General features: G+C 46.7%; 1 protein-coding gene and 2 long non-coding RNA genes across 6 annotated transcripts in view; 2 read left to right on the top strand and 1 right to left on the bottom strand.

The window, feature by feature from the left end:
* The window catches only part of Ckap2l (cytoskeleton associated protein 2-like), a 26,763-nt gene extending 8,276 nt beyond the window's left edge, over window positions 1-18,487 (top strand). The window contains 6 exon segments of one of the 2 annotated variants that reach the window (NM_001430742.1): window positions 1-421; window positions 3,887-4,094; window positions 9,085-9,240; window positions 13,818-13,878; window positions 15,769-15,952; window positions 17,300-18,487. The exon segment at window positions 1-421 is cut by the window's left edge and continues 820 nt beyond it. In NM_001430742.1, coding sequence (NP_001417671.1) covers window positions 1-421; window positions 3,887-4,094; window positions 9,085-9,240; window positions 13,818-13,878; window positions 15,769-15,952; window positions 17,300-17,525 — 1,256 coding nt within the window. In that variant the 3' untranslated portion in view covers window positions 17,526-18,487. 2 annotated transcript variants of the gene reach the window in all.
* Window positions 18,488-59,964: 41,477 nt separating this feature from the next.
* On the top strand, window positions 59,965-65,246 carry LOC147995683 (retrovirus-related Pol polyprotein-like). 3 transcript variants are annotated; one of them, XR_015683792.1, is made up of 5 exons: window positions 60,010-60,137; window positions 60,746-61,082; window positions 61,776-61,853; window positions 63,691-63,791; window positions 64,197-65,246. It is a non-coding gene; the product is annotated as a retrovirus-related Pol polyprotein-like (long non-coding RNA). The 3 variants fall into 3 exon arrangements; XR_015683791.1 differs by lacking the exon at window positions 63,691-63,791 and having other exon boundaries at window positions 59,993-60,137; XR_015683793.1 differs by lacking the exons at window positions 61,776-61,853; window positions 63,691-63,791 and having other exon boundaries at window positions 59,965-60,137.
* On the bottom strand, window positions 60,747-68,239 carry LOC102549265 (uncharacterized). Its single transcript, XR_015683795.1, has 3 exons — window positions 67,783-68,239; window positions 62,625-62,740; window positions 60,747-61,109 (listed from the first exon to the last, which is right to left on the bottom strand). It is a non-coding gene; the product is annotated as an uncharacterized LOC102549265 (long non-coding RNA).
* Between the last annotated feature and the right edge of the window lie 3,150 nt (window positions 68,240-71,389).

Genomic DNA, 71,389 nt, shown 5'->3' with positions numbered 1-71,389 from the left:
ATACTAAACCTAGTTCCCACCTCAGTGTGCTTCAGGGAGGACATAACAGTAGGCATCTCAACATGCAGCAGGATCAGAAGCCTGTGCAGCCTTGTCTTGGACCCCGGACATCATGCATTCTGCAAAAATCAAGAGCCATAAGCCAGAGGCCTAATTTGATGACTGGCGACTTTAATTCAGTCATTCCAAGCACACCTAACATAAGAGCAAATAAAACACTTAACAGTAAGTACAGTAGCACGTTTCAACAGAAAGCACAGACAGTGGACTCCAAGTTCAAAAGGTTTCCTCCCCAGAGCCATTTTCTGAACAAGACTGCTCCCAGGACTCAAGCCAGTACCACAGCCGCAAGTAGGAAGGGAGCCCCGAGCGTGACCCAGACTCACCCACATGTTAAAAAACCAGAAGGAGAGGATCGGAGGTACTTTGCATTAATTCCAAGATATTTCTGATTGGGGCTGGGGCTGTAGCTCAGTGATAAAGCACGTACCTAGCAGGTATGAGGCCATAAACTCCACCCCTGGAACCACCAACATATACACACATTTTTAGACGTGTATATATCCTTGGTTGAGAGATAGTTCCTTGGTGGTATCTAGCAAAAGCATGAAAAGAAGATAGGAATAAATATTAATACTTAAAGGTAGGGGCTCACAAATGTTTTATAGATTATAAAATTGTTTTTTAAAACTGAAGGCAGAGCAGAATGAATGAGCAGGAAATAGGAGTTGCTGGTGGGAACTAGCCCCCAGGAAGTGTCCTGTAAAGATACTGAGCAGCAGAACAGGACAGGTTGAAAGGAACCACAGTAGTAAGTTCCCATAGCTAGAAAGGAAGGAAGCAGTGATTAAATGTGGCAGTTGCCAGAAGGAGAAGTGGGAAGCTTCTAGGAGTATGAGTTAGCCAGGCTGGGAAAAGTAAACAGAAATGGGGATCAGGTATTGGGAATTGGAACATGAGGTTGCTGGGGCTCGAGCTATATGTGGTACTTAAAGACAAGTCAAAGGATTTTGTCCTCTTTGTGTCCAAGACTAGTTGCAATCCCAGAATGCAAATGAGCCTCCTTAGAGTGCACATATATGTGCCTGCTTAGAATAGAAAATGTACTCCTGACAACAATGAAACAAACGTTAAAGTTAGGTGATGGCTAAAAGTTGCAGCAGAGTGAGGAAGGGCAGCATTTGGTCTCAGAACAGAGCTCTTTGCCTTCCTACCAGAAAATAACTTACTGTTTGGCAGTGTGGCTGAGAGGGTAGAGCCAGGACGACTGCCTGAGCAGATTCTGGGGAAGTTCTTCTAACACTGATGTCTTCGTTGAAACCTAAGGCAGCTGAGGAAGAGGAGGAGCCCAGCAACCGAGGGTGGGTGAGAGTTGTCTGCTCCAGAACTCTCAGCCTGGGTCACAAACTGGCTTATGACAGCATGTGTGGTTGCAAAGGGAATAAAGTCTGTGGAAAGACTTAGTTCCATCCACTCATGATGAGTGGTCCCTCATCACCCGAATCGTGCCAGGCTCAAGTGAACAAGGAAGACTTAGAGTATACATGGAAAGTCTAGAGAAATTAGTCCTGGCATACAAGTCCTAGAAGTGCACTGATTTTAGGAAAGGACAGTTTTCTTCATTGTGGTCAGAAGCAGGCTAGGGAGATAAGATAAGAATGCTAGGGACTGAAGCAGTGGTTCTCAACCCAGGGGTGTGACCCCTTTGGGGGTCATGTATCAGACATCCTGCATATCAGATACTTACATTACAGTTCGTAAAAGTACCAAAATTATAGTTATGATGTAGCAATGAAAGTAATTTTATGGTTAGAGGTCACCACGGTGCGAGGACCTGCATTGAAGGGTTGCAGCATTAGGATGGTTGAGAACCACTGGATTGGAGGAAACAAAGATTGTGTGTCTCAGCTTTGTTATCGTGGAAGAATCATGACTATAATAAGCACTGCATAGATTGTAAGCTTGCCTGTCTTCTAGATAGAGTCAGAGGAAAATGACAGTTAAGAACTTTCATTTTTTTATAATTATTGACATTTGGGAAAGGCAAAACCATAAAGACAAAAGGGAGAGCAGTCAGGAACTGGAAAATAGAGGTAAGCTTCGCTCTCTGAAGAGTTTTGGGGGCTGTATTATATCTTGATTATTGGTACAGTCAAATTGTCTTGTGAATTTTTACCCACAGAACCACACACTTCTAAAAGGTGGGTTTTACTGTATTGTCATTGAAATCCTGTGTGTGTCAGGCACTGTGCTGGGCACTGAACACCCAGCTCTGCCTTCACGGAGTTTGTACCCTACTGGAGGAGGCACATAGCACACTGATGAGTGAGACAGGATGATTGCAGACCCTTTGAACAGAGGGCCAAAGACGCAAGACCCTGAGGCAGGGATGAGCTCAGTCAGGACACTGGAAGGCCACCAGAGCTCCATGAGGTAGAGGGAGGGGACTGTGACGGGAAGTCAGAAAGGATGGCAGGACAGCCACAGAGAACTGTTCATTCTATCTCAGAGCCATGGGAAGTTATGTTACTGATGGACTCTATGGACAGAGGGGACAAGAGTTAGAGTAGTTTCTTCGTATTTCAGACAGACGGTAATGTGTATGGCTCAGCATGGTGATCAGGAGGTGTGTCAGACACAAGGAAAAGCAAAGACCGCTCCTGAGTTTAAGGACTACTGTTTATCAAATTGGGGGAATAAGAAGGGGTTTAGAGGTAGATACCAAGAGCTTTGTTTCGTGTGGTATTGGCTTGCAATGCCTGCTAGACTACAAATACAGGTACAAATAAGGCCATGTGTTTAGCATGGTTTGGGGCTCCAGGGAGTGATCTGATGCTGAAATGAGTGTTTTCTGAGCATTAACACAGTTGTGATGTAACAAAGCTAGAGGGCCTCCCTCTAAATACTTGGTGTCTACATCCATCCCCACTCTCTGTGTAACGGTCTATTTGGAGGAGTGGAGAATGTGAGTGGCAGCAGAAAGCCAGCATTGGGACTTGGCATTGTCAGAGACCGATTACTTGAGGAGAAGAGAGCCCTGAGATTATTGATTAATAAAAAGGGGGCTTGTGTGGTCAGAAGAGCGCTAAGGAACTGGGGTGAAGTGGGCCGCCCTGAGCCCTGAGACCCTGTTAAAGACAGAGTTCAGGGTTGGTGGGTCTGAGTGGTGAGAAGTTTCTGGGGGCAGAAATGGAGTGCTGAGGTGTCTTAAGGGCAGGCAGTATCCAAGGCAGCACGTTAGGAAATGGAGCTTAGAGAAGAGCAATGAAAAGGAATCAAGGGTCAAAGAATTTTTTTTTTTAAGATTTATTTATTGTATATATGTGAGTACACTGTTTCTGTCTTCAGACATTCCAGGAGAGGGCATCGGATCCCATTACAGATAGTTAGTTGTGAGCCATCATGTGATTGGACGTCTGGAAGAGCAATCCGTGCTCTTCTGAGCCATCTCTCCAGCCCAAGGGCCAAGGAATTTAAAACACAGGAGCTAGAAAGATGGCTCAGCGGTTAAGAGCACTGACTGTTCTTCCAGAGGTCCTGAGTTCAATCCCCAGCAACCATAAGTGGCTCACATTTATAATGGGATCTGATGCCCTCTTCTGGTGTGTAAATGTACATGAAGGCTGAACTCTGTATACATTATAAATAAATAAATTGTTTTAAAAAAAGCTGAAGCACAGTCAGTCCTCTGTAGTCCTAGCAATGCTAAGTGACAGTAAGCCTAGTGTGGACACTGCTTCTGTACACCATCGTTCTTCATTCTGTCCCCCTGAACTTGTCTGCAGTAGTGGATTTAGTTATTCAGTCACTGCAGTCATGTGTTTTAGAAGCAGACGTGTTAAGGAAAGAGGGAAAGAACTAACTCCCCTCCCCCATCACATTACAGGAAACAGCTGGAAGAATGGCAGAAATCTAAAGGGAAAACCTATAAACGGCCTCCCATGATATTTAAAACAAGAAGAAAAGTCATAGAGGAAATGAACACCTCCTTCTGGAAGAGCATTGAAAGAGAAGAAGAAGAGAAGACAGCTCAGCTGGAGCTGTCCAGGAAAATCAACAGCACTCTGACAGAGTGTCTGAGGCTCATTGAAGAGGTGAGTGAGAGGGAGAGTGCAGACCTCTGTCGCACTCCATCCTGGGTAAGACAGGGTCTTCAGGAGCCTTCGCCTCTGCAGAAACCCAGCCACTCTTCAGTAGAGACCCACAGCGATAGGAGCAGAAGTAACGTGAGGACACGTGCTTAGGTGGCTGCTCAGATCTCAGGAGACTAACCCAGAGACTAAAGAGACAACAGGAGCGTCTCCTGTGGCAGGGTCCGAAGAGCAAGCAACATTTACTCTGGATTCATTTCCCGAATTCTAACGTTTGTTTGGTTTTTGCATATGAGTGCTTTGGGTGTATGTGTATAGCTGCATGGTGTGTACAGTGCCCATTAGGCCAGAAGAAGGCATATAAATCCCCAGACTGCGGATTACAAATGGTTGCCTGCCACCATGTGGGTTCTGGGAAACAGCCCTGGTCCCCGGCAGAGCGCCCAGTGCTTTTAATCAGTTAACCATCTCTAGCTCCTCTGAGTAATTTTGGTAGCTAGAAATGGCGTCCTGATTGTGTCTTGGAATCCACAGGTCAGGATAAAGTAGAGAGAAGACAACAGGTGTGAGGCCGAAGTGACTGCCTTAGTAAGCAGAGCCTTTATAACGCACTATGCTGAACCTCTGGGTAGAAAGACCGCACCTACAGTAGAAGTAAGCCTGTCTGGTAGCGGTGGACTCGGGGGACACAGGGGAACATTGTTTAATATTTCGCCTGGGGTACATAGAAAGTTTATAGCCAGCCTCAAACACACAGTGAGGCCTTTCTCAAAAAATAAAGGAGGCGAGGCAGGGGGATCAGATTTGCTGATTTCTCTAAGATCTTTTTAAAGGTTCCAAAACTTCAGAGGTTTGTTTATTTCTTTATCTTGTTTTCATTAAAAACAAATACATGAATACATTATTTGGCATGGGGGACAGGGATGGGTACACTTACATGCACATTTATGTGAGGGCCAGAGGACAGCCTCAAGTGCCATTCCTCAGGCACTGGCTTCCTTGTTTGGGGGGTTGGGTTGGGTTGGGGTGAGTTTTGTTGTTGTTGTTTGGTTTGGCTGTTTTGAGGCAGGGTCTCACAGCCCTGAAACTCCGTAGTAGACTAGGCCGGAGGCTGACTGGCTAGTAAGCCCCAAGGATCACCTCCCTGGTGCTGAGCCTGGAAGCAGACCCTACAGTCCCAGCCATTAGTAGGGTTCTGGCTATTCACAATGTGGCAGAACAACACTTACTAACCAAACTCTTTCTGCAAACCTCCTCCAATCAGTGCCTCCTTAATATTAAAATAATTTAAATAATCTTATAGATTAGTGACCAGACCTCCATCCCAGTCTGCTCCCTGAAGCTGGCAATCACGTGTTGTTGGCTGTCCCTCCAGGCTTCCTATGTGTGCATGCACTGTAGGTGGAAATGAGGCAGGTTGCTTGGTTTTGCAAGTTGCAGGACATCACATGTTTATATGTTTTCCTAGTCTCAATCAAATGACACATTGATTGACTGCATTCTCCTGTAATCAATAATTGGTTTTTGTTTCTTGGACTGAATGTATAGTATGTAGACTAAGATGGGCAGATCACGGGCTCAAGGCCAGCCTGGGGTACATAGAGAGTTCATAGCCATTCCCAAACACATAGTGAGGCCTATCTCAAAAAATAAAGGAGGCGAGGCAGGGGGATCAGATTTGCTGATTTCTCTAAGATCTTTTTAAAGGTTATAAAATCTTTTGGATTCTAGTAACATTTTCTCATGTTTCAGTGTCTATGTTTGTTCTGTCCTTTGTTAATTTCTTAGCTTTTCCTTAAAAGCTTGGCCTATTTAATCAATCTTAGTTTCCCATGAATATGGTGAATGCTATAAACTTGCCTCCTGGTTTTACTGTCTAATATCTGTCACATTTAACAAATACTCATCAGCCAGGCTCAGGTCACAGAAACAGATGCCTTTGTCCAGCATGACCCTACACGAACCTTCCTGTTCTATCCAGAAGTTCCCTGAACCCTGTCTGGTTTGGGATTTTATGGAGACCTCATTACGTCGGCATAGTTGACTACCTTGATCTACGTTAGACCATTAGTGGTCAGCTTACTCTCCATCCCTCCCCAGAGTCTGTGGGTAGGACCGAAGCCTCCAACCCTCTGACTCTGCTTGTCTCTTGTCCTGTGAGCAGCCACCATCTTCAGGCTACTCTAGGAAGTGCCAGTCATCAGTTCATTAGCATGCCAGAGACTTTGGAGATCCCAAGGATTTTAGGAGTTATATGCCAGAAAATGGAGGAAGACTGCGTATGTAATTCACAATATCTCACTAGAAGAGGTGAACTTCGGAGAAACTAGGATTCCAACTTCCAGAAGGGTGTACTACCCAACAAATAGTGTTTTAAGGATGAGAGGAGGGAGCCTGTGGGCCTGGAGTTCAGACCTTGAGGAAAGTCCCCTACCCTGTGGTCCCTACCAGTGCTGGCTGCAGCTAGAACCAGCTGCTGTCGCTGGTGAGGGACCACTGCTAGGGGATGAAAGTGGATGAAAGGATTCTTCTGTCCTTCACCTGGACAGTCTCTCTCTATTCTCCTGTGTGGACAGGGCCCAGCCAGAGCCACCCCAGACAGAAAGCCTTCACAGGGTTCCAGCCCCAACATCACAATGCAGGTCCATCGTGGGTTTGAGCTAAGTTGAAGTCGTTGGCTGAGTAGCTGGCTGATGCGGACATGTTCCCATTGCTCTGCATTTGTTTCTAAGTGCCTAGCATTTCTATTTAGACCTCTTCACCGCAAACGTTACCCTAGTAGCATGTCTTCTCATTTCATACAGTGGCCTTTCTCTTACTGTTACTAGTCTGCAATTGTATTGTGGTTGGTAAAGGGGCCTTCTCTAGATTCTGCTTAATAGAATTTCTTGGTTGAGCTTCCTTGTTGTCTTAATGACTGATCGTTTTAGTAACCATTGCAAAAGTGTTTAAAACAGTGAAACAGTGTTTTCTGTTTGTTACCCAGTGTCTCCCTTTCTGAGGGATTATGCCAGAGTTGTTCCAGAAGGACTAGCTTCTCCTTATATTTGTCAGGGTTTGCTCCTAGTTTTCTAAGTGTCCAACACATTCATGACTCACTGTAATTTCTCAGATATTAATAGCGCCAAACCTCTCTTTTCTTCCTTCCTTCCTTTCCTTTTTTTTCATTTGTGAGGTCTTTTTCATGTCTTTAGTTTTAAATATTAGAGATGTATTATGGGTATATACAAACTGAAATACTCCACTTTAAACAGCAGGTCTTGCCTTCCACAGTTAGTATCTAAATTTACTCCTGACACTTGACTTTGTAATTCCATTTACAGGAATCTCCTGTGTTCACGTTCTTTTATTTCTGTATTTACTGTTCTTTTCATGTTTCATAAAGAAATTATAAATCGATGAAATGAAATAACATGGTAGGTGGAAATTCAAGTATGTTTACTAATTACACGTGCAGACTTCGAGTCCTTATGCTAGGAAAGCACTGTTACTTCACCCTCCTGCTCCATTCATAGTTTGGGAAGGATTTCTAACTACAAGGAATTTTCTCTAAAAATTTGGAAGCTCCTGCTTTCTTTTGTTTTCCTTGTGTCTGAAATTTTTGACTTATTGAGTCTTGTCTATGTGAATCTCATTCCTTATAAATAATCCCTTATTTCCCCTACCTCTCTAGGTGCTTTAAAGATAGTTATTTATTTACTTTTGGTTTTTCAAAACAGGGTTTCTCTGTGTAGCCTTAGCGGTCCTGGAACTCACTCTGTAGACCAGGCTGGCCTTGACTCACAGAGACTCACCTGCCTCTGCCTCCTGAGTGCTGGGATTAAAGGAGTGCGCCTCCACTGCCTGGTCTTAAGTTATATTTTTATCTTGGTTTTCTATATATCCATATATTCATACATATATGTGTATATATTAGTTGACTCTAAATATATATACATGCATACATAGATACATTATGTACCAGTTAATTCTCCAAGAACCTCCAGTGCAAACAATTGTTTATCTGTCTAGTTCTTAAACTTTTTTCTCGTATGGCTTATTTGAGTGTGTGTCTAACTTTGCTCTCAGCGTTCAAGAAATTCTTTTCTATGGATATCGAGATCAGTGAGCAGCAGATGTGGCCTTGGGAACTCTGAACTTGCGCTTTGCACTGCTTGTTTCTTTGTTGTGTCTCCCTGGGTTCTGGGAGAATTCCTCGTGACCACCTATGCTCCTTCTGTGGTAGGGAGTTTGCCACTCTGCTGATCCTGTCTTCTCCGCCCCTCACTCTCTGTGCTATGTTCATTCTTCTTAGTTGAGTTGATTGTACCTTTTATATCGCATTGCTTTCCTGGGCCATTGGTGATCATCAATTGGGAGTGTACAGTTGTGTCTTTACATCTCCAGAGGAGCTTGTGAGCAGAGCAGAGCCTGGACTTCTTAGTTTGTTGGCTCACTTTTCTCCTAGCCCTTGTCACCACCCTGCCATGCACCTAAGCCAGAAGCCATTTCTAAGTCCTTTGCATAGAATTTCCCTCTTTTGTATCTTCCTGCATAAATCTGCAGTAGACCTGCACTCACGCATCTGCCCTGCCTTTTGCTTCTCTCTGCAGCTTTTCATGCATGCTGTGGTTAGTCACGTGGGAAGTAGCCTTCACTTGCAGTTCACAATTCTATTAATATGTGGACATTTTTAATATATAAGAAGAATCTATTAAACTAAATCTTGATTCTGTTTGTGTCTTTCATCCCACAAAAATATAGAACATATTCTTTACCTTATGCTGTGATAAATGTTTTTTGTCTTGTATAACTCTTAAAATGTAAAGGTCCATGTTAAAAATTATTGAAATGTACAATTAAAATGGGATGTTTATATGTTTATTATATATTTCCTATACCTCAGTGAAATTGAAATTTTAACTTCAGAAAAATTATAATGACTGTGCCTTCAGAGATATGAGCAACATAACAGTGATGTGGTAAAAATTATATCTGGCATTTCTTTTTCCAGGGTGTACTTCCTAATGAAATATTTACCGTAGTGTCCAGCATTCCTGAGGCTGAAAAATTTGCCAAGTTCTGGGTGTGCAAAGCAAAGTTACTGGCAAGTAAAGGCCCCTTCGATGCTCTTGGACTGTATGAAGAGGCCATTCAGAACGGGGCAGCAGTGAGTATCTGTCTTGGATGGCTGATGTCAAATTCTCTTTCATGGGCTTTCTTTAAAGATTTATTCATTTATTATATATAAGTACACTGTAGCTGTCTTCAGACACATCAGAAGAAGGCATTAGATCCCATTACAGATGGTTGTGAGCCACCATGTGGTTGCTGGGAATTGAACTCAGGACCTCTGGAAGAGCAGTCAGTGCTCTTAACCACTGGGCCATCTCTCCAGCCCTTTCATGGGCTTTCTTTGTGGTTTGCAGTGATGTGGTTCTGTACTGCACCGTGAAGCTTCCATTCATAGGAGTTAGGGGGCCATGGGGTAAGTATGATCAAAAAGTATGATCAAAGTGCCTTAGACGCACACTTGGAGAAGCACAGTGAAACCCAGTGGTTTTTACAGTTAACGCACTAGCAAAAACTTATTTCACCTCAAAAGGCAATCAGAGAATCTGAGGGAGAATGTATTGGCTTTGTGTTTTGTTTTGTTTTGTTTTTTGAGACAAGGTCTGCCTGCTTTTGCATCCCAAATTCTGGGAAGAAAGGCATGCACCACCATCGATTAGCTGTAGAATGTATTCTTTATTAATGCATCAATTACCTCTTAGATTCTTCTTAGAAAGGAGGTTTACATTTATACCAGTAGAGTTTGGGGTTAAGGGGTTTGGTTTTTTGGTTTTGGTTTTTTTTGTTGTTGTTGTTGGTTTTTGGTTTTTGGGCTTTTTTTTTTTTTTTTTTTCTCCAAGTACCCATGTCTTACTTAACACTAGTTACAGAAGTAAGTAATTTGGGAAATGGATGTAGAAAGTTACAATGTAGTATCAAGATCCAATAGTTAAAAAGAACTTAGTGCACTAAGTTCAGAACATCACAAATCCAGAGCTTACTAATTCTTATATATTTGGTTGTGAGCCTCGCCTTTAACGGCTGAGCCATCTCTCCAGCCCAGAGCTTACTAATTCTAAAACCAAACAGAAACCACCTTCCGCAGATTTATTTAACAAAGAGAATATCAGATAACTTTGTAACTCTTTTCACTTAAATGTTGTTTTCTCCCTTTTCTCCCTCCTCCCATCCCGTGGAACTCACTCCAGGATTGCTCATGCTGTTGTACTTGTGCACAGCTTGGTCAGTCTCACTCAGTAACAACTTTTCCTTACCCACCCCTCACATTTCTACTTCCCAGAGCAAACCCATTCCATTTTTACCTCTGTAGTTTCAGAAGACATACTTACATTCCCATTTCATGACTTTTCTCTTTCAGACATAATTTGTGAACTTGCAGATGAGGACATGGCCTTGCCCTTCTGTTACACAGATCTGCCCATCCCCAGCCCTCACACACATGCAGACAGCCCCGCCTGTTCTCGTGGGCCTGTGCCATCGTCCTTGTTTCCATTGGCACCAGATGGAAGTCTGCTCACTCTGGCGTCTATACTGTTATTCATGTGTAAGACTACATGGTTGTACTGAGCACTGGAGTATGCACTGTGATTGCCTTGCCTTTCAGACACATCTGCTTTTCCTAGAATTAATCCATTGCTTACTTTGCCTTTGTTTCATTTTCTGGATATTTATTATAAACTAATTTTCATATTCTTTAATTTTCTAAATCACATCAAGACTTCAGATAGACTGCTGATTTATTTTTCTCTGAGACCCCTCTCATTTATTCCAGGTTGGACAAGGATTAGCTTCTGTCTTTACCAGATGTCCTCTGGCTTTGGTCCCCATCACTGCAGACAGTTTCCGCAGTCCTTGAGGGTCTGTGTCTTGCTTCCTGCATTGCCTGTCTCTTCTCCAGTGCTCTTCCTCTGCTCTCACTGTTGTTTCAGACTCCGTTACTCACTGACAGATTTACTCAGATGCTGGTGAGGTTGGGGTCCACGTACCCACTCAGGTAGATTTGAAAAGAGTGTCAACAGCTCCAGAGGCCGGGCGATGCTCAGTTGTCAGTAAAGTGCTTGCTGGACAGCATGAAAAGCTGAGTTTGATCCCTAGTACCCATATAGAGTAGCTGGTTGTGGGGACACAAACCCCAGCACTGGTGAGGCAGACAGGCGGCTCCCTGGGGCTTTCTGACCAGCCAGCCTAGCCTGACTGATGACTCCCAGGTCCAAATGAAATGTAGCCTCAGAAAACAAAATGGATGGCTCTTGAGGAACACCAAAGGTTGATCCCTGGCTGCTGCATATATATATATATGCACTTGTGCATACACAGATACATACACACTTAACATGCGTACATGTATGTACAAACACACTAAAAACAAGCAAAGCTCTGGCCACATGTTGTGAGCTATCCAGTAGGGTGGTCTAGCTGTACTGGTTGGTAGAGACCCCTCTATCAGTACCAGTATCTTCTGGTCTCTTTAGCTGGTTAGAGTATTTGGGAGTGGGGAGGTCTGTCAGGCTCCTTCCTGTGAGCTAGGAATTGTGCAGGAGAGATAGCCATTGGAGAGAAGAGACCTGGAGATTCTGATTTATCCTGTTATCAAATAGGCACCCACCCCAGTCCTCCCTCAGGAATGGGGACAATGTGTCCCAGGTTTCTGTTGGGTGAAGAGGGCAGGGCACAGTCACCAGGCTGCATGGGGTCTGGCTGCAGACATAATGCCTCAGTAGATGCTCCAGAGGCCTCATCTCCTGTTTGTGAGTTTGGAAGCTCTGTGGTGCATGCGTGTCAGGAGTTTCCTCAGCCTCTCTCTCCCCTCCCCAGCCCCAGCTCTCTGAGGTGCAGGTTGGCAGTCCTCTCCAGCACTCCGTCCAATGTCTTAGCTACTTGTTCTCTCCAAGTTCTTCTTAATCCTGACTCTCATTTCAGTAGAATTCAGCAGAGATTAGAAGTGTGTGAGGTCCAGTCTACCGTTTTTACCAGAGAACTATACATATGCAAAACATGCTTCATGAGGCTGGGATTGCCCCAGTATCCCAACACTTGGGAGGCTGAGGCAAGAGAGTTGCCATGAGTTTGAGACTAGCTTTGTCTACACAGCCCGACTTAGCTTAGCCTATAGTACATAGTAATACCATGTCTTTAAAAAATTAATAATAAAATATGCCTGATGCAAGTATTTTATAATTCACATTTATTACAGTATGTGTATGTATTTCCAACCTCAGGTGTTTACAACTTGTCATTTGGTTGGCTTGGTTCTTTGGTTTGGGTTTTGTTTGTTGTTTTGGTTAGAGTGGGTGTTTTGTTTTGTTTTATTTTGTTTTGTTTTATTGAAACAAATGTATAGTGTCATTATGTAGACCAGGCTACCCTGGAATTCAAAGATCTGCCTGACTTTACCTCTAGAATGTTGTGATTAAAGATGTGTGTCAGCATGCTTAACCAAGTGTGTGTGTGTGTGTGTGTGTGTGTGTGTGTGTGTGTGTGTACACATGTGTGCTTATTAATTTGATACAGAGTACCTAGTCAGAAAAACATTATAAATATAGCATCCCTGTGATAAAGCACCACCTGACCTTGTGTGTGCAGTGCGCTCTTTGACACGGCCCACGTGCTCTTCTGTGCAGTGCGCTCTTTGACATGGCCCACGTGCTCGTCTGTGCGGTGCACTCTATGACGCGGCTCGCGTGCTCTTCTGTGAGGTGCGCTCTGTGACACGGCCCATGTGCTCTTCTGTGTGGTGCACTCTATGACGCGGCTCGCGTGCTCTTCTGTGCGGTGCGCTCTATGACGCGGCTCGCGTGCTCTTCTGTGAGGTGCGCTCTGTGACGCGGTTCGCGTGCTCTTCTGTGTGGTGCGCTCTGTGACGCGGCTCACATGCTCTTCTGTGAGGTGCGCTCTGTAACACGGCTCACATGCTCTTCTGTGTGGTGCACTCTATGACGCGGCTCGAGTGCTCTTCTGTGAGGTGTGCTCTATGACGTGGCTCGCGTGCTCTTCTGTGAGGTGCGCTCTGTGACACGGTTCGCGTGCTCTTCTGTGAGGTCCGCTCTGTGACGCGGCTCGCGTGCTCTTCTGTGTGGTAGAGCTTTTTGTTTTCCTTCCCTGGGTTCATTTTTTCCCTGCTCTTTAGATATAGTAACTAAATAAAGACATGAAAGCAGAGGCCAAGGAAAGATGCAGAAAAGGCTTTAAAACGCCTGCATGATGGGACTGTGGGGGAATTCTTCCTAAAGTTTAACCTCTGGTTAAATCTTTCTGAAATACAGTGCCCAAACTTTATCATGAAAGCAAGAAGTAAACAGACAACAGGGGTGCATGGTGCATTTTCTGTCTATCTAGCTTTATATCTTAGAGGCAGAAGCTTTATTTATGTAGGAACACATTTTTAATGATATGACATAAATTATTATGAAAAAAGAATTTGGTTTAAAGAAATTTATTATAAACAACGTCGAACCCATCTTTTCACTGAAATTGGGTGTGCCAATGTTAAATCAACATTACTGGTTTCTTCAATTTTCCTTATGAATCTTTAAAACTTAATCATTTGAAGTGTTTATGGGATTGAAAAAGAAAACGTTTTCATTGCAGAAAGTTTACTTGATGCCAAGCAGAAGTCCTTAGCTCAGTTTTTCCATGAATGCTTTTAATACCGTTTGTTTATTTTGTTATCTCCAGCCAATACAGGAGCTGCAGGAAGTTCTGAACATTCTGCAAGACACAAGCAGAAGCGCAGAAGGTACGGTCACTTCTGCACTTCAGTTCACCGCCTTGCCATATGCAAGTAAAAACCACCATGGCCTGGCTTTCTGAGCTGCAATCATCTACTGATTCACTTCTATAAGTACAAGTAAATATGTGCTCAGTTCTGAGCAAAGGTTATGTTCACCACAGCAGCCTGGACTAGTGTGTCCTGCTTTCCTGGTGTCCCCCAGAAAAACAAAATGACAGTTTATCAAAAGAGACAGAACCAAAAGAAGAGATGCCCTGACTTGTTATATGTTTAATCATCGTAAGTGTGTTAGTTAGGGTTTGTTATATGTTTAATCATCGTAAGTGTGTTAGTTAGGGTTTGATTGCTGTGAAGAGACACCATGACCACCACAGCTCTTAGAAAGGAAAGCACTTCCCTGGAGCTGGCTTAGTTCAGAGGTCTGCTCCATTATCGCCATAGCAGGAAACATGGCAGTGTGCAGGCAGACATGGTGCTAGAGAGGGATCTGAGAGGTCTACATCTTAATCCACAGGCAGCAAAAGACTGTCTCACTGGGCATGACTTGAGCATATCTGACCTCAAATCTCACCTCCACAGTGACGCACTTCCTCCACAAGGCCACACCTCTCAAGAGTGCCACTCACTATGGCACTCAGAGCCATAGGGGGGCCATGCCTATTCAAACCACCACAGCAAGTTACCATCACTCATCCAAAGTCATCTCCTTCAAGAGTCTCTCCCCTTGCTTAACCGTCCCTGTCACTGTTTGGAACCTTGAAAGACTATCTGTGGGAGTAATTATGCCAAACTCAGTGACATATAATAGATGTTCAAGATACCTTTTATATGAGTAGAAAGGGAAAGGGTGCTGTACCTTAGAAGATAAAATAGGTTCTTACCCTAGATGTCACATAAGAATAGACCTAAGGTGGCCAAGGTGGCTCATGCCTGCAATCCTGGCTGCGGTTTGCCTTAAATCCAAGGCTAGCCTGGACTACAGAGTAAGACCTTTTGAGTGTGTGTGTGTGTTGGGGGTGGGGGGAGAAGAGGAAGAAGGAGAAGGAAAAAGGAAGAGGGGGAGGAAGAGGGAGGAGGAGAAGGAGGAAGAGGAATGAAGAGGAGGAGGAGGGCTGTAACTGGGGACTGTGAAGGTGTATAGAAAAACAGATAAGAAGCTAGTACTTTGAGGAGCAGAGTAGAACACTCGATGAGGATTATTGTAAAGGGGAAGTGGGAGCCTTTGCACTTGCTGACCGACTGACCTTCCTCAGGACCTCAGCCTTTATACTGTGTCTGCCCATCCCCGTTTGATTTCCTTCCTTTAATGTTTGTTGTTGAGCTATCATAAAATGTTACTACAACTTTTTATTCACAGCCTAATGTGAAGGGATTAAGAGATTTAATGAATTAATTGTAATAATGACAAGAAAATTGATCCAGGCTGTGGTGAAGGAGAGTGACTAGACTCTCCGAGCTCTCATGAGAATAAGAAACGAGAATGTGGTCAGCACTGTGAGGGATCGAGGATCCATCATCAGTCAGCAAACGTGCCCAAAAGGCTGCCTGGAGCCGCCTGGGAGGCTGCCTGGTGTCATAGGGCATTACAGTAGGGCTTGGCAAGAAGGTGGGGGAGGGTTGGAGGGAGTATCGGTGGATGGACAGTCAATATGCATTTTATAAATGTATGGAAGTTTCAAAGAATAAAAAGAATACTATTTTGTAAAATATAGCAAGGAAAAAACCATGTAGATGGCAGTTGGAGTCACACCTCAGAGTCACAGCTCTTTACCTGCTCTGCAGAGTCCGTGAGGGTTACTGGGAAGTCGCTGTGCACACTGCCTTGCGTTACTGATTTTAGTTTAATTGTTAAATTGCTTGCCTCTTTCTTCCCTCCCTGGCCTGTGTGCACAGCAGTCACCTCTGACAGCTCAGCTGCGGGAACCAATACCACATCTGCGGAAGAGCTGGCCAAGGAGGACGACTCTGAGCAGCCTTGCCCACCGCTGATAGAAAGGGAGCGGGCCCCAGCAGCACCTCGGATACCCATGGTGGAGTGGGATAACCCCGGTATCAAATTACAGGTTGCCCCGATCCCTAGGTAAGCAGAGCCCAGCAGACTTCTGACCACAGACCTGATTCTAGTCGAGTTCTGTTTCTTCTACACACATCAGAGAAGCAGGAGTAGAGACCTCTGCTTCAGGTGTGGTGAAGGGTAGGTCGGGTTAGTGTCAGAGCTCTCCGAGACCGAAAAGGTCAGCGCTGAAAGGAGAGCTGGGATCCAGACTGCACTGGCAGAGACGCCCAAATCATGGTCTCTGGCGCTCAGGAAGGGGCTGAGGGTGAGTAGAGGTTAGAACTGGACAGCCAAGTCGGGCTCTTTTTTGTTCTGTGTGTATATACTGTCCCTTCCTGCCACCCTAAGACTTCTGTGAAGTGAGTGCTGCAGTCAGGCTGGTGTTAGCATGGATCCACACCCCTCCTGCATCTGCACCACTGCTCCACTCTTAGGTGTCCTACCAGCCTGGCACCGAAGGGAACTGGGTAGTGCTATCTCCCAAGCAAGTGGGAGAGAAGGGACTGTAGCAGCCCTGGGAGAAGATCAAGGGGGCAACTGAGTCTGTTCCAGTCAGAGGCCACTGCTCAGAGCCTTCTGTTCTCCAAGAGGGATATGTTCAAGGCAGAACCGCAGTCATTTTAAGGCCATACATACGACAGTGTATCAGTGTTGTTTCCAAAAGTAAGTTTAATGTCTCTCTTGTCTGTTCATGCTTCTGGAAGGGCCGTACATAGAAGTGCCAGGGAAGCAGTTCTGTGCCTCCCTCTGTCTGGAGAACACAGCTACCCTGACCCGTAGCCATCATTTGCCCCACTGTTGTTGGCTCACAGATACAGGATAGCAGTCAGCACAAAGCTCACCTCCAGTGGCTCCACATGTACTGTGACAGGAGCTTTTCAGATGGCCTGCTTGCTCATTCACATAAGCTAATGCAGCCAGTGGTTTTGTGAAGTTTAGGTCAGCCGTGGAAAGGTTCCTAATTGCATTGGCAACTTTACAAGGAAGACGCCCAGTTGTTCTGTTTCAGTACATGATTAGAGCAGCGTCTTAATAGGCTTTGAGCAATTGAGTGGACACAAGAAGGAATCTCAGAAGTCACGAGTATAGTCAGGCTCGGTGTTGGGCCTGGGTTCCTCAGTGTGTAAGGATAAACAAACAGCGGCTATAAAGCAGTTGACGTCACATAAAGACCATTTTCACCCCTCGTTCATAACATCACAGTGCTGACACCACATCCAGGAGCTGGACTCCCTGAGCTTCAGGGAAAAGCCACCATAGGCTCACACTGAAGTACCAGCTATGCGTTATTACGGGGTAAGAAACCAAGAAGGAAAGAGAATGAATGCTCCTGTAGCCGTGAAGGTTTGAATGCATCCGTTGGTCTTTCAGAATATGCGGGATGCCGGAAGTGCAAGACATGAAGCTCATCACTCCTGTGAGGCGCTCGGCAAGGATCGAGCGCACACTGGCGCGCTACCCAGAAATGCTGCAGGAGCGTGACATAGTCGTGGCCTCTCTTAACGAGCTCCTGGAAGTGGACAACACAGAGTGCTTTGTCTTCCGTGAAAATGAGGCTCTGCCTGTGACACTGGGCTTCGAAATCCTTGAATCATGATCTTTTGATATTTGGTGTTTTTGTTTTTTGTTTTTTTTATTTTAAATGAGTTTTTTTTTTTTTTAGGGCTTGCCCGACATAAATGCCCTTGTCTTGATGACCTGAAATAAATGTATGTTGAATCCCCACGATGCAGACGATAGACTCTTGGGTCTCAGAAGTAAGGCATTGGGTTTACTCTCACAGCATACATCCCCAAGAGAACTCTTGGTTCATGTGTTTGTTATATACTTTATGATAGTTTTACAGCATGCATAACTTCAGGATACCGAATATTAATTTATGTCAACTGTAATAGAAAAAAGAAGCTCACACTTTGCTCATCTGCTATAATCCTATTGTGATCATTCTTTGTACCCAAAGGTTGGTGCTGTGGTGTGACTGACTTTCAGCATCCGCCCTTCCCTGGAGGGTGGTTCCTAGAATACAAAGATCTGACTTTTGACACCAGCTCCCCAGGCTGGAAAGTAAAACTCCACACGTTACAGAGAAGTTGGGACTAGCCACATCTTCACTTCTCTCTGTGGAGACCTTTGACTTCTTCACAGTGACCCTAGAGATGAGGGTGACACATGTCCTCTCTGGGCGGGTTTCCTCTAGTGAAGCACAATCCAGAACTGAGATGGCAGCCAGGTTCATTTGCAGTCCTCCTTTTGCACTTGTCATTCAGAAATGCCTCAAGTACAGACAAGGTTGTAGGGACAGAAGTGCTGCATGCATTCCCTTCTCTGCCAGTGGATTTGTAGCCTAAGGAGGCCATGAGCGCCCCAGAGACCATGGCGGGGCTTTTTTTTTTCCTGCACCTTGAGCAAACTAACTGTTCTTAGATGGAAAAACAGAGTTGTTTTGTAAATATAATGTATAGAAAAGGCTAGTCAGCACATTTTTAAATCTTAGCTTTGTTACTATGATTGCTAAGTACTAAGTAATACCTAAAATAAAAACCCCTGAATATCTGTTCATCTCTGTTTGTTGTTCTCTTTATTATTGTGGTGATGGCTTTAGTAAGACGTGGAGTTTCTCTGGGAAGATACTGATAGACACCCCAAGAGATGCATTGTTACCCTGGATAGAGGATCTGATGTGATCTCATGAGGAGGTGGATGTTTCGCTGAGGAAAGCAGATCCACCTCTCAAGATCAGGCTTATACCACCAAGACTCTTCAAACTCACCTAGAGAGTCTCCCGGCCAGAGACGGAGCCCTCTGTGAGAAGTAGATCCATCCCTGCCAGCATGCAGCCAGCTCAGACGGTCGCTTAGTGACCACAAGACTTGTAGAAGCATTAAAATCACTGAGCTAGAGTCTGAAGCCAGGCCCTCCATCGAGAAGGAACTTGCCTCAGACCTCAGACTCCAACTTCAGTCCTCACAGGCCTTAGGTGGGGCCTGCAGTGCCAGACTCTGGAATGGCTCCCTTCTCTGGGCCTTCTCCTTCCCAGGCCTAAGAATTAGCTTGATTGAGCACTGGCTTCACTTCTCAGAACCATCGTTTGCTGCTGAAGCAGTTACCCTCTTATCACCAGTTCCTTGCAAGATGTCTGGCCATCCCTCCCAGACACAGTACAGATACTCTTAGTATCTGAAAATGTTTAATTTCCAGAGGACTGATTGGAGTGTTTTCAAAGCCCGATCAAACTAAATAGAGCCTTCCAGTCACGATGCTACACCTACAGCAAACGCTTGCTAGATATTAGAGTTCTCATTACTGAATGGATCTTCCTGACAGAGGGGCAGGGAGAGAGCAGGGAGAAAGGAGGCAAGGCCTTAACTACCTGGGAGGCAAGTCTCCTGGGAACTGTGACAGAAAGTGGGCCTTTGTGTGGGTGTGGCTCTTGTGTGGGGCTAAGGGATGGCTTTTAGGGGGAATTATTAGTGTGACTCTTGAAAGCTGAGATGATCTGTGCCACCACTCTATCACTGTACAGAATGGCTAAGCCAGGAGACAAGGGGGAGACGCACTTAGCAGTCCTTGCGGCCAAGGAACTCTGCCGAGTCATCTGTAAATAGAAAAGATTCGGCACGTGTTATTTCTAAGAGCTCCTCCATGGAGGAGAGAGTCATGCCTCAGTCAGAACCATGAAATACCCTCCCCGCACTCACTTGGAAAGAGCTGCCAATGGAGCTGATGAAAACATAAGCTGCGAGTCCAAGGTCTGAGGTTAAGCATCTTGTTTACTGTGTAGACAAAAACCTTCCAGAAAACAGTTCCAGCACAAAATGAACGAGGTCGAATTGTATCGATAGGATGACCGTGGCTAATGGTATGCACGGAGCTGGACACACACACACACACACACACACACACACTGGGCAGGGACCTGGTTCAGTGCTTGTTCCCCACACATCCCCTCACTATATCTTTCACCAACTGTGACATAGAGAGGAAAACAACAGTTAGACAATGTGATGGTTTGAATAAGAGGCTAGAGCGATGCTTCTGGGGTTAAGAGCACTGACTGCTTTTCCAGAGGACCCAGGTTCAATGCCCTCTTCTGGCATCCATGGACACATATACACAGGTAAATCAACCATAAACATAAAATAAGAATAAATAAATCTTTAAAAAGTAACAAAATAAACCATAGGCTCATATATTTGAATGTCTGTTCCACAGTGGAACTGTTTGGGAAAGATTAGGAGGTGTGGCCTTGTTGGAAGGAGTGTGTCTCTTGGGGTGGGCTTTGAGGTTTCAAAAACCCATGCCATGCCATTCTCAGCTGTCCCTCTGACTCCCGCCTGTGGGTTATATGTGAGCTCTCGGCTACTGCTTTCAGTGTGGTAGCTGCCTGATGGCTCCCATGTCCCCCACATGGTGGTCACGGACATCCCCATGGAAACAGTAACCTTTTATTAAATGCTGTCTTCTATAAGCTGCCATGGTCATGGTGTTTTGTCACAGCAATAGAAAAGTAAGACAGAGACAGTAAGTGACAAGGTAGACTCTATCGCCAAGCCATCTGGCTCCAGGTCCAGAGCTTTCAACACCTAGCTAACACGGAGGAGTGAGGGAGTGATGGTCGGGAAGTAGCAGACCTGAGAAAGTCTGAACCGTTCCTAGTTTAGCAAGTGAGAACCACCTGGGCTGAGAGGGCGGGTCAGTGTGAGCGCACTTCCTGCATAAATATAAGAACCTGCTTTCAGATCCCCAGCACCTACAGCCAAGGCTGAGCACAATCACAGGTGCACCCACAACCCCAGAGTCGGGTGGAGCAGAGAGTGTCTAAAAGGCAGAGAGCGATAGTGCAGGACACCCAAGGTTCTCTGGCCTTCACATGTCTCTGCATCACACATACACACACACACACACACACACACACACACACACAAAGTGGGTGGAGTAGAAAGAGGGGCACTGATGGAGAGAGTCCTGTCATTTATTCTGTGAGTACAGTGGCTAGGTCACTCACTGGTCCTGCTGCTGGAGATGTGGGGTCAGAACTGAAGTACTGGCTCCATTGCTGGAGCTCCTCCCAAATGGAAGCTCTCCCATCAGCTCTCCCATCAGCTCTCCCATCAGCTCACCCATCAGCAGGCCCAGTGAAAGTGTGTGTTACTAAGACGGTAGCAGGCAGGGTCCTTATCCACCTTGGGGCTCTGCCACCCCTATCTGGGAGCCTGATGGAGGTGGCCAAAGTCTAGTCACAACCAACTCTCGCCATGGGAAGGAGGAAGAGAAGGTCGCATGTCCCTTCTCATCCTCAAAGAAAGCTTGGCAATGTCTGTCAGACCTAGGAACTTAAAGTGTATGTATGTAGGGGAGAGGTGACTGCCAGTGTCTGCCACACACCCCTGGGAGTGATGCCATGTGTCTCCAAAGTACAGATAAATGGGGTCCGTCAGGTTTAAAACTAAAGCCTGCAGCATACTCGAGTAGCCCTCAAGTTGAGGTCTCTGTCCTGCCCCAGACAAGTTCCTAAATCAAAACTTCATAGCCTGTTCCCACCTCCTCTCCCTTTATCCACATCCTTTCCTCCACCCCTTCCCCTGCAGCTCTCCAAGGCAACCTGGAGGAACAACTCCTCGTTCAGCAAAATACTCAGCAAAATACTCAGCATGCTGCAGACACCAGAGATAAGGGTGGTGGGCCAAAAATGGGACCCCAAGGATCTGAAGAACTAGTGGTGACTTGTAATCAATCAGAGTCACAAATATATATTTAAGGCCCCACAAGAGCCCTGTATGGTCAGGAACTGAGAACGCAGCAGTCTAGCCAGGGTAGCAGCATGCCTTGGAGCCTTAAGTAGGAACAGGAATAACTGGACAGTCAGGGAGATGCTTTAGGTAAGCGTGGGCAGTGCGTAAAGGCCCTCTGGCCACCTCTTCTCTCCTCCTCCTCTCCTCACGACTCCTCTCCTCCTCCCTTTCTCCTCCCTCCCCGAGGCCCTCAGGTGTTTTGATGGTTTACACCTTTATCCTCTACCCAGGAAGGAAATTCCGTGAGGTTTTGTAATGTTGGCTTCATAGTGCATTCCAGGACCTTTCCAGGAAAATATGGGTCTGAAGGGATAAAAATCTAACTGAAGAAATATCGCTAGCCCCTCAGGAATGAATGAGTGTCCAAAGACCAAAAACCAAAGCCCCTGACCTATGCCTGAAAAGTGTGACCCTGTAGATTCTGGGGCCCGGAAGCACTCTGAGGAGAGGCCTTGCCAGTGCCAAACCTGGGTGTTTCTGGAATACACAGGAAGTGGGAAGAGGCAGCCACCTGAGCTCTTGGTCTGTGCTGTGATGCACCCTGGTTCTAAATGCCTGCACTTACCAAGAGGGAACCTGGAGGGTGCCCTGTCAGACCTATCTCTTCAAATGTCCACTTTGTCACCTCCAATTGGCAGGGTCAGTTTGAGCCACCATATAATGTCAGTCACTAAGACAAACACTGAACACTGGGAGAGAATTAAAGTCAGGACTCAGAACTCCGAGAGGCTGCGTGCGAGGCACCTATAATAATAATCTTATAATAATCTTATAAGATGAGTTGTGGTGTGTTTTTGCCTCATGTCTGACTCATCTGTCACCATGACTCAGGATGGCAGGATAGTTAATGGGACAATCAAATCCAGCCTAGTGAGACAATCTAGCCCAGTAGGTTTTAGAAATCTTGAAACACAGTCAAAGTTCACAGAAATACTATTTTTAAAAGACGTATTTAGAAATAAAATTATATGTGGACATGATGCAACCATGGAAGGGCTGGCTAGAAGGCTTCCATGTCTGCTTGTTGCGCATATTTTCAAAAGGTTCAATGACCACCATGGATGCCTTCTAATGTAACAGCTACACTGCCCTAAATTGGTTCATTGAGAGTTTTCAAAGTGGCCAGATGTGGTGGTGCATGCCTTTAATCCCAATACTCTGGGAGGCAGAGGCAGGTCAATCACCATGAGTTCGAGGCCAAGCCAGGTCTACAAAGCAAGTACCAAGATACCCAGGGCTGCATAGAGAAACCCTGTCTCAAAAAAAAAAAAAAGGCAACAAAGTCTTCAATGCTTTTCTTTTTCCATACATTTTCAGTTATCTAAAAACTGTCTCAAGCAGGTAATGGACCATGTCTAGCCATATGAAGTCTAGGACCATGTCTAGACAGCCCAGATCTAGGACCATGCCTAGACAGACCCCATGTCTAGACAGCCCATGTCTAGGACCATGTCTAGACAGCCCATGTCTAGGACCATGTCTAGACAGCCCAGGTCTAGGACCATGCCTAGACAGCCCAGGTCTAGGACCATGTCTAGACAGCCCAGGTCTAGGACCATGTCTAGACAGCCCATGTCTAGGACCATGTCTAGACAGCCCAGGTCTAGGACCATGCCTAGACAGTCCAGGTCTAGGACCATGCCTAGACAGCCCAGGTCTAGGACCATGCCTAGACAGTCCAGGTATAGGACTATGTCTAGACAGCCCAGGTCTAGGACTATGTGTAGACAGTCCAGGTCTAGGACCATGCCTAGACAGCCCAGGTCTAGGACCATGTCTAGACAGCCCAGGTCTAGGACCATGTCTAGACAGCCCAGGTCTAGGACCATGCCTAGACAGCCTAGGTCTAGGACCATGTCTAGACAGCCCAGGTCTAGGACTATGTCTAGACAGACCCCATGTCTAGACAGCCCATGTCAAGGACCATGCCTAGACAGCCCAGGTCTAGGACCATGTCTAGACAGCCCAGGTCTAGGACCATGTCTAGACAGCCCAGGTCTAGGACTATGTGTAGACAGTCCAGGTCTAGGATCATGTCTAGACAGCCCAGGTCTAGGACTGAGTCAGTTGTGAAAAGATGGGCAAAGCACAGGTTCAAGATTAGTACTGCTCTGGTGTCCCCCGAGCAGGGCTACTTTACAGTTCCTTCCTGTTCTACACCACCACCAAGCAGGAGACAGTTGGCACACAGTGTTCACACACTCCATCTGCTCACGCCCAGGAGGACATTATAACAGGCACGCCCCACAAGTGTCAGGTCCCTCATGACAACAGGGGTCTCCGCTGCTTGACCCTTGGCATTTAAAGACTCTCACTCAGGAGAGTACATGCTGAACCCTCTCCTGCAGAGCACAGTGGATGTGTTTGGATGATGGACCAACCAACAGCTGTCTGTAAAGGGTGACTGCAAGACACCAACCATTAGCTGTTGAGCAGATTCTGTGACCCTAAAACCCAAATGTCCCTAATTTTGAAAACAAAATCCCAAGACGAACCTGAATTTATAAACAATATCATTATATCCATAATTTTAAAAACCAACATAATTCCCTAATCAAAATCAAGCAGGGAAATTAAAGTGAAAGCAATTTAGAGTTGTATGTATTTCTATATAAATATGGATTAGTGTACTTGGAAACAAAATGTCTGTGAATTTCCCAGTGCCTCTGTGTGGGTCACTACCGCTCTCCCCTGCAGTAGCCACAAGCCACAGAGTTTCTCAGCCACAGTGAAACAGCTCCTCCCAGCTCTGCTACAAAAAGCAAAGCCCACCTCATCCCAGTCCCTCCCCTTCTGACTGTGGAGGAGGAATCAGAAGGCAGGGTCCAGGCTAGCCCATTCTTATTCCACAAGCAAATCATGAGGCATCTGTTGGAATGAACATGGATGTAGATGAATCCCTGACGCTTCTGAGATATGCAGCAGTCACACACACACACACACACACACACACACACACACACACACACACACACAGTGTGCTTGGTTCCTGGCCACATACGCTGTAGAAGGAGCCCACAGAGTGCACAGAGCAAGAAAGGTTCTGGAAGCTTCCTTTCCTCAAAATCCCCAGGGTCAAGAGGTCAAATTTCTTTCATTGTTCCCCCTTGTCACTCAGACCTGTCCTTCCTTCCCTTGCCTTATGGAATGACACCAAACAAATGTTGCTGGGCTTCTCAATCTTGCCAAGCACGCTCTGTCACTGCCCATCAAAGAGAGGCAGTACAGTGCAGGTGACACAGCATTTCCTGCAGCCCTGGAGATACTCAGTAGTCAGTCCCCTCTTGATCTGGGGCATGTGAGAATGGAGGGGAAAGCAGGTGTCAGGGAAACCCCCAAATCTACGCAACCTAGGTTTCTATGTTACAGGATAAATTAAGGGGGTTCATCAGGTTTCTATGTTATAGGATAAAATAAGGGGTTCATCCGGTGAACCGACAAGCTCCAGGAAGCCTCCCATGGAAGGTCCCCATTGACTCTTCCCTGTGTGATCACAACCATCGTACTCCCTGAGCTTAACCCAAGAGCATCCTAGGGTCTCCCAGGGGAAAACCAGCCACAGCCCTTTGTGAATCGTCTCCTGCTTGGTCCCCAGAAGACACTGGATGCTTGCTAAGGGAAGGGCCGTGCTTCCTCCTTTACTCAGGCACTGTCCCCAGAGAGCAGGACCTCACTAAAACAGGGGTTAAGGTTGGACAGAATGCCCTCATTGGCAGCACCTTCTCTATACAATCCGAACTCCTGTTTGTTTGTTTGTTTGTTTGTTTGTTTGTTTGTTTTTGCTCTTGTGTTTGTTTTTAAGAGTCGTGAGTGAGCATCTGGAAGATTTTGACCCCACAGTGTCTGGAAGCTGGTTAATGGACCTAAGGACCTAGCAAAGTTCTGAGGGGCTAAGGAACCCATGAGACCTACTTGGGTGGAGAGTCAGGACTGCTCAGAGACATGCAGCAGAGAGTCGCCAGCTCAGGGACTGCACGAAATAGCAAGCTGAGTGCGAAGTGAAGAAGTTGAGGCTGGTGGTGGTTTGGAGGTCTGCAGAGTGCATCAGCTGGCTGGAGAGGAGGGTCTGGAGGAAGCTACAGTAGAAGGCTGCCCCTGATGATGTAGCACCAGTCCAGCTCCCCAGCTACCCTCTGGCCAGAGGGAAACATGATGGATATAGATCCCAGCCCAGTGGAAAAGGAGAGGAAGCCAGAGGGGGAAGGATGGAGGGGGCACACCCATGGGCTGTGTGTGTACGCCTGTGTGAGAGGACAGACCTCTGAGGCTGTGCTCAGTGTGTTAGGAGAAAAGACTTCAGGGAGGCGCAGAGTGAGCATGACCCCCAAGAGGGTTCAATGTCGGATCCACAACAGATCCTCCTGCATCACCTGTGCCACTGAGCATGCACCCTGAGGGTGACCCCCTGATGGGGACAAGCCAGTCCTGCCAGTGTTCAAACCCTCTAGGGACTGAGGCTCATGTCCACCTGCAGGAAAGAAGCTACTTCTTTTAAAACCACAGACTACATACGAGTAGTTTGGGTCTTTGGGAGTGATTGACTGGTTGGTTGGTTGGTTGGTTGGTTGGTTGGTTGGTTGGTTGGTTGGTTGGTTGGTGGGTTGGCTGGTTGGATGGTTGGTTGGTTTGTTGGTTGGTTGGTTGGTTTGTTGGTGGGTTGGTTGGATGGTTGGTTGGTTGGTTGGTTGGTTGGTGGGTTGGTTGGATGGTTGGTTGGTTGGTTGGTTGGTTGGCTAGCTGGTTGGTTGGTTGGTTGGTTGGTTGGTTGGTTGGTTGGTTGGTGGGTTGGTGGGTTGGTGGGTTGATTGGATGGTGGGTTGGTTGGTTGGTTGGTTGGTTGGTTGGTTGGTTGGTTAGATGGTTAGATGGTTGGTTGGTTGGTTGGTTGGTTGGTTGGTGGGTTGGTTGGTTGGTTGGTTTCTTTAGGGGTTTTGTTTTGGGACAGGATCTTGATTAAGTAGCCCAGGCTAGCTTAGAACTTGCAATTCTTCTGCCTCGGCACCCCATGACAGGATCCCAGGCAAGTGCATCATAGCCAGCGCTCGTTCTATAGTTTTTATTTTCAGTGCTGGGCTAGTCCCCAGGACCTCGTACATGCTGGACAAACACCATGTGTGGAGCTTTAGAGACAGCATACCTCTCCACTTTGCCCAGGCTCTGACCCTGCCTTCCCCCAGTGTAACCTGCCTGACAGCCATGGCTGAACACAGCAGAGGACTAGGCAAGGCCCACGTACCCAGACCTACAGTCACTGCCCTGGGCCCCTCCAAATCCCGTTTTCAGACTATGGAGAGCTGGCTCTAACCAGTTTTCCTGTCTCTAGACCTCAGCCTCCTCATCTGTAAAACTGTGAGATCCTGCCAGCCTACCTGACCAGACCAAGGGACCACTCAGATGGCTACATTCTAGCTGCCTTAATCTTTAAAAGTCTCTGCCAGGATCCAGCTGAACCCAAGATTGCCATATTTTTCTGTAACTCTCGACCTGAATGGTCTGCTGGAATCTCCCAGGTTCACTGTTCAGTACGCCACAGGGAGATGTTTTATTTTCTTTCTTCCCAAGACCCATCAGGTCGCTGACCCAGAATCCCATCTTCTCAGGCTCCTTTTCCAATGATCCCAGACACCCATCACAGTTATGTAGTCAGCCGAATGAAGCCCAGCCCAGCAATCAAGCATGCCTGGGGCGTATTCATGGTGAGGACTGAGGGGCCAGAGAGAGACAAGTCCCAGAAACAGGGTTGTTTGCATGCTACTGTCATTTAGAAGAGTGGCCAGCAGAGGGTGCTGTAGGACAAGGACAGGAGGCACTTAAGCAAAGCAAGGGAAAATCAAATGGTTGGGCATAAATGGAGACAAATTAGATCTAGACAGGCTAGAAAAGGCTCGCTCATCTCCTCTCTGGTTTACCCCTTTTCACCCGCCACATAGCACTTAACATCTCTTTCTTAGTGGAGTTGATGTTTGTAGCCCATAACGGCTCCAAATCTCCAGCACTCCAAAAATAGCAACATGTTCCAGGAGAGGAGAGAGTATAACCTTCCTCAGACCTATATGGGAAGGGGACACAGAGCAGTAGGAATACACTGCATGAGAAGTGGGAGCCAGAGGGAGGAGGGTATGGAGGGGCACACCCGTGGACTGTGTGTGCACCTGCGTGAGAGGACAGGTTGTGCCCAGCGATTTAGGAGGAAAGGTTTTAGGGAGGCATAGACTGAGCAAAAGTGAGCCCCAAGAGGCTTCAGTGGGTTCTCTAGGGAAGATTGATCCAAAATACTCCCTCTTGCTTTCTATGCACCAAGACCCAGCCCTCATCCCTCATCCCGACCTCCCTCAGGAAAGTTGGCACTCTTGTTGGTACAGATCAGATGTGTGTGTAGCCTCTCCAGATGCTCTGACTACTCTGAAGAACAGGATCAGGAGATGGCAGTGGTGAGTAGCATTGAGTTACCCACTGTCCCTCATCCCTTTTGTCTGCCAGCCCCAGCCAGAGGACTCTGAACCCCAGCCACAACATCCATCCATCACCCCCTTAGGTCAGATAAGACTAAACCCAGAGCAGAGAGGACACACAAGGGCTGTGTGTGACAAAGGCAGCCAGAGAGTCAGGTGGCCAGCCTTCCAAAAGTCATGAGTCGGTGACTCAGACCCATCAGAGCTAACAGCACACCTGGAATTGTTTGAGCTCTAAGCAAGCGAGCCCTGCTCTCTCGTGGCTGAGAAAGTATGTCCTCCACACACTAAGTCCTCGGGGCAGGTGGGGAGGGTGGGAGAGAAAAGCCACTCTGGGAATCACTTGAGGACCTCAAGTCAGAAAATGGGGACCTTAGTCCCAGCTTGATCCCTATCACCTGTGTGATTTTGGACAAACTTCTTAAGTGTTCCAGGTCTCTGCTTCCTTGTATAGAACAATAGATCTCCATAGGTCACATAGTGGTTGAGAGTCCCTTCCAGAAGACAGAAGCATGGCAGCCCTCCTGGATCTCCCTTCCCTTTCACCAAGATGCTCAGCTCCCAAGGCAGCTCAGGAACTCCCAGGCAAGTACTCCAGTCCTGCCACCTCCCAAATTGGCAATGTCCCCAAATATGTGGTCCCCAGTATAAAGAATGCCCTGTCATCAACACACAGGCGTGCATGCGAGCACACACACACACACACACACACACACACACACACACCTCACAAACACAGATACAAACTGAGAGACTCACTTACCACATCTGATGAGTCTGCCTCAGCAAAGAAAGACGAATGCTCACTCACCATTCTGCCCTGGGGTGGAAGCCATGAGGTGTTGATGGCACAGGCGGTAGCCGAAGCTGGTTTCTCTGGAGAGACAGCACAGGACCGGTGGGGACCTGTGTAGGCACCCACAGGGAGCTTTCTGGAGTCATTGAGGGGCCGAGGGAGCCCTGGCCAAGAGAACCATGCCTTCCCTGGTTAGAGATGGCTGGGAGGTCTGTGTGGTAGGACTAGTATGGCACTGAAGGAGGAAGGATGTCACAAGGCCCTTAAGTAGTCTTCTGGATCCCTGTCTCCAGGGGCAGACAAGCTAGTACAGCCAGCAGCAGCCATAGGTGAGGTAAAATCTAAGGGCAGGAAGCCTCCTGTCCATGAAACACAAGCCGTCAACAACTGCCATTACTATGTTGACCTGCCTCAGGACTGTGTCTCTTCTAAAGGAAAGGGGGGGTGGGCTTTTGTGTGTTTACCACAATCAGGTCAAAGTAGGACCTCCAGATTATGGGTCTCCACCTGTGGAGCAGGGTGCAGAAACGTGAAAGTATAAATGGGCATACACAGTCCATGAAGTGAGCCTGCTGCCCGTCCACCTAATGAGAATCTAATGAGACATCCCCGGGCCCAGCAACCAGGAGATTTCTATCCACAGCACCCCCAGTCAAGCCAGACAGGAAATAACCAACGGTGATTGGGGGAAGATGGAGGGTTTCCTTCATGTGAACTCTCAGGCTAGCTTCCAGGGCTGCTCACAGTGAAGAGGCCCAAGGACGTGGAACAGGACCACAGTCACCACCCAGCCAGCAAAACTGATCATGCCCATAGCTCAAGGCGTGTTTTGTGATCTCCTACACCTGCCAGACACTTAGCTTACTCTCCCAAGTTCCCCCCAAAAAATATTACTGTCTCTTAACAGGCCTTTGAGGAAGACGTAAGTGGTCCTGCCCCACCCACTCAGACTCCAGAGAGGCCTACCTGTGGGAATGACGATTCATACACCTCTTTCTCACACAAAGCTCGGACTAAGAGAGGCTGGCCCTCCTACTCTATCCACAAACATACTCCTGTACCCCAACTCTTCAATCCCAAGACACAGCAAACAGGTAAGTTGTGATGGTCGGGGAGGGAAAGGGCAGGGATCAAAGGGATCATAGCTAGGCCAGGCCAGAGGGCATCCAGTCTCTGCCCTCACTACACATCCCCTATTGTGGGCTCTCATACACAAGATGGTTGGAAAATTGGGGTTGAAAGGCCAAGAAATAAGAACCCAAGATGCTGGGTGATGGGGGTAAGAAGGCCTTTGTTCTTCCCGTCCGAATCTCTCAGTGGCCCCTGGGGCCATAAAGAAAACCAGGGCCCCTCCCCTCTGCACACACACACTCACGTCAGAACAGTTGTAGTGTGTTGGTGACCGCAAGCACTTTCCCAACTTCAATCCTACCCAGCAAGATGGGGATGCATGGCTGGGGCAAAGCACTGATTTCCCAACCTCCCAGCTCTGGGCTCCCAGGGATCTGATGACTTGCTTTTCATGGTTTTCAAGCCCTGAGTGTCACCTACAACCCAGGTTCCACAGTAGAAAGCCAGAGATCTGTGTAAGCCTTGAGGGAGATGAGCAAGGAGGGGCCTACCTGGGCAACATCACGTCTTTCTCCACGTATTTCTCCAAGTCCTTCAAAGTATTTTCTTTAAGAGAGCCCTTCAGGAGACAGTATGTGCATGTACATTCCCCTGCATGTACATTGGCGTGTACACATACACATGCAAGCATACCCACATGTCTGAGGGTCTATGAACAAGGCAGTGGATGTTGGCTGAGAAAGTATGGACCAAAGTCCTCAGCAGAAAATGGGGTAAGGTCTATGGAAACTCGAGGTCTAGGGTTCACTCAGGAGCACCAAGAACAGACAGATGAGGAGTTCTGGGATTCCAGCCACTCGCTGACAGACAGACATGGCATCAGTGGTATCCTGGAAGAGGCTTCAGAAGGACGCAAAGAGGTTCTCATGATGGCAGCCAGTGTCACACAGAAACAGACAAAAGACAGAGTCAACTGGAGGTGGGTGGAAATGTCCACCAGCCCCGAGGGACCAAGAGCCTCCTGGCCTGGAATGGGTTGAAACGAGACCCAGACACGGACTCTGGTGTGACTTTAAAGACTGAGGGTCTCCGGACGTTCTAGCTCTCTAACTATACTGAATGAGATGATAGCTTCTAAAACCTCTCCTGCTCATTCTGAGGGTTAAAAGCCTCTGGCTTAGGTGAGCCTAACAGGGCAGATGAAGTAAAGCAGCCTTTGTTCTATCTCTGCAGGAACTGCACACCTCTGACTTTCAGCCTGCTAGTGGAAGTCAGGAAGAAAAAGGAATACTTTGAAAAGTGAATTTAGTGTTTATTTCTAAGTTGTAGAAAGTTTCCTAGGGGAGCTCTCTAAGAAAAGGGGAAAATGGAATGACCCACGATGATCCTAAGTGGGAAAAGGGAAATTCATGCTCCTCTCTTTGTCCTCAGCACTTACACATCTTTCAGAATGCATGATCCCATGGTAAAAAGTTCATCACAAACGTACACATAAATTCAAGCCATAAATTTACAACAGAGACTGTTTACATGCATATCCTGTAGGAGTAATTATGTCATGAACATCTACACCCATCACAGCTCCGCAGGCTCACCCAGAGTTAAAAAACATAACTAAGTTTTTAGTGACGTTTCGTGTAGATAAATCCACTCAATATGTTATCTTCTGTCCTAGCACCTATTATAAATCATCAGTTCCCTTTTTATGACCTTTGGTTAATGGTTTTACAACCCCTTGGAATGTGCTCTGAGTAGGAGAATGCCTGCTTACTCTCAGAAGTGACACTAAAGACAGGCAGAGTTCTCATTGCAGTTTTGATTATCAGAAAGGACCTAATAGTAGTCCCACTATAAAAAGGCTTAATAAATACTGATATAACTTTAGGAATTCTCACAGGATCATCACTAAGTATTAAAAGCTCATCTATTTACACAGCATCATACAAGACAATACATCTTTGGTTTTCTGCAGAGACCTGCTCAAAAGGTGTGCTAGTACCAAGTGACTGCTATTTACTTACTAATAATAGGAAAGGCATATTAATACGAATCTTTCCTAAATTATATTCCCCTGGGCCTTGCCTATCAGAGCAAGACTGTCATGGATTATTTATAAATCTAAGCAGACTTATCTCAGGAAGATCACCTTCTAGCTATTAGCTTGTTGGCTCCTGACACTGTGACCTCTATATATCACATGATCCCTCTAGCCTCACTGGAGGCAGCCTGGCCTTATGACCCAGCTCTTCCTCCTGAGCTCCTAGAGCCCCTCCAGCTCTGGATAAGTAAGGCAGAACACACTTGTTGTTATAGGAACATCTAGAGAGGAAATGCCCCAGACAGGCATAGAGGTTTCTGGGAGGGAGAATCTAGACAGTCAGCAGTCTACCAGGCCAGAGGCAAGCCCCTGAGCACTGCCTCTCTGTTCCCAACTGACCTTCACCTGGCAGGTGGAAGAGCATGTTGAGCACACAGAAGCAAGAAAAGTTGACCTTCTGAGTGAACTTGCTGCGGTAGATGGCTCCATATCTCTGCCCTGCAGTGGGGTGGAAGAAGCATGTACACATGTGCGTTCATGCATGTGCGTGTGTGTGTGCGTGCACACACACACACACACACACACACACACACACACACCTCAGAGCCTCCCAGAGACCTAAAGACCTTGGCCATTCTTTCCCACCACTGTCCCTCTGTCCTGTCCAGCTATCGTTTGTCTTGTGGTATATGCACAGATAGCCAGAGCCACCCTAGTCCCTCCTTCCCCCAGCTGCCTCCCTTTTGTCTCGCCTTCTACCTCTTCCTCTTGAACCTTTACTCCAAAAGAAAAATGAAACCATGGATATCCAGTGGCACACTCCCATGAGAACACACATTCAGCAGGTTCCCAGAGAGTGAGTCAAACACTAGCCCTCCAGGGAAAGAATCTGGAAGCTGCTGCTGAGGCTTCCAGGGTAGCCACAGCCTTATACTCAGTAGAACTACTTCATCTGGCAGGGAAGATGGGGTCATAGTGTGTTGTAGGGTCTCATTGGGATGCCTGATACTTACCAGCCACTGCAGCATTGACTAGAATACAAGTGTCTCATAGGCTAGGGACTTGTATGCTTCCGAAGGGCCAAGCAGACCTAGGCTGACAAGTGCCTGGTTGCCTTTCACTTGACCCTCCCCATCTCCAAATGCCCTCCATCCTGTCCCCCTCACCCCAAAATCCAGCATCCAAGACCCTGCTGGCAGGGACCCAATATAAGGCCAGAATGCCCTTGTAACTGCAAAAATGACAGAGAGTAAAGCCTTAGCTGGGCCCAGGTCTCTCCACATGTGTGCTAGGATGAGTGATGTCACATGTCTTAGCATGCAGAGCAGGTGATTATGTCTGAGTATGTATGTAGGAGTACAGAATGGGTATTTGTGACTACACATACATGTAAGAATGAGAATTGGTACATGTGGCAATACATGCATGTAAAGGTTCAGAATGAGTGCATGTGTAAGAGCATACATGTGAGTGCGTCAAATGGGTGTGTCTGAAAATACATGTATGTATAGAGTGGGCATTAATGTCTGTGGATGCATCATGAGAGTGACAATTTGGTATGTATGTCAGGGCACAGTGTCTGAGCCTACAAGTATGCAGCATTGGTTTACACATCTGTGTTTACACGTGAGCATGTACTGTGGATACCTGTGTACTAGTGAGTGTATACACCGGTAGCTCACAATTTCCTTGCTTAGAAATTTGTCAGGAGCATTCATCTTTGGAATGACGGGTGTGGCTATCAATGAAGGGGGTTGTCAGCTTCTGAATGGGGTCAAGGCATCCAAGCTCAGACATATGCTGGTCACAATTGAGTAGCACATGTCACTAGGGGGAAAGGCAGAGATTCTCTGGGGAAATCATGGAAGGGATTTCCTACCAATGTCTGCTGTCAGTGTTTCCACCTGACAAGTAGCTGCCATCTATGGATGGCATCAACTGTCCCTATGATGCCCATGCCTAGCTGTGTACTGAGAGGAGTCATTGTGTGCTACTGTGACATGTGGGACATTTAAAGACTGACCTACCCCCCCCCATCCCAAATGTCCACATCACGTCTGGTGCTAGTCATGCATCAGGCCTTGAGAAGAAACCAAGCTCCCTGTCCTGGTCCCGCTGGGCTCCCTGATGGGCTCCGGTGACTCATCCACACTCACCATCACCAAAGTGAAGAGAAGTCAGCGACCCCTTCCCCAGTCACCTGCACACTAGCCAGTCATCTGTGTGGCCAAGCCCTTCCCTTGTCCCTCAGCAATTTGGGACCCAGCTAACTCCACCCTGCTTTCCTATCCCTAATGCTCTCCTCTGAGGGTGGAGAGAACAGAGATGGCTCTGCCATCCCCTCCCTTGTTTGCTACAGGGGCAGTAAGGCTCAGGAGGAACACCTAATCTACCCCAGGCCATTTCCAGGACTTACACAGCCAAGGACCTCTTTAGGAGTTGAGGAAGTTTGGAAGTCAATCAAACAGGAGTTTAAGGTGGGGACTCTGTGATTTAACAATAAACAATAAAACTATAAAAAAAAAGTCTTTTGTACATACCTAAAGAACTCGGGCTCTTCTTTATACGTAAGTCTAGAATTGGTTAGTAACTTTCCCAGTTGGAGAAGGTTAAAGGAGAAATTGCTGGAGGGGTGATGAAAGCAGAATCGTAGAGTTCCTGTGTACAAAAGGGAGACAAAGAAAGCAGGGAGAGCAACTGGACACCTACTGCAGAGAGAAATCAGCCTGATATCCCCCACCATACACACCCCATGCTCTTGACAAAACACCCACTTTCCTCAGGAACTCTGGCCTGGATCATCCAGGAAGATTTAGTGACAGGTGTATAGGTGACAGGTGTAGACTCATTAAAAGGGAGACAAGTCTGAGGATGGAAAGATACCCAAGTGGTTCAGGGTACTAAGGACCCTTCCAGATGACCCAGGTTCAACCCCAGCAGTTCACACGGCAGCTCACAACTTCCACAACTCCAATTCCTGGGCATCCAAATCCCTTTTCTGACCTCCACAGGCACCAGGCACACACGTGGTTCACAGATATATTTGCAGGCAAAACACCCATCCGTGAAAATAAAATTTTAAATAAAATAAAGGAAATCTAAGAGTTGTTTAGCCTTATGGTTTATTTTAGAAATTTTTTCTCTCCAAAACACTTGAAGTAAAATGAAAGTAGGCATTTTAAAATGGAGAAACATTTATAATCAGGTCTGGGCAAATGCTGATTCCCTGGGATTCTTTAGGACCCTTAGGACGCATGGGTTCAGGCCCAGCCAGGCAGAGTTGGGCATGGTGATGCACACCTGCTGCCCCAGCACTCGGGAGGTGAACAAAGTCAGAAGTTCAAGGTCATCCTCCTCAACCCAGAGATGCTGAGGCCAGCAGCCTGAGCCACACGAGACTGGGTAAGAACAAGACTAGACAAGAAGGCCGGAGAGACGGCTCAGTGGTGAAGAGAGCTTGCTGGACAACCGTGAGGACCGGATTTGGGTCCTATGTAACACACCAGGCATCCCTTGTCTGCCTGTAACAGCTCTGAGGAGGCAGAGACAGAAAGACCCCAGTGGCTTTCTGGCTTGCAAGCTGAAACACAAGGCCCATGCACAGGAGCAGACCTTCTCACAAAGTAATAGGTGGAGTGAGACTTAATAGCTCCCAGGAAAACAAGCAGGCACGTACACATTCAAAAATAATTAACAAGCAAAACTAATGACTTAAAACAAATGATAAAAGGTCCGTCTAAAATTGGCTCCTTGGTTGGCAAAGTCAAATGAGCAAACGTTAGGAGACGAGACAGAATCCACAGATGCTCGGCCCAGTCCCAGTGGCTACATCTGCAACCCGACTCCTGCACATAAGGCTCAGGAAGCGTTTTGGAAGATGGGGAGAAAAGATTGTAAGAGTCAGAGTCAGGGAAGTTGCTGTGAGACTGTCTCCTGGCACCGTCAGTGATGCTCACCCCGGGAGTCTCTGGAGCATGACTGACGCAGGAGCTGGACAAGGACAACGATGGTCATGCCTAAGTGGATTGGTAGGGAGGACCCCAAACCTACACGAAAGACTAAGGGTCACTCACAGGGAGAGAAATAGCCTTCCCCAGGGAGGAGCACACCAATACCAAACGAGCAGCCCCGGAAAACCTACAGACAAGAAACATTACGTGGTCTGAGCAGGTTGTGTTTAGAAATACATATGTATATACATATTACAAAAATCAATAAAAGAAGAAGCCATAAATTTAAAAGGAATCAGTGAGGGACATATGGGAATTGAGAAATGATGCTGTTATAATCTCAAAAATTAAAAAAAAAAAAGACCTTTTTTCTGTGGTGGAACTTGGGCCTGTCTGGAACCCCCTTCTGTCGGACAGCAAGAACACCATCCACTGATGGTGGACAGTGTATGGCTTCAGTGTGTCTTAGGTCACTTCTGCAGGTGTACAATTAGTCACACTGCTCATTAGGGTTGGTACCATTGTGTGGGTACTATTGATCGGCACTGCCACAGTGGGGTAGCCGGAACTTCTTGGGCCGACATGTCCCTACTGTGCCCTCAGCTGCTCCTACCTCCAGGTACAGCTGTTTGTCTAGACTACAAAACCCCTCAAAGAGCAGAAGAGCCTGGAGGGTGGACCACGAACTGTCATCATAGCGATCTACTTGGCCTTGACCTTGGGCCTCGACTACAGGGGTAGGGACTGCACTAAAGAAGAGATTTTGCCATGTATCAGGCCTCATAACTACCCTCCAGGTGGGCCTGTCAATTACAGGATTTAAGGGTGTTCAGCCATTACACAATGCTAGATCAACCTTGCCAGTCTTCCAGAGCTAAAGTGGAGGAAGAACAGGGCTAGCCCAGACTCTTGGGCACCAGAGTCTTTACTCTAAACCACCAGGCAAAACCTCCTCTGCCCAATGACCTCAGAAAAGTCCTTTGACTTTTTTATGTCTGAAAAGATCAAGGAAGGCTGGGCAAAGGTTCTTGGCTTAAAGGAGGCTGAAGAATTATGACGAACACTTGCCACCGAGTTCTACTGCAGGGACATAATGCAATGCTGAGGTCACTGTTAGATCTACAGATACAGCTGGATAAGGGCGCTGGATTAGAGGAGAGTGCCGTCTTGATGCAAACCTAAGATACAGCTGGCTTTACTGTGGTAATATAAGAAAATAGCTCGAGTCTTGGGAAATACTGACTGAAAGATTTAGGATAAATGTCACAGTGTGATCACTAACCTTCCGATGTCTCAGAAAAAGCAGTGAAGCATCTACACATACTTACGTACACGCATGTAGGCAGAGTTGGGGGACAGTGGGAAATCACATGGAACAAGATGTCCGCTACAGAAGCAACAGAAATGGCTCAGCGGTAAAGGTGGGGACGGCCACCACGCCTGGCTGGCAATCTGAGTTCAAACAGGGACCCACGTGGTAGAAAGAAAGAACCAGTTCCTGCAAGTTTTCTTCTGACCTGCACATAGGCACATACAAACCTCACACATGCACATATACATACACATACCTACCACAAAACATACAAATAAATATAATAAAATTAAACAGCTTTTAATGTTTGCATGTCTTTGGGGCTTTTTTTAAGTATGTGTAAAGTTAGTATCGGTATAGCTCTCATTTTGTAACTTTTCATAAACTTCAAATTAATTGTTTCCAAACTAGAAATTTATAGACAACCACCCACCCCCATCCCCCACCCACCCCATCCCTGCTCTGGAACTCTTTCTCTCTACCCATCCTTCTGAGTTCCCTGCTTAGTGTCTCTGACTGGCTGATGCAGGAAGTGGAACAGGACCAACATGCTCAGAATACCCTTGAACCTCCCACCTAGAAGTAGACCGTAAGTGCCTTTCTACATTTGTCTAAGAAATGCCAAGACTGGGGCTAGAACGGTGGCTCAGAAGTTAAGAGTTCTGGTACTTCTTCCAGAGGACCCAGGTTTGATTCCCAGCATCCACATGGTGGCTCACAACCAGCTGCAATTCTAGCCCCAGGGGATGCAAAAGCCCTCTCCTGGACTCTGCAGGCAATTAGGACACATGTTACACATACACACATACAGGCAAAACACCCATTCATGTAAAACAAAATAAAAGGTTTTTTTAATTTTTTTTATTTTTTAAGAAGTATCAAGGTTGGGCTGGAGAGATGGCTCAGTGGTTATGAGCACTGACTGCTCTTCCAGAGGTTCTGAGTTCAAATCCCAGCAACCACATGGTGGCTCACAACCATCTGTATTGAGGTCTGATGCCCTCTTCTGGTGTGTCTGAAGACAGCTACAGTGTACTTATATATAATAAATGAATAAATCTTTAAAAAAAAAAAAGAAGTATCAAGGTTGGGGGTGATGGCCCTGTCAGTAACAGCTTGGGTTCAGATACCCAATACCCATGTAAAAAGCCAGGCTTAGTGTCGTACTAGCCCTGCAGGTCAGCAGGGCAGCACAGAGGCAGGAGGATGCCTGAGACTTGCTGGCCAGTTGGTCTAGCCAACCAGTGAACCCCATGTACAGAGAGACCATGCTTGAAAGCAAAGCTCTGTGTGATGGCCCACACCTTTGCTCCCAGCACTTGGGAGACTGAAACTAGTGGATCTCTGTGAGTTTGAGACCATCTTGGTCTACATAGTGAGTTCCAGGATCGCCAAAGCTACATAGAGAGACTGTCTCAAAAAAAAAAAAAAAAAAAAAAAAGAAATGAAATGAAATGAAATGAAATGAAAGAAAAAAGAAAAGAAAGAAAGAGAGAGAGAGAAAGAAAAGGTATTTGGTGCTGACATTGGGCTTTTACATATCAGAACACACACACACACACACACAGGTGTACAACACATACACAAATACACATGTCCAAGTCAAGCCTGCAATGGCTTTGTACTCGTGAATGCCTGCACTCACAGCGGTCAACAGAGCAGGCAAGGGTCTTACCTTCCACTTCACCGTAGATGACTCCAGTCTAGCTATGGCATAGTTACAGCATAGGATCCATGCCCCAGGGCTGGAGGGGGCTTCTAGCCCCATTTGAACTTGGGAAAACCCTCTGGTGGTGACTCTATTGTCAGTTGCTAGTCAAGGACACAGGCTGTATATCAGGAAATCTTTATAACAGACGAGTCTGAGATGAGGTCCTTAAGAAAATAGGGTTTCCACTTTCACATACTCAATCAGAACAATGATATCAGGTAGGAAGGAAGTGACCTTAGAGCATGGTAAAGAATGGGGTGAAGCGGGGCTGGGGATTTAGCTCAGTGGTAGAGCGCTTACCTAGGAAGCGCAAGGCCCTGGGTTCGGTCCCCAGCTCCGAAAAAAAGAACCAAAAAAAAAAAAAAAAAAAAAAAAGAATGGGGTGAAGCAATGGCCAGGCCAACAGAGCGCACAAGGGTTGGGCTCAGCAGCCTTCCTCACTCAAATATGGTGCCTTGCCAAGGGGTACTCTCTAAGGAGGGACCTTGACTAGACTGTGGCCAGAGGGTAAACTCCATTTGCTGGGGAAGGGAGGTGTGGAACACTAAGCCCCAGAAATAGCTCTGCCCTTCCCAGGACAAAGGCTGCTTTCCCTCCTTGGGTGGGGATTATGGAGAACTTTTGGATGAGAGATTAGGAAATTCCCAAGAACTCTGCCCCTTCCATGGCAACAGTGGGAGCTGCTTGGAAGTGTGTGAGGTGAGTGTTTAAGTGCAGATGTGGGTGAAGGCACTCTCATGTACGAGGGCATGTGTGAGTGTGGACCTGTGTGCATGTGAGGATATGGAGGCGGGGCATACTGGGCCCAGGATAGGAAGAGAATGTGCCAGCCCCTGCCCCCTGAGCTCAGTCTGGGACCAGGGGGAAATCCGCAGTTACAGGAAGAGTTGAGGGGAGCAGGGACAAGCATACCACACACAGCCCATTCTGGCTGTCAAAAGAGAGCACCATTTCAGTGCCGGAGAGCAGAAGACAAGGGCTCTCTACTGTGCTGTACCTGAATCAAAGCAAGGTTCTCAGCTGGGCATGTTGGCACATATTCTCAGCATTTGGGAGGCGGAGGCAGGAGGCTTAGTAGTTCAAGGTCATCCTCTAGTTACATAGCAAGTTTGAAGCAACCTAGACTGCATGAGTGTCTGTTTCAAAGAAAGAAAAGAAAATCAAGACTCTTCAGGGCTCCTTCTTTAGTTGAATGCTCGGCTACCCCGTGTGGAAAAGCAGAGGGGCCACAGTTCAGCAGCTGTGCAGTGCTGTGCAAGCGCCCAAGAGTCACGGCTGACAGAGGACACGGGAACAGTTATATCTCGGGTTTGAGAGACGTGTGAGGCCCTTGTGAAGGCTCTAACCATGGGGGAGAGGGACAGGGGTGTTAATTCTACTAGGATCTAGACAGAGGATGATTTCAGTGTCAGAGCAAGGGGACCTCCTCAACAAGGATCCCCAACTTCCCTCACTGCAACCTTCAAGACCTAGGAACCAGGCTGAAGATGGGGTCTTACGGTAGAGCCTTGACTGGAATGTGTGGTCCCGGGTATGATTTCCAGAACCTCACAAACACAACACAAAACAAAACAACTGGGGAAGGGAGCATGAATATAGAGATACATAGGTTGGGACCCAAGTCAGACAAACACAGGCTAGGGCAGAGAGACTCGGAGGACACGGAAGCTACGAGGAGTCTGAGATGCCACACACGTCATTTGCTTTCAACGCAGATGTCACCGTAGTGAGACAGAATCATGGAGTGTTTGCCTCATGCCCAGCCTGGGCTAGGAGCTGAGTCAAAACTGAGTCACGGGTGTTACCTGTCACTTTTCAGTCCACAGTCTAAGAAGGCTGTCCACCACTGTCTTGGTAGATAAGCAGTGAACAGGAAGGGCTTCTGGGGCCAACACTGCACCAGGCAGGAATGCACGGTGTGACCTCCCTATTGTGCTCCCCCCAGACAGAAGTGGTAATTCACTGTGAGTCCCTGACTTCTGGAGAAGCAGCCCCTGTAAAAATCTCAGGGCTTTTCTCCATCCTGCCTTGTACCCCGAGTAATTACATGGCGACCTGGTATATTTATTAATAGTCTTCCAGCCCTATAGCTGACCGATACTCATCTACCTCTAACCTGACTGTGTTGCCAGCCATGTGCCTGTGCCCTGGCTGCATCTGTGTCCTTATATTGACTCTCCCCTGGCCATTCTCCACCCAAGACCCCCTCTCTGGGATGGGAAGTCCCACCTTAACTCTCCTCCTCAGCTATAGGCTGATCGGCTCTTGACTAAGCAATCAGAAGTGATGAAGAATGGTTTACAAAATCCTGAGTCCGGAAATGCTTCCTGATAATGACAAAACTAAAATCCTGATGGCATTCTGATCTCTAGGTACAGAAATCAGCATTCGAATACAAAACATCCCCCAATATCCCTCCTCGCCTTGCCCACCCCAACCCCTTGTGCAGCCTGCAAATGGACTAATCTAGGTAGTATGCCCAACTGTTTAAAAATAACGGATTCTCTTCAGACAGGTGCTGCTTTCTCATGAGCGAGAGCAAACTATTTCAGTGTCACGGGTTTGGGGGTGGGGAGGGGGTGTTCTGTCGCCTGCTGTCTGGGGGATTTCAGCCTCCCCTTCTCTAGCATCCCTGATGACTCTTTCTCTGGACTCCCCACATCCTGATTAGCCGAATGAGTGTCTGGCTGGCTGCTCATCCTCGGGGCTCATCAGGCAGGCTCCTGCCCGGGTTCCTGCCGTCTCTCAAAGCAGAAATTATACTTGTGGAAAGGCATAGCAGTGGCAGTACTACTCATGAACTGGGAAGACTCGGGACAGGACAGATGTGGGAGTTGCTGGTCTGTCATCCCTAATCTGAAACACTGCTGCCCCACATGCCGCAGTTTTCTAAGTGTGAGAGCGATATGATTTAAGGTATGTATGCAATCACACCCTTGGCGGGACCCAGGGCAACAGCCACTGTAGTCAATGGATGAACTCATCCCACTTCCGGCCAGAGCTTGCCACTGAATAAACATGGAAACCTCTGTGTTTTGGGTTCTATGGACTGAGTTAAGGGATCTTGTATCAGCATCCATGGCAGCAACAGGAGGATAGCTGGCATGAAATGAAGACAGGAGGTCCCAGAGCTGAGGACTCAGGCACCTGGGAATAATAGGAGGCGTGGAGACAAGGCGGAACCCCACAGAGGAAGCTCTGGGGGAATCAGGCAGGAAGCCAGGAGAAAAACTGGAGAAATGCTGGGCAGAGCCCCAGAGCAGAGACAAGCCCTGGAAGCAGCCAAGTGGAAGTCTCGGAAGTGATTGGTAGCCGTGGGACTCTGGGCTGAGACAGGGTAAGTTGTGAGGGGAAGCGGCTCATGGAAACCTTCCCTTTCTGGAACCTCCGCCAAAAAAGAGAACCAGGCTCTTAGAGAACAGCCAAGAGGCTAAAGGAAGGACTTCCAAAGAGAAGTGTTACAGGAGGTGCCTGAGAGATGGCTCATGGTTAAGAGTATGTACCGCTCTTCCAGAGGACCCGAGGACAAGAAGGAGTTCGGTATTCAGTGCCGGTAGTGGGTGACTTCACTTGCCTAGAAGTCCAGCTTCAGGGGATCTAACGCCCTCTTCTGGCTTCCTTGGTACCTGCACTCATACGCACATTTCCCAGCTTGTGTGTGTGCGCCTGAGCGTGCACATGGGATAAAGATTTTAGGGCAACAGACTAAGACGCATCACCGCTTTCAACACACAAGGCCCTGTGTGAGGGCCGCCTGGCCATGACGCTCCCTCCACCCACCAAATGTTTCCTCTAGGAGGCTTTTTTTTTTTTTTTTTTTTTTTGGTGCCCAGGTGGAACAACTTCTGAGAAGTCTCCTCCCCCTCTGCCATCTACTCGGCCGCCACCCCAAGGCCTGAATGTATGTGACACAGGACACACCAGGAAGGGAGCGGGAACAATGAACAATGGTTGTCTGCCACCTCGGGACTATGAATTAGTGAATTATTCTCGGTCCCACGGGGTTTTGATGTTTCCTCCATGTGCCTTCACCCTCTCTTCGGTAAAGCAGGCTAAATTAATTTTTAAAGAGGATGTGCTAGAGAGGCATGAGGGTGGCAGCCCCGCCCCGGGGGACAGTTGACAAGTTTCTCAAATTCACAGGAAGCTAAAGGCAGGCAGCAGCACAGTGGCGCCTGCCTGTCACAGCCTCAAAAGACCTGCAAGGTCTCCTCCGGGTTCCGGCAGCCCACACTAAGCCCTGAGCAGAGAGATTCTAGGTCGGCCGGGAGAGTGACCTAATTAAACACACAAGCTTATTCTTAGACCAGGAGGCCCAGTTAAGGCCCCTGGGTGGCCCAGCCCAGAGGCACAGGCCTAAAAGTGACCGCTCAGGACTTTTAAATGGCACTTGCTTGTTTGTGATGGTTGAGGGACTTTACACTCATAGCAGGACGGTGGCAAAACTTTGTAGATGCAGAGAAGAAAACATTAACCCAAGAAACCAGAAGGTTGGGCTTGTTTTTCCTCGCCTTGTTTTGTTTGTTTATTTGGTTGTTTTTGTTTGTCTCCTTCTGGTTGGTTTCCCCCCCTTTGTTATTTTTGTTTTGTTATGATCATTTTCAAGTTTTGTTTGGTTTTGAGACAGAGTCTAACTGTATAACCCTAGTTGACCCAAAACTCTCTATGTAGACCAGGCTGACTCAAACCCGTGGAGATGAGCCTACCTCTGCCTCCCAAGTGCTGGATTACAGGTGTGCATCACCATGCCTGCCAAAAATCCTGGTCTTTATGCATATGAGAAAGTTATGAGCTTGCATGACCCCTGACCTGTTATGTTAGTACAGCCTAGCACATGTCTGCAGTTCCTTGTCTTATGTTATCTTACGATTATGGGAACATCTTCCCCCTGTCATTACATAGCTAGCTATTTGGGGGGGGAGGGGCATGATATATGTACGTATGTGCAAGTTCATATGTTCACATGAATCTCCCATCTCCCCACAGGGGCACTGGAATTACTAACGTGTGCTACCATACCTGGCTTCTCTACAGGGGTTCTGGGGTGCTAAGTGCGGACCCACACTTGTATGGCAAGTACTTTACACACCAAGCCATCTATCTCCCCAGCCCCAGTAACTTGATTCTTAATGACTTCAAATGTCTATCATACAGAGTAATGTATACACTATTCCCCTGTGATGGGCATGTATTTTTTTTTCTTTCAAATAACTCAGTAGTGAATTTCCTCATCCTTACGCCAGATTTTAGAAGTGAGAAGTTACTTAGGACTCTGTTACAGGTTGCAAAATGACACCTGACATCACCACGAGTAAAGTCAGGGGAGTCACTGTGCTTGTGACACATTCTGATTCTTGTAATAACAGCCAGAGCTTTCTTTTAACCAGCTCCAGCTCAAACCGGATCAAACACAGAGGCTTGTGGAGCAGGTGACTTCATCCTGGATCCGTGAAGGACTTTGTGACCAAAGCCTAACCCAGCACCCCTTCCCAACCTTAGTCAGCTCTCAATGGGTGAGGCTGCAGAGACAACTCCAGAGTTTGGAGGATTAGTGCGAGTAAGATATCATGTCCAATTACTTACGATGTGAATCAATTGTGATTTTGTTTTCTTCTTATCCTGAGGGTCACATTGACGAAACAGTCCAGCCTCTAGCTCCTGCCTTAAGGTCATGAGTCAATGACATAAAGTAGAAAACCACATTGGTGGGGCTGGAGAGATGGCTCAGTGGTTAAGAGCACTGACTGCTCTTCCAGAGGTCCTGAGTTCAATTCCCAGCAACCACATGGTGGCTCATGACCACCTGTTATGGGATCTGATGCCCTCTTCTGGTGTGTCTGAAGACAGCAACACTGTACTATACATAAAATAAATCTTTAAAGAAAAAAAAAAGAAAGAAAGAAAAGAAAAGAAAACCACATTGGTGCTTAAGGTTTGATTGAGAGGTGGCAGTCATCACTCCGCTCTCTTCCCATTGGCCCAAAGAGGTCATATGGTCAGCCAAGCCCGATGCCTATGAGAGGAGAGAATTCAATTTTCTCTCAGAAAGGTGCTGCAGCTCAAATTTGGGTGCGAAGATTCAGAATGTCCTTACAGAGGGGTGAAGGACAGCGAGGAAGAATGCAATCCCCACAGAGATGGGCAGTCAGACCTCCACCACACCCTGGTACTAAATCTGTCATCAGGGATGTTGGCTACCAGAGCTTTTTTTCCATCTAGAAAATGCCTCATCCTGGATACCTTCTCCAGTGAGGGTGTTACTGAGGTGTTCCTCTGTGCAAACGAAGGAAAAAACTCAAGCCTGAGATGGTATACACATCTGCGATCCCAACGTTTGAGAGGCTGAGGCAAGAGTCAATGAGGGCACAGAAAGAAGAAGATTGTGTGTGTGTGTGTGTGTGTGTGTGTGTGTGTGTGTGTGTGTGTGCATGAAAACACATTTATAAAGAGCTCCATTAAAAGTAATAGGGCGCTGCTAAGTGTACCAGCCACCTTCAAGCTTCAGTTTGTTTTGCTTTTGGTTTTCAGTTCTGGGAAATGAACCGGAGGCCCTGCAGAGTCTGCACTCCAGTTTCTTTCTTTCCTTTTTTTTTTTAAAGGGTAGAATATTTCCCAAGAGACCAAAACAAAAATCTCTGGGGGCTGTGGTCATTTTGGGGGCACAGAGCTAAATGACTGAAGGTGGGGGAGGGGCTTGCTTGTCATCAGCCCCCTAGCTTCCAGCTAGAGTGTGTGACATTCTCCCTCCTCCAGATTTTCTTTTAATTGAAATTCTTTACTTGTACCTTCTCTCTGACTCAGGCTCTCACGTGGCCTTCCGTCTGTTCTTCCTTCCTTCAAGGATCCCTTATTAGCACATGCCCTGACCCCCCAGACCTAGAGCAAAGTTTTCAGAAAGCACTGGAAAAAAACCAAGAACAAACATCAACAATTACAAAGCAAAAACCAAAGGGTTCGCACTCCATTAGAGGCGGCCCCAGTAGTGAATGGCAAATGATCCACTCATCACCTCCAGATAAGCCCTGAGTGGGGCAAGATGAAAAGATTAAGCTAAACTCACTCATGAGTCAGGACTCCCACCCTGACAAGGAGAAACAAAGACAGTAAACAACAGAGAGAGCAATGTGACAAAACCAGTCGGGCTGGCTGAAGTCCAAGGCCAATGGTGCCCAAGTCCCAAGTCAGGGCAATCTACAGATGCACATGGTACCATTCTATGCAGAGACCCCCCCCCCCATCACCCACACATCCCACTCCTGTTCCCAGTCTTCGGGAGGAGCCACTTTGCCCTTCATGCTGTGTGGGCAGTTCCCTTTGCAAAAATGGAAAGGCCTGGTATTTGCCATCTGGGTGCAAAGAACAGACACAGCACCACTGGGAAAGCTCAGAAGCCTGAAGCCAGAGGACAGCCTGAGGACACAGGACCTTCAGAGAGAGTGGGATCCCTGGAAAGTGTGGGAGATGGCTAGAAGGCATCAGATTTGGAATTCAGACAAACTGTGTCTAAATAAGCTAAACTTGATGTAGATTCAGGATCTCCAAAGATCCCATGTGTTAGTCACCACCAGCCTATAGTCAATCAGGAAACTGAGGACTAGTGGGTGATCTTCTAGTAAATGGTGCCATGTCCTTTAAGAATTCGTTGGTGCCCCAGCCCTCTTCTCCTCCTCTCTTTGGCTTGACTAAGAAAAGCACAACTTTGGGGTTGGGGATTTAGCTCAGTGGTAGAGCGCTTGCCTAGCAAGCGCAAGGCCCTGGGTTCGGTCCCCAGCTCCGAAAAAAAAAAAAAAAAGAAAAGAAAAAAAAAAAAAAAAAGAAAAGCACAACTTTGTTCACCTTGAACTTCCTGCCATTATATCTCACTTTGCAACAAACCTAAAAACAATGGGTCCAACCAGCCGTGGGCTGAACCCTCCAGACCATGAGCCAAAATAGACCTTTCTTCTCTGTAAATTTTATCTCAAAAATGTTACTACAGTGCTGCGTTGGTGGTATAGTGGTGAGCATAGCTGCCTTCCAAGAATGTTCCTACAGTGGCAGAAAACTGACTAATGCAGTAAGACCTGGAGCCCACAGTGGTCAGTAAGGCATGAGCACAGGGGCTCAAACTGAATGGCTTTGCACAGATGCTGGAGGGGCTGCACCGCACCGCTGATGATGTACTCTTGGGGTTGCTAGAAGATGTTCACACACTTAGAACCCTTCTGTCCACTCTAACAAGACCACTATGCCCTAAAGAAACGTGCATTTGCAGAAGGCACTGTTACTGAGGTATTGACTGGAGCATCTTACTAGATTTCCTGATTAAACTCTCAGGGCAAGAGACAGGTTCAGAAGGACTAGCACAAATCCCTAGACTCCTTGATCCAAAGGTTAACATGACATCCTTAGGGTCCCACGGAACAGAGAAAGCATGATTAAGTAGTATGGTGACATACATTGTAAGCAAAGTCAGGAGTGTTGGCACTCACCTCTAATCAGAGCATTCAGGAGGCTGAGGCAGAAAGATTTGTGAGTCTGAAGCCAGCCTAAACTAAATATCAAGACCCTGTCTCAAAAATAAAGTGTGTGCATGTATGTCTACTCTCAGTATAGTGGCTTATAATTTCTTATGAGTTCGAGGTCATCTTAAGCACATAGTGAGTTCAGGCCAGGCTGGACTGTTATCAGACCTTATCTGTGTGTGGGTGAGTAAATAAATAAGTAAAGTCAAGGAACACCCTGGGACTAGGGACAAAAGGCATGTCACAACCTGCAGGGGAGAGGGCTTTGCATCTTATGTCACAGGCAACGTTTTCTAAAAGTGCAGTTTCTAAAAGAAAATCAATAAAAGACAAAGAAGCAAGAGGCTCTCAGCTGTGTGTGTGTGTGTGTGTGTGTGTGTGTGTGTGTGTGTGTGTGTGTATGCCACCATCAGACTCATCAGAGAATTGCAAATTAAAGTTACAGACACCAATTTTCACCTATGAGATTGGGAAGAATTCCGGGAGTAGAGAACACGCTCTGGGGATACATGAGGAGGTGGGCCTTTTGCATCATCTCTCGTAGAGGCGTAAATTGGAACAGCCCCTTTGGGAAGGCAACTGAGAGAAATCCTCTTCACACATGAGACTGGCTTACATATATCCAGAACAGCCGGGTGGACACAGATACTCAGGGCTGCACTGTCTACAACAGCAGGGACAGTTCATCAATGCTACCAAGAAGGGCTAGCCAGGGACGGTAAGACACCTCCACAATGGGTGTCTTATACACATGTATGTAGACAATTCCTCCAAAAGAACAAAGGCAATAGTAAGGAGGCTTCTGGGCAGGGGCAGGAGACAAAGGACACTTTCTGCTATGAGGTGGGGAGTCCCAGAGATCTGCCGAGGAACCTGGCACCTACAGGTCACATCATTGAACCATATGCTCCAGGATGCGAGAGTCAAGGCCTGGCATGGTGGACTCACCTGTGATCTCAGTATTTAGGAGACAAGAGGATTGGTAGAAATTCACAATCAGCCTGGTACATATAGTAAGCTCCATCCAGGCTAGCCTGGGCTAAAAAGCTCTTGTCACCAGGAAAGAAGGAAACGGGGACACTTACAGGTAACAACTAAGTTTATGGCATCTCATATATTTATCTCCAACACATTAGGATGTACCCGGGCAGTACAGACAACTTTTGTAAAAAGTCAGTCATACTTCATTTGTGATAAAAGAGTAGGATAGCCCTTCACCTATCAATAAGAAAATGTTTTCAAGATATGCCAACTACTGGGGGCATAGGGAGCCTGAAGAATAGATAGGGTGTCTTGGTCTCTGGATAGAAGGGTATGAGAGTCCCTGTTTAGATTGGCTCCTTGTTTGTATAAAGAAAAGCTGGGAGAATATCTGAGAAACTAAAAGTTGAGCTTGAGGAAAGAGAAAATGATGGGAAAGATAGCAGTAAATAAGGGGTAACGGTTGTCTTCCACAATCCCCTGGGTCATGTTTTGCAGTTGTGAGCCATGTGCTGCATTACCTGTTCATAAAAGTAAATGAAAGACTACGGCTAAGTATCATATAAGAAGAGGTAATTATAACCAAAACCAAAATTATACCCCAAACGCCACAATCACACCCTAGGATAAAAGATGGGTTTTAAATTTTATGTTGACACTTGGGTGTGTACTATTCTTTCTCTAAGTCTCCCTCCCTCCCCCACCCTCTCTCTCTCTCTGCCCATGTTCAAATCTATATTAAAACATTTTCTCATTTAAGCTCCGACTTTGCTTCAAGAAACCAAAGGAAAAATTCATATGGGCAAGATATAAAATCATGCATAAGGTTTGAAAAAAAGCACTTCAAAATAATTTGTCAGAGAAACATGCTAAATAAACCTGAACTATCAAACTAGGGAACTGGTGTATATCTTCATTTTTTTTATTGAGCTTTTGTTTTGAGACAGTGTTTCATACTGGTCTTTAATACGTGACAGTCCTCCTCCCGATGTCTTTGAGTTCTAAGATCACAAGCTCGCCACCGCTCAGGGGAGCACTTTCTTATTTTTGTGATGTTACCGTAGAAAGGGTGCAGTGAGGGTTTTGTTGTTGCTGCTGCTGCTGCTGCTGATGTTTTCCTGTTTTTTTGGTTTGGTTTGATTTGGTTTGGTGTGTGCTTATTGGAAGGAAGGAAGGGAGGGAGGGAGGGAGGGAGGGAGGGAGGGAGGAAGGAAGGAAGGGTGGAAGGAAGGAAGGTAGGTCAGTCTCCTAGAAACCCTATGGGCTTTCCAGAGCCCAGGATACTATATTACTTGAAAAGCTGTTGTGTACAAAACCCAGCGAGCTTTCTGAACGGTTGCAGGACCAACCAAGACACATTGTAGATCCCAAGTTCAGCAAAAGCTTTGCTTGAGGATAACCAGGAACCAAGTCGGTTTCCAAAGTCAGCTGAACAGGATTCCTTCTGCTTGGTTTGTCTTGTTTTTTTTAGTTTGTTCATTTTGGTTATTTGATTGTTTGCTAACTTGGTTATTTGAGACAAGATCTCACTACAGAACCCCTTAGCTGTCCTGGAAGTCACTGTGAAGATCAGGCTGGCCTTGAACTCACAGAGATTGGCCTGCCTCTACCTTCCAAGTGCTGGGACTAAAAGAGTGTGGACAGGATATTTTAAGTTAGTCATCCTTTGTCCCCTTTTGGGATACATAACTCCTCTGGGGGATAAGCAGAGCTCTGCTGCTTTTAGGAGAAACTGATGGTTAAGAGGTTTCTGTCTTGCCCCTCTAAGCAATAACCACAGAGTGCCTCAAGCACTTGTTGAAGTTGGATGCCTCGTTTCCATGGAAACACAAGAGGGGGATTTGAAGACCTGGAGGTGAGTATGGGAACTGCCTAGGGAGTCAGGGGAGCAGCAAGGATTGTGGGTGCCCCGCTCCTATCATGCCCACCCCAGTTTCCCTTCCAGGTCAGAGGCAGTCTCCTTTATCCAGTTCATATGTTAAAATGCTTATCCTCCTCACACCGCCTGATATTCTCCTGACAAAGCAGAAGAGACTCATAAATGGAGTAACAGTGTGGCTGGCATGTGCTGTGTTAAAGCCTCCGTGGTTTCGGCTCACAGCCCTTTCTGCCCTGCCTGTGTTGCTCCTCCCTGACTTCCCCAGCACCACCACCCCTCAATTCCCACTTCTCCAGCCACACTGGGTAAGCCAGCTTCCTCTCTTCTTTCCTCTCCCAGAACCCAATATTCTTCTATTCCAGGCCTAGTTCTGACGGACCTCTTTCAGCATTCACTGGAGAGCTGCCTGTTCCAGAGAGGACCGGTGCTTCTCTAGCCAGGCAGACTGGCTGGACAGGGTCAGACTCAGGCTAATGCAGAATGGGCAGGCAGGAAGCCCCTCCAGGCCCCTCCAGGCCCCTCCAGGCCCCTTTTCTCTCCTTTCTGGGGATGTCCCCTCACGGCTTCAGGCGCAAAAGAGACTTATGCTGGGAAGTTGAAAACTATCAGAGACAGAGAGAGTGTTCAGATGGTGTAATAGGCTCTTAACTTATGTCACCTTAAATGTATATGTTAAAAATGCTTAACTTCCACTTGGTTGCAATAGAGGTGAGTTGTTTAGAAGATGAGACCTCTGGAATTGGAAATTGCCCTCATAACAGCTCCTGGAGAGCTACCTACCATCGCCTATACACCAGAAAATGATTTGATCTTGCCCTGCTCAGTCTCTCGAAGGTGAGTAAGAAGTTTTTACTATTTACAAGATACTTGGTTCATGATATTTTGTTAACAAAACAAGCCAACCAAGAGCTGAACACAGAGACCCACACCTTTAAAATCCCAGCATTCCGGAGACTGGGGTAAGCAAAACTCTATGACTCTGAGGGGCCTACTTAGTGAACTCCAGGACAGCCAAGGAGATCCCATCTCAAAAAAAAAAAAGAAAGAAAGAAAGAAAGAAAGAAAAGAAAAAGAAAAGAAAAGAAAAGAAAAGAAAGAAAGAAAGAAAGAAAGAAAGAAAGAAAGAAAGAAAGAAAGAAAGAAACAACAAAAACAGCATCAAGAAACAGCCCAGACAGACAGAATGCTTTAGACGGGCACACGGAGACCATTTCTGTGTCCCTGAGCTTAGAGGCTTATCACAGGCTTCAGTCGAAAGACAGGCTCAGCTTCTGTCTCTGCTGTGTCTGAAGAAGATACCCAGACAAAGCCTCTTTTATCTGCTGTTGTCCCCATAAGATTCAGACCTCAGGACGGGCCACAGAAGAGCAGACAGGCTTCTTCTTCTATTGGAGAAAAGCAGCAGCAGGGACGAAACTAACTCGCACTAACAGTCATTCAAAGCTCCCCACCCAAAGACCCTACAAGGTAAAGAACGTGAGGGGTTGGCATATCCTGCATGACGAGAAAGGCAGCATCAAGGAAGATCAAATGCCCTGCATGCTACGCTGGCTCTCAAACCCAGTTTCAGACTTGCTTTTATTTTGAAGCACCAAGTCTGTGTCCTCTCAGTGCTTACTCTATGCTCTTCTCCCCCACCACCACCCCAACCCGTGTGTGTGTGTGTGTGTGTGTGTGTGAATGGCCACACATGTTGGAGGAGGGAACTCACCTAAGTACACTCATGTGGAGGCCAGAAGTCATTAGGCGTCATTCATTCTCTCTCTGTCTCTCTCTGTCTCTCTCTTTCTCTCTCTCTCTCTCTCTGTCTCTCTCTCTCTGTCTCTCTCTCTGTCTCTCTCTCTCTCCACCTTATTTTTAAGACTGAGTCTCTCAATTGACTTGGAGATTGTCATTCCAGTTAGACAGTATGGCCAGTGAGCTCCCAAGTTCTGCCAGCCTCTGGTAGCCCCACTGGCTGGGGTTACCCTACACACACTACCATGCTCAGATTTTACATGGATGCTGCGTTCAGCAAACCCTTTACCTGCTGAGCATCTCTGGGTCTTTTTTTTTTTTCATTTTATTCTATGTACATGGGTGTTTTACCTTCATGTATGTCTATGCATCCCACAGAAGCCAGAAGACAGCATCAGACCCCCTGGAACTGGAGTTATAAATGGTTGTGAGCCAGCATGTAGGTGCCAGGAACTTCAGGGAGGGTCCTCTCCGAGAGCATCCAATGCTGTTGACACTAAGCCATCTCTCCATCTCTCTTTACTAAGCATTAGGAAGAAACAGGCAAATGACAGTATCTGGGTTAAATGGGTTCACAATAGGAATGTTTTCATTTTCTCAAAGGATCTAAAATAAAGATCCTGTAGTAACACTGTCCAGCTGAAGGGGAGAACATTCTGGAATGTTTAGGTCCCAGAAGTTCAGTGTTCATCAGCTAAGCACTTAGCCTTTCACACACTCATTTCTTTCTTTGCCTCCTATGTCCTCTCTCACACACTTGCCCATTCAGACATAGCTGCCCAGAGTGACCAGGGACAGAAGTCACAGAGGCAGGGAAAAACTGACATAGCATATACTGTAGATGAGACCCGAGGGGCTAGGGCTCTGGAGGAGGGAGCAAAGAAGCCGGGTTAGTGGGAGGGATCCTTGGCAGGGGGCAACAGAGGTGGCCCACAACAGAGCGGGGTAGAGAGAGGCAGACCCTGCAGAACTGGGGAGGGGGTTTCTGTGGCTGTGAGTGCTGCCTTCTCTTCCACTGCAGATCCAGTGATGAAGTCCACGTTTGCCAGATTCTATCAGCATGAGCACGACACTCCTTAGCGGGGATCACCCGCTCATGGTTCTGGGAGCATGTGTAATGAGTCAGTCCAGTGACATTTCTCTAGTTCCAGCCCTACTCCACGAAGCAGTCAAAGTCCAGGATGGAGTCCAAAGGCTGTGGCTCGCCTGGAGCACGTGTCCTCACACTTGGTTTGTGAGCAATGCTTCCTCCCAAACCCCATCTGACCTTGAGCTGGAAACTCATCAGAAGGAAAGAGAGCTGTCACATCCAGAATAAGGCTAGGAAGTCAGACGACCAAACATCTTTATTTCAGTCCAAAAGCAGAAGGACTGACCGGGGTCTATTTCCCTCAGTGTGATAATTTAAATACTCAGTAGTTCTTAGGATGCTGATTAGACCTAATAGTCCCGTGAGTCCCAGGCACTTACTTTCTCTAACAGTCATTTCTTGGGGTTGCACAGAGTCTTGCAGTTTCCAGTGACTGGTTCCAGGCATATGGAAGACATGTGAAGCACTGTGCACACAGTGACTGTTTGGGTTGTAACAGCTCCCTCTGCAGATCTCCTGCCAAGCCTGACCCAGGTTTCAACACCCGCCCACTAGGCATATGGAGACTTGGCTAGAAACAGCTCCTAGGAAGCCCACTTGGCCCAGTAGGACTTCACGCCAAAGGTGTGATGGACTAGGATTCCTCTGCAGCGGGCTAAGCAGGCTTCCTAATGACAAGCACACGGGTGCAGCTCTGGTCAGATTCTTTTTTTTTTTTTTTTTTTTTTTTTTTTTTTTTTTTTTTTGGTTCTTTTTTTCGGAGCTGGGGACCGAACCCAGGGCCTTGCGCTTCCTAGGCAAGCGCTCTACCACTGAGCTAAATCCCCAGCCCCTTCTGGTCAGATTCTTGAGGACTGACAGAGGCCTAGTGTTCATCAGAAGTTGTTTTCAAGAAAGCACTGGTCTCGAGGATAGCTCAGTAGCTAGGAGCATGTACTGTTCTTCCAAAGGACCCTACTTGAATTCAAAGTTTACAACCACCTTAACTCCAGCTCCAAGAGATCCATCACAGTCTTCTGGCCTCCAATGACACATGTACTGACATGCACAGCTCGACACACCTATGTATAATTCAAAATAAAATCTTTTTTAAAAAAGAATGAAATCTCCTTCATCAATATTCCAACATGTGTGGGGAAGGGGATCACGAGGTCCCTCCCCTGCCTGAGGCCCTTTGGACCCTGGAGTAATGGTTGCTGGTGAGGTGGTTTTTCAGTGGCATAGTCTCTCTCTCTCTCTCTCTCTCTCTCTCTCTCTCTCTCTCTCTCTCTCTCACACACACACACACACACACACACACACGTAGGAGGGAGGTCATTGAAACAAAGAAAAAGTTTAGTAGGGATGGCAATAAGTAAAGATAACAGGGAAATATAATAAAATACACATATATTTCTATAGATAGATTTGAAATTGTAAAAGAACACATATTTAAAAAAAATAACTAAGTCATCCGCTATTTAATGCCAATGAGCATAAGGCAGAACTCCCCCTATATGAGAGCAGAATGGATCCCTCTCTACAGTTCAGAATAGGTACCAGGCATTTACAGAGGGTGGTAATCCTCTGAGTAGGCATGTATGTTGCACTCCTCTCTGTCTTTCTCTGTCTCTGTCTCTCTGTCTCTCTGTCTCTCTGTCTCTCTCTCTCCTGTGTGTGTGCATGCGTGTGTGTGTGTATGTATGCGTGTGCGTATTTTTGTGTGTGCATGTGTGTGTATGCATGTGTGCATGTGTGTATGCGTGTGTGTGTCTGTGTGTGTGTGCACGTGTGTGTGTGCGCGAGTGTGTGTGTGTAGCAGGGGAGGATCCTTACACCCTTCAGGAGCACACCTAAGGAAAGAGGAAGTGTCTTGTGAGGATGAAGGACCTAAAATTAAGAGGAAGAGACTGGGGACAGATGAAACGTGATGTTTGGGGCTTTGCAGGGTGCTACCATAGTAGACAATTTCCATTCTATTTGTGCCCCTAAATTCTACAACCCTTCATTAAGGAAGTCCCCTCTTTAGAAGGCAGATTTTCCTTCACAGTACAAAGTAAAATGTCAGAAGCTCAAGTTCCCGGTTTCTCTATAGGAAGATATGGACCAGGGCTCCACCAATCAGATAAACCCACACAGCATTTGACTCAGAAGCATGAAGCCCTCTGTAAAAGCCACTCACTGGAGACAGTGAGGTGGCTCTGTAGGTAAAGACACTTGCTGCCAAACAGCGAGAGTCCCATTGGATGTCTCGAGGGTTAGCAGGATGACAGAGATCACTCTCTGCAGTGCACATGGACACACACCGCACAAACAAACAAACAAATCCAGCTACCAGGGATAAGGGAGAGTGCCCTGTCTCTGTGTAAGTCAAGAGCATGGAAATAGGGTTTATTTTTATTTTTTAGTATTTAGTGGTGGTGGTGGTGGTGGTGGTGGTGGTGGTGGTGGTGGCAGCGATGGTGGTGGTGGTGGTGGTAGATGTGTATTAGTGCTCTGCCAGTATGCATGTGTGAGCACTGCCCTCAGACTACAGAAGAAGATGTTGGGTCCCTGGAACTGCAGTCACAACAGAAGTTGTGAGTCACCATGTGGGTGTTGGAATTGAACTCAGGACCTCTGGGAAGAGCAGCCAGTGCTCTTAACCACTGAGTCATCTCTCTGGCCACTTAATTTTTTTATATTTTAACAGTTTTTCTTTTATTTTTATTTGTGTGTCTGTGGCGTGTGTGTGTGTGTATGTGTGTGTGTGTGTGTGTGCACATGTGTAGCACATTCATGTGTGTGCCTGAGGAGACCAGAAGATGGTGAAGACGGTGTCGGATCCCCTAGAGCTGGTTCTGAGCTTCCAGCTGTAGGTTCTTTTTTTTTTTTCGGAGCTGGGGACCGAACCCAGGGCCTTGCGCTTCCTAGGTAAGCACTCTACCACTGAGCTAAATCCCCAACCTCCCAGCTGTAGGTTCTTGGACCTGAACTTGGAACCTATGGAAAAGTAGCCCATGCTCTTAACCTCTGAGACATCTCTCCAGCCCCAGGTTATAGTCATGATCCTATTGGACCTTGTAAATGCCAAAAAGGTTCTCACCAACCTGTTCTCAGAGGGTGGTCCTAAGAAGAGTCTTTTTAATTTTTTAAAACCAGATTTATGTCTTTTTTTCAATTTTTTGAAATTTTTAAATAAAGAGCAATGTATTATTCTACAAATCTATTAATGTCTACACAAAAGGAAAGGTAAATTATGCACTCTAGAAAAAAAGGGTGGGTCCTTTAAGGGGCAAGCGGTGAGGGATTGGTGTTCCTTTTTATGTCTAAATCAATTTGTGGAACTGACAGGATAATTTATACTTTTCATTTCGATTTCTTTAGTTGGAATACTTTCATGTTACTTTATTTTAATGTGTCCAGTAATGTTTCTTTAAACATACTAAACAAGAAGCAGGAGGCTATCTCTACTCTTCATTAGGTACCACCCAGAGAGGACAAGAAGCCTGGCTTATCAGGAGAAGATGGGTAAAAGTCCATCCCATCCCATCTGTAGCCCTCCAGCAGCTCCAAAGGTCACTTCCATTGGGCTGAAAAGACTGTATTTGCAGCTCAAAACTGAAAGTCATTAAAAGTTATGGTATGCTTATACAAAGGAATATCCCTCAGCAATAAAAAGGGGATTATCACAGATATCCTTAGGTACATGCAAAACCTCACAGACATCTTGTTAAAGACCCAGGCACAATTGCCTAACCTTATTTCCGTGAAATTCTAGAAAAGGCAAAACTATGATAAGGAAAGCAAGTGCAGGGGAAGAAGGTGACAGATCTGGGGCTTCACCAGTTGAAATTTGTTTAACTTTATTATGATGGTATTTATCTTGGTCTGCACATTTATTCTATCTTGCCATACACTGAAAATGGGTGCATTTTATTGCATGCGAAGTATATGGCATCCAAAGTGTTGTAACCTCACAATGTTCATCATCCAAGAGCCCCTTTCTCCGTCTACTCTAATACGGACACAGGATGGTGTTTTTTAAAAGCTACCTCACAACTTGTTCAGATTAATAAGGACACAGTTTCTGTTTCTCTGCTCATCGCAGCAGATTGAAGACCCTTTGTTGGCCATCTATAGTCCCCTCCCTGCTTCTTGAGAAACTGTCAGTTGCATTACAAAGCTGGTCTCAAAGTCTGAATCCTCCTGCCTCCACCTTCCAGGTGGGATGACAGGCAAGCACCACAGTGCTCTCTGGCCAGCCACTCGCTCTTTCTTTTCCTCTTTTTATTTCTTTTCTTCTTTATCTTCCCTCTCTCACCCCACTACAGAGTTCTTCATGGGGCTTTGCCAGATCTAACCTCACTACGTAACTCAAGCTGGCCTAGAACTTTCAACAAAACACCCACCCACCTTTTCCTCCCGAGCCCTGCGAGCCCTTGCAAGTGTGCCACCAGGCCTAGGCTCTGTGTTTCTTTTTTTGGTAAGTAACATTCCTAGTCATGCATTTCCTTTGCCCATTTTTATTGGGATCTTTTGTTTTTCTTAGTTATTTCTGCAAGCTCTTTGCATATTGAGGATATTAACCCTTTGTCTCCTGTATTACAGCTCCTGTTTTGCATGTGGTCTGATCTGTGCTCTTGTGTTATTGTGGGTTAACTGTACTAATATTACTTTTATTATTTGTGCTCTGTAAAAATCCTCATCACAAGGATAAATGTTTTCTTCTGGACCTTAATAGAAATGGTTAAAGAGTTCACTGACTAATTATTTTTCAAACTCTGACTTGAAATTATCCTTTGGCAGGGGAAGTCAGCCCCAGCTAAGAAACCCTCGTTTAGGCTTTGCCCACTTTCCCCAGACAGTAAATTCTCATAGCATGTATGTCTAGTTCTTTATTCTCAACTCTAATCCAATAAGACAATGCCTGTTCTTGGGCTAGTAGTATTCAACTATTTTCCCTATTGCAGTTTATATTCCTTTTAAAATAATTTCTTGTTCTCTCAGCTATTTCCTCTTCCTCCTCCTCCTCTCCTTCATCCCCCTCCTCCTCCTCTTCTTCATCCCCCTCCTCCTCCTCTTCCTTTAGTCCTCCTGAGAATATAATCTTATTGAAGATTTCCAGGCAGAAATGGAACAAGAAAGACCCTGACAGAGTCTGTGGGATGGGATCACCAGCAGAGCACCTTAAAGGCCAGGCAGTGCTACTGGGGTGGGGCCCACAGGCCCGCAGCTGCCTGGAGCTGATAGGTAAAAAGGCACCAGATAGGCTCATGGGTGGGACCCAGAGGGAAGGAGCTACAGAAGGTAGAGGGGGAGGAGGCAGAGTTTTGATCTACTGATACCAAGTGGGGACAGAGAAGGGACATGGGTGCTACTCACAGGGTGGATACAGTTCTGCTGCCCACAACCCCAGGCATCATCAGAGAGAGAGAGAGAGAGAGAGACAGAGACACAGAGACACACAGAGACACACACAGAGACACACACAGAGAGAGAGAGAGAGAGAGAGAGAGAGAGAGAGAGAGAGAGAGAGAACTGAAGGCTCTCTAATCTCTAGAAAGAAAGGCCCTGCCTCTGCCAGGGGATTCTGGGATGAGCAGGCCAGCCAGGGTAGCCTGCCCAGGAGCCCACAGTATCAGAGTTCTGTCTGCTCAGAGGGCTCTGGCCCTGGCTGTACTGCTCTTTCCCAAAACATCAGGGATTTCTGTCTCTTCCCGACAACTCTATTCAGAGCATGCCTAGCACCTGGTAGGGCTGTTTCAGGACTGTCTCAACCGTAAAGATGCAGCCTAATCTGGCCTGGACCACTAGCCATTTTGAAAAGGGCAGGACCCAGTAGCTTACTGATGTTACCAGCACCGGTTTCTTGCCTCAGGTCCTTGACAAAGGCTAGGACCAGAGCTCCATGTAAACTCAAGACTGCATGCCCCTCCCCATCACAAGCAATCCCAGCAGAAGTCCCCAAATTCACCCTGAATAGAGAGACTGGACTTGGTCACCTGTCTGTCCTGGAAGAGGACAGACTTGACATGTCTTGACTGGCTTCAAGCTGGAACCACTTGTGTGCCCAACAGAAATCTTCAACTTCTGGGAAAGGGAATGGGCCAGAAATGAGGGCATCCCCCATGTGTGCTGCCCCCAGTACTGAAGCAACTCAGAGAAGGAGGCTCAAAATACTTGTCTCATAGAAGATGCTACCTCCAACATCTAGGGACTCATAACCTCACCTTCATTAACTTCATCTTTAGCATTTCCTGCCAACCCCAGGATCCAAAAACCCTATGAGCCCTGGGTAAAGCTAACTATGCAGGAAATGCGTGTGGCCTCAACAGCTGATAAGACCAAATTCTTACCGCATGCTCTGGCTTGTCCTTCACAACGCACAAGCAAAACTCTATGAGAGAAAGGTCGTGTAGTATTGTGTCTGGGAAATAATCTGGTGTTATTACAGCTAAAAGGGCCTTGACAAATGGCCTGCCCTTGAGCTCACCCCCACCCCAGCCCTGCCCCTGCCCCTGCCCCTGCCCCTGCCCCTGCCCCTGCCCCTGCCCCTGCCCCTGCCCCTGCCCCTGCCCCAGCCCCTGCCCAGGAAAGTCTAGAAGGCTTAGACTGAAAGGAGCAATGAGGCAGCCATTACCTGGGGCTGCCAGCCTAGAGCTCTGCAAATCAGTCCTAGGAACAGCCTCCCTATCTCTGTAAAACATGCATCCTCTCCACTGGCCTGGCATTTTCTAATCACCTCACCTCATCAAGTAACCCAGTGCCTCCTACTCGTGTACTCTGCTCTGTTCAAAAGAACATTCCGGAAAGTCAAGGTGGAGAGGCTGGGGGCAAACCCAGGCTTGGCTTGTGAAGCTGCCTAGACTACACTGGGAGAGCCTACACTGCACGCCCGCCGTTCAGTGACACGATTGCCGTCTTTAGTCGTGTTCGTGAGTCAGGCTGTCTTTAGTCTAACATTATATCTTGGCCCATTCTTGGATGCCTTCTTTCTCTCTTTCTCTCTTTCTTTCTTTCTTTCTTTCTTTCTTTCTTTCTTTCTTCCTTTCTTCATTCATTCATTCATTCGTTCATTTATTTGTGATAGGGAAGGATATGTACCAAAGCACCTCTGTGTCAGAGGACGATTGTAGGAGTCAATTCTCTCCTTCTGCCATGTAGATCCCCCAGCCAGGACTTAATGCCATCAGTCTTAGAAACAGACACCTTTTACCCACTGAACCCTCTTGCCAACCCTATGTCATTCATTTATATAGGGAATATTAATAATAGTTTGAGACCTCAGCAACCCAATCCCCAAGTAGCCTCAAATAACTCCTTGTGCTTCATTTCCCTGCTCTTTCAAATCACACACTTATTTGTATTGGCTTTAAAAACCCCAGAGGCACAGGTCTCAAGTTTCATGTCTTCATGTCTGAAGTCTCGTGGGTCTCCACTGGGGCCTCCAGATCTCCTGAGGCTGCAGGCTCTTCTCTGGGAAGGATTATGAAAGTACACACCGGGTTGTCTTTGTCTCTAAACTAGTTCTCTACATTTTCAGCTTTAGTTCTCCGTGGTATGGCTGATGCACACACCTGATGTGGCGTACGCGTGGAGGTCAGAGGACAGCCTACAGGAGTCGCTTCTTCCTTTCCACGATGTGGTTCCTGGGATGAAACCTAGGTTACCGGGCTTAGCCTTTCTAAGGACCTCTGAACACGCACCTTGGAAGGAGTAATCTGAACGATATCAACGCCTTGTCGTCTTCGGGCTGGTGTGCCTGTTGGTCATCTCCTTGTACTTCCTCGGCTCCTGGGTGACATGTTCCCTCTCGTGCAGACTGTGACCTCAAATGGCTTTCTCAATATCTACAGTGCTTTAATCTACTCCTCAGGACGGTGCGACTTCCTGACAGTTCTTGTGAGCTTTAAATGAGACAAAACAAGCAGGGGTCAACTAGAGCCGGTTCTGACTAATCCGTGCCATCCTCATTATTACTGATTTCCCTTTGGCCAAACTCATCTAAAAGTTATATAACATAGGAAATCTAAATTGTATTTATCTGTTCCATAATTACACATTTAATTATAAATTAAGTATGCACTTCAAGCAAAGACCAGAACAGAACATGGGAAAATTAAAACAGGGCTGGAAGTCACAGGTCAGCAATTTGCAACATGCAATGTGCTGTTTATGTAGCCCAAGGAAAGTAAACTCGTGAGAACTGAATTGGGTATTTCAGCCTTGAAATACATGTGTTTTCTGGTATTTACAAAGAATAAAAACATCTCCACTCCAATCTCTACCTTTGATAGAGCCCTACCATTGCTACCTCACAAAGCATAGCAGTTAAATGAAACACTACTTTTTCCTGAATGTGGAGGAACCACCCCTGCCAGGGCTTGAACACCGACTTCCAAGATGGCTGACTCCCATGGTGGCAAGTGGGAGTAGTTGGTATCCACAAAGCACCAGTTTGGGAGGCTGTCAGGGCTGTTTTGTTTGAAAGGTTCTCTCCACATAACCCTAGCTACCTGGAACTCATTCCGTAGGCCAGGTAGGCTTCAAACCCATCTGCCTCTGCCTCCCAGGTGTTGGAATGAAAGGCATCACTGCTATGCCTGCAGCAGTCAGCAATTACCTTTCCCTCAGAGGAAGCGGACTGAGGGGTAAGTACTTAGGCGTGGACCTGGAAACTGACAGTCACCTCTGACAAAGTTGAAGGCCCTTTAGGGAGGGACAGCCCAGGGTCAAAGAAACCATGCCATTTTTCAGTGGTCAGTTATCCCTTCTGAACACCAGCCTTGCGTGTTGGTGCTGTAGACAGGTGGTTCCCATTATGCCTTGCATCCCCTCCTAAATCCGGAGTCTCCTCCCATTTCTAACACCTGCTCACACTCTGCCCTAGTGACAGCCCTCTATGTTTCCATGACTTCATGTCCAAGAGCTTTGAATCTAGCAGACCTGGGTTGGATCCAACTTGCTTATTACTTTAATAAACCTTATTTGATGTAATTTAATACTGGACATTTGAGTCTTTATCTGAAATGAAAAGGATTCATGATAGGATTGTTAAGTGTAACAAATAACGTATTTGGGAGGGGAAAAGTCTACCAATATCAGGTGCTGGCCAAGGTGCAGATCTAAAGCTTACTGCTCATGAAAGGACCACCTGGCTTAGCTAGTATCCAAAACCAAAGGCAAACATCAGATAAAACACACAACTCTAGGCTTAGACAGAAACGCCCAAGGAAACTACTGTAACAAGCTGATGAATGGCTGGAGAAATCACATTTAGCATGCTCAAGGTCTTGGGTTCTCTCCCCTGCACCCCACTCCCAAAGGATGCTAATAAAATCGCTCTTCCCTCCTCCCCACCCCCCAGAGATCGAGCCCAGGGCCTTCCACATGCTAGGCAAGTGCTCTACCATTTATCTCACCTTCAAACCAGAAGCGCTCTTCTGAATTGTCCAAAATATGAAATCGCCAATATGTCGATGAGCACAGATAACAAATTGATCATGAGTGGCCAGAGCTACACGTTACCAGGGGGAAACTTCACCGCCATGTCAAGTAAAAGGAAAATAACGTGTATGAGACCACATAAAATATGAGATCATTTGCATATGGCTTAAAAACATGCAGAGTGAGGTTGTACGTGCCTTGAGGACATGTGCATGTGTGGACTTAAATCCAGGAAGGAAGCATCCAGACCTGAACCCGCAAGCTGGGAAGTGGGCACCAACATGTTTGTCATTTAATTATCTTACAACCGTGCAATCTTTAAAAGCTGGTGTGCATGTGTGTGTGTGCGTGTGTGTGTGTATTGTGTGCATTTGGATGCACATGTTATAGCACACATGTGAAAAACAGAAAACCATGATGTGGACTCAATCTCTCCTTCCTCCTTTACTTGAGTTCCAGGGTTCAAGCTACAGCCAAGCACATTTACCCACTCAAGTATCGCACCGACCCCATAACATTTTGTTTTGTTTTGTTTTGGCTATTCGACTTTGAAAAAGAATAAAGTTTCCTGAGCTGAAATCCTGCCAGGATGTGATGGATTCTTTTTGTGTGTTCCTCCCATGCAATGACTTCATTGCATTTTGCAACTCCATGCCGGTTTGGGTAAAATATTGAGCGTCAAGTTACAAACACGACCTTATGAAAATGGTGAAATAGCTGTTTCTAGTGTGTGGAACAGACGTGTCCATTATGTTATTTAATTCTTTGTTATTGTTTGGGTGGGTTTTGTGTTTGGGCGCTGGAGACTGACCCTAAACCTCCTACATGCTAAGCACATGCTTCATGACTGACTTACATCTAAGCCTGACCTATTAATTCTTCATACCTTTTTTTTTTTTTTTTTTTGGTTCTTTTTTTTTCGGAGCTGGGGACCGAACCCAGGGCCTTGCGCTTCATACCTTTTTATGGATAAAATACTTGACAGCAACATTTTTAAAGGAGAAATGCTTTATCTTTTGGGTTTTTCTTTTGCTTTGCTAGGCTTTGCCCTTGTAAGACGGGATCTCATTCTGTAGCCCTTGATGGCCTGGAATTCACAACAATCCTCCTGGCTTCATGTCTCCTGTCCCAGAATTCCAGGGGTGAGTCTAGGCGATGAGTTCAGCCCGTTGTGCGGAGGTACCAGCAGGCAGGGCTTTCTTAACAGGCATGCCTCAAGCGTTGGGGTCGGACAACGGGCCCGCTTTTGTCTCCCAAGTAAGTCAGTTGGTGGCCAAATTGCTGGGGATTGATTGGAAATTACATTGTGCCTATAGACCCCAGAGTTCAGGTCAGGTAGAACGCATGAATAGAACAATTAAGGAGACTTTATCCAAACTTACGCTTGCAACTGGCTCAAAGGATTGGGTGGCCCTCCTTCCCCTAGTTCTATATCGGGCCCGGAATACCCCGGGCCCCCATGGTCTAACTCCTTTTAAAATAATGTATGAAACACCACCCCCATTTGTCCATTTCTTTGATTCAAACATTGCTGATTTTGCTGACAGCCCTTCTCTGAGGGCCCATTTACAGGCCCTACAGATTGTGCAGAGAGACGTCTGGAGACCTTTGGCCGCTGCTTACCAGGACAAGCTTGAACATCCGGTGGTGCCACACCCGTTCCAGATTGGAGACACCGTGTGGGTGCACAGACACCAGACCAAGAATCTCGAGCCACGGTGGAAAGGACCCTACACCGTCCTCCTGACTACCCCGACCGCCCTAAAGGTAGACGGAGTCTCGGCTTAGATCCACGCACCACACGTCAAGGCAGTCCGGTCTGAGGAATTGACTAATCACAACACTACACCCCAGACATGGAGAGTTCAGCGCACTCCAAACCCCTTAAAGTTAAAACTCTACGTGGCTCCTCCTAGCCCTTTTGTGGCCTAGAGTCAGTGGGGGAATAAGCCCCCACCAGACAGAAATTTCTTGACCAAGTCGAGTGAAAGATTTCACTCAAAGTTAGCAAAAAAAAAAAAATGGGGGAATGAAAGACCCCAGCTTAGCAGCAGTAACGCCATTTTGCAAGGCTGTACTTAAGATAACTGGTTCAGGGAAAGGTTAGAACACTGAGTACACAGCGGCTGCCAAGCAAGAGATGTTTGGTTGAAGGCCTGGCAACAGGACGACTGCGGTTGAGCACCTGACAATAAGAAAAGCCCCCGGGAGAGGTCCCACACCCTGGTGGGGGGGCCGAGTCAGTTGTTATGTTTCAAGAAGGTAGCTAGGAAACTTGCCCCCGGGCTAAACTCTTGGGGGGCCGAGTCAGCCGTTATGTTTCAGGAAGGTAGCTAGGAAACTTGCCCCCGGGCTGAACCCTTTGGGGGCCGAGTCAGCCGTTATGTTTCAGGAAGGTAGCTAGGAAACATTAGAATCCACCAATTATATCCCTGTAACCATGCATCTGCTTCTGTATGCTTGCTTCTGCTCCCCAAAATCCTATAAAAGCCCATCCTTGGTTCCGTGGGGCGCGCCAGTCCCCCGAGTGACTGAAGCGCCCGCAGGTGCCTGTGCCTGTGTATCCCGACAATAAACCAAATCCTCTTGCTGATTGCATCCTGTGGTGTCTCGGTCTGGTCTTTGGAGTTGGAGGGTCTCCATCCCGAGAGAAAGTTCTCCCTGAGAGCTTTTCATAAGTATTCAAAGATTCAAACACTATGAAGAACTTAGGAGTGTCACAGAGAACCCCAGGGGCTGATACCTGGATATCTGCTCTCCACATAATCTTCAATAGAACTCCAAACCCACCCAACAAGAAAAACCTCATCCCAGGGCAGAGCGTGAGGGAGAAGATGATGTTCTTCTTTACAGTGAATTGTGCGAGGAACGAGAAAAATAGAAACCCAGTTACAAAGTCACCTTAGTGATTAGCAATCCAGACAAGATTCACCCACAGAGAGCGGTCACTTGGTACGGGATGGTCATGTGATGATGTCTGAGTATCACCCATCAGATAACACACCATTCCACAGAGCATGAAATAGATCAACAAGGGGAAATGCCAGCAGGCACGAGCTGTGTGGTCAGGGGACCTGTGTCAGCTCAGCTTCAAGCCCAGCCTGCTGTTCTCTGCTGGTGGTCTTGGAACTCTTCTAAGTTTGTTTGCCAATGGCTGCAGGTTTGCACTGCCTGTAGAGAGCTTTTTGGACTGGAGAAAAGAAAAGGAACCCTCTGGGTCTGCTTCCTATCCCGGAAAGCTAACCTCGTATTTCTTCACTCAGTGGTTTCTTCTCACGTGCTCAGTTCCCATGTATAGTTCTTTGGCTTTCACAGAATTGGCCAGTCCTCACAGCGTTTGACCTCACCAGCTGCTAGCACTCTGTTCTTGGCAATCTTGCACCACCACCCCAAAAAACTCATCTATATAAGACTCTTTCACAAGGACACAGCACACAAATTAGGCAATGACTGGAGGCACAAGGCTTCTCCTGTTAGCAACTCAATCCTTTCTCTCCTCCTACCTTCTTATTGCTATCAGTGATGCCTCAGAGTTCCCCTCTCTGTCTCAGTTGCCCAGTTAGCACTTCACACCTACTTAACAACTAAAATTCAAAGTCTAATTCTCTGTTGAAATAATTACTATTTTGGGGTGAGGTGTGGAACAATGCTTCAGTGGGTGAAGTGCTCCCGTGCAAGTGAGGGAACTAGAGATCCTTGGCTCTCAAGTACATGTCAGGTAGGTGTAGAAGACCACCTGTAATTCCAGCTCTCCAAAGTGGAGACAGGGGATCCCTAGAGCAAGCTGGCTAACAAAACCAGACAAAATAACAAATTTTCTGTTGAACTCAACAGATAAGTAATTGAGGAAAACACCCATACAATTAAAAAAAAAAAAACAAACAACCTATGATTTCTGTCTTCTAACTGGATCCTGATGCAGACTGGTACCAGGAGTGGGGTGGGCACCTACCCTCTGACTTATATATACATCTGAATAAGATATATGTACTAGTTCCTACTCATTAGAACTCAGCGGCGCACTCAAACTTGCCATTACTCATGAGATATCTGGTGACTTTGGGTACTTATTCTGTGAAGATGGTAATCACATGCTTAAGATAGAATGGAAAGAAAGAAAGAGCTTGTCTTTGCACCGTGATCACTCTGGAGCTGTTATAACAGACTGGGATTTCTTGTGCTGCAGACAAGAAACTATCTTCATTTTTTTGTATCATTCACAGCTCAACCTAAACTGAAGGTCATACACTCATAGCTCAAACTTGAGATAAAGTTACCAGTTCAGAAAACCTGCTTGTCACATCACACAGTCAAGGTAAGATGCCTGGAGAATCAGCAACTAGCAGACTACTACCTTGTCAGGAGAATTGCAAAGCCAGGCAAGCTTGTGATCTCAGTAGCTGGGAAGTTGAGACACAGAGCTACCACAAGGCCAGCCTGAGTTACCCAGCAAAACTATGGGAGGAGGACTAGGTAAGCAGGAAGGAGGCAATGAAGGCAGAGGCAGCAGCTGTTCAGAGAGTATCATAAGCTAATAAACATGACAGAGAGGGCTGAGGTCATTGCCCAGATCACATGCATCATTTTATTTAATCCTCATGAAACCCCTGGGACGTAAGTGTTGTTGTCATCCCCAACTTTTAGATGAGCAACCAGCACTTCAATGAATGAATTAGCCTACCAGGCTACCCAACTTAGAAATGGTAGAGCTGGAGCATGAGCCGAGACATGTTGGGTCCCAAAGCCTGTGCTTCTCAGCCTTCTGCTGCACAGGGAAGGCTTGCTACTGACAGTGAGATCGCGACGTCCGCAGGAAGCTCCAGTGCAAAGCTTTCCTCTACTGTAGATGGTGTTTCTGTGTATGAAGAGACAGACCCATCTAAAGTAGTGGGTGGAGACCCTTTTAGGGTTGAATGAGCCTTTTACAGGAGTTACCTAATGTCATCAGAAAACACAGACATTTACATTATACGTCATAACAGTAGCAACATCACAGTTAAGTAGCAACAAAAATAGTTTTAGGGTTGAGGGTCACTGCAACGTGAGGAACTGGGTTAAAGGGTGGCACCATTAGGAAGGTTGAGAACCACTGCTCTAAAGGAAAACCAAATTCTACACACAAGCACTACTTACCCACTCTCTGCTCCCATGCTGATTTGAGTCTCAGAATGCTGATGAGGTTGAACACACGGAGGCCAATGGGGAGCTTGCCAGGAGCCAAGATGTCAGGTAAAAGAGAATTACCTTCATTCCAGATCAATAAGGTGCATGTAAGACCCATCATGGGACTGTTCAACTAAAGGGACATATTGATTAGTATTCCCAGGAGCTGGCTCCCCAAACATTTTAATTGAAATTAAATTTAATAAAGGCTCCTAGAACAACCTAGAAGTCAATGGCACATGTTTTCAGGCCAGAGGATATTCTCCAATTGTTCTTTACACAGTATAAGCGCTTGCACGCTCTCTCTCTCTCTCTCTCTCTCTCTCTCTCTCTCTCTCTCTCTCCCTCCCTCCCTCCCTCCCTCCCTCCCTCCTTCCCCTGGGACCCTTAAGGGTCTACTGTCCTTCACACTAAACTACAAAACACTAGTTCACTTGAGGAACAGAACTGAGAACCCAGCTGCCAGCCGTTATTGTGCAAAGCAGGACACAGTGAGTTGAAAATTATATTTTTCCAATTAGCACAGTGGGAAACACTGTGAAGCATTCAGCTCCAGCCTGCAATTAGAGAACATTTGCTTCCAGAAATAGAATGAATGGAAGTGGAGACCTGCTATCTAGGTCTTCAGCAATAATATCCCAGGCAGGGAGACCTGCTACCACTTCCCAGCAAATAACCGTCTCACTCTTTTTAAAAAGAAGCATTGTGCACTGCCCCACAGTGTACTCAGCAGGGACCAAGCACTCAACACCATCCCTGGCTCTAGCAGCCCAGTCTTCTGGAAAGCAAGCACTACCAAATGAGGAGCCTGAGTTTCATTTCACATATACAAGCATACTCCATCACAAAAGTAGCATCTTCACCATCTCCACTTATGTCAGCTACCTGACCCTTCTCAGTCCTCTGAGCATCCTTGTCTCTCACACAAAATAGCAAAAGTTTAGGAGATGATGAAGAGATGGTTCAGTGGGCAAAGCCCCCCCGCTGCACAAGCATGAGGGCCTGAGTCCGGATTCCTAACACCCACATATAAGCCAAGCATGGCAATGCGTGTCTAACACAGCCACTCAGAGGAGGCAGACACAGGTAGATCCCCTGGGGCTTGCTGGCCAGTCACCCTCATTGAAACAGCAGACCTCAGGTTCTGAGAGACCCTGACTCTAAAAGGAAGTTTGAGGGCAGTTGAGGTAGACACCTAGAGACCACTGACCTCCATACATGTGCAAGTACACACATGCACAGATAAACAAGGAAGAAAACAAGAGGGGCTGGGGATTTAGCTCAGTGGTAGAGCGCTTACCTAGGAAGCGCAAGGCCTTGGGTTCGGTCCCCAGCTCCGAAGAAAAAAAAAAAAAAAGAAAAGAAAACAAGAAAAGCCGACGTTTAAAGAATTTAGGTTTCTTAGACCAGGTAAAGATCGAGGCAGACCAGCAATAGAATGGATGCGGTGACCTTCTTAAGAAGGGCAAAGCACCAAACACGGGTTTTGAAAGCAAGGGAAGAAGATGGGTAATTAAGATGTGTGCAAACATCCTACATTACAGAGGAGGGAAGGGTCAGCAGACCAGGCACTCTGTACCGTGAGGTTTTACAGGGAACACCAGAGCATTTACTGAGAAGGCCGTAAAGTGCTACCTTTGCTCTGCAGGCAGCTTTATAAAGCCCGAAGGTGAAAGAGCGAGGCAGAGGACAGCAAATGCTCTGATTTGCTGCCAAGCAGGTAATAAAGACTGAAAGCCTGGCTTGGCCCAGCGCAGCCCAGCGTGGCCCAGTGTAGCCCAGCTCGCAACACTTAAGGCCACTTGCAAATGAGCAATGGCAGGATTGTGCAGTGTTCCTCTCTTAGGACAGAAGGTTTACCGGTGACTCAGGACTGACATTCGTTCTAGGAATGACGCATCTGACTTCTAGACTCCAAGGGGGCTTACCAAAAATAAACAGCTCAGGGGTGAGGGAGGGGGAACGGAAGGGGTCAGAGGTGAGTCATCCCAAACTAAGGATGTGTGGGAAGCCCTGTGCAAACCCACTACTTCGTATGCTATGATTTTTATTTTTCGTTTATTTGGTCTTTTTGAGACAGGGTTTCTCTGCGTAGCCCTTGGCTGTCCTGGAACTCTGTAGATCAGTCTGGCCTCAAAGTCAGACAACCACCGGCCTCTGTCTCAATTGCTGGAATTAAAGGCATTTGCCACCACAGCCCAGCCTTAAAATATATTTTAATTGAAACAATTATATCACTCCACCACCACCCATTTCCTCCCTCCAGCCCCTCCCATTTTGTTATTAGTGCGTATGTGTGTATATATAATACATAAATATATAAATATAACCTGATGAGTCCAATTTTTGTTGTTTCAGTGTATATGATTTCAGGGTTAATCATTCTGTACAGGACAACCAATAAGGGGGTTCATTCCTGGGAAGTCTAATCCTCCTTTTCTCTCAGCAGTCAATAGTTACCTGTAGTTCTTTTTTTTTTTTTTTTTTCTTTTTCTTTTTCTTTTTTTTCGGAGTTGGGGACTGAATCCAGGGCCTTGCGCTTGCTAGGCAAGAGCTCTACCACTGAGCTAAATCCCCAACCCCTACCTGTAGTTCTTTGTCTAGGGAGTGGGACAAAACTAAAAATGTCCCCCTTCCTCGTTAACATGTCTGATGTTGTTGCCATTGTTTTAATCTTTTTCATAAACTCATTTCTAGGAAAGGGTATTTCATAGCAGACTTCCTAGAATTCTCTTGCAATCTTCCTGCCCCCTTTTCTGCAATGTCCCCCGAGCCACAGATGCGGGAGCTGTGGTGTGGATGTATTCAGTGGGGCCTGGGTTCCTCACGTTCTCTTGATCTCTGCATGTATAGGAAGGAATTGTGCTGCTCTAGCAAACTGATGACTGTAGTAGATTCTCTTCTAAAGTCCCTTGGTGACACGAGGCCCAAGAAGCTGGCTAGATATAATTTTTATAGAGGAAGTTTGAATGGAGACACCAGGCATGGATGGTGTATGACACTACTCGTATAAACCCTGGGTTATTAAACAAAAATCCAGAGCCAACTCAGGATACCTCCCAATGAGCTGTAGTTCGCAGAGGCCACAGAGGTTTCCAAAGCAGCACAAACTACGGCCATTGCTCCTGACTACCTTCTAGAACTTACCTATTGCTGAAGACACACCGTATTTCAGTTGTAGAATGTCAAGCTGGGACCGACCAGGAATGTCTCTGTCTGGCTACTTTCATACTGCTAGAAGGTGCTATGCAGCCCACTGGAAAAGTCATCGCTCTCTCTTCTTCCACAACTGGACCCTGGGTGTTACCAAACCAACCTGTGAGGCAAGATGTACCTATTGGTGCATCCATGTCATGAGGATTGTGGGAGTTTGTAAGCAGCCACTTTCTGATTGAGGTCCATGCTACAGGAGGGACAATAAATGACGGGTACTGTACATTTGCCTAAGACCAAGGTAGGAGTCTACTAATGTTATTCAAGTAATGGACAAGTTGTCAGAATGACCTCTAAGCAACTGTGATGATACCTATTGATCTGTGCTAAGCTCAGCCTTCACCTGTGAAACTGGTTTGCAGAG

The sequence above is a fragment of the Rattus norvegicus genome, chromosome 3 (assembly GCF_021556685.1).
Source record: "Rattus norvegicus strain SHRSP/BbbUtx chromosome 3, alternate assembly SHRSP_T2T, whole genome shotgun sequence".
Classification (NCBI taxonomy): domain Eukaryota; kingdom Metazoa; phylum Chordata; class Mammalia; order Rodentia; family Muridae; genus Rattus; species Rattus norvegicus.
Note: the sequence above shows the minus strand (reverse complement) of the source record. Positions and strands in the feature narration are given on the sequence as shown.